At 34.9% G+C, this 72089-nt stretch overlaps 3 protein-coding genes across 3 annotated transcripts; 2 read left to right on the top strand and 1 right to left on the bottom strand.

Annotated features, from left to right (window-relative positions):
* The first annotated feature begins 20911 nt into the window (after positions 1-20911).
* Positions 20912-33279, top strand: LOC149534054 (citrate-binding protein-like). Its single transcript, XM_089805962.1, has 3 exons — positions 20912-21083; positions 32604-32806; positions 32899-33279. Exons 1-3 carry the CDS (start codon positions 20912-20914, stop codon positions 33277-33279), a joined length of 756 nt encoding a protein of 251 aa, XP_089662088.1.
* A 6852-nt stretch (positions 33280-40131) lies between these two features.
* On the top strand, positions 40132-46179 carry LOC149534053 (citrate-binding protein-like). Its single transcript, XM_089805961.1, has 3 exons — positions 40132-40215; positions 40405-40638; positions 45820-46179. Exons 1-3 carry the CDS (start codon positions 40132-40134, stop codon positions 46177-46179), a joined length of 678 nt encoding a protein of 225 aa, XP_089662087.1.
* An 8175-nt stretch (positions 46180-54354) lies between these two features.
* On the bottom strand, positions 54355-55040 carry LOC149534052 (uncharacterized). The gene is made up of 2 exons (XM_089805960.1): positions 54537-55040; positions 54355-54450 (listed from the first exon to the last, which is right to left on the bottom strand). The coding sequence occupies exons 1-2, from the start codon at positions 55038-55040 to the stop codon at positions 54355-54357; spliced, it is 600 nt and encodes a 199-aa protein (XP_089662086.1).
* Positions 55041-72089: the final 17049 nt, after the last annotated feature.

The raw sequence follows: 72089 nt of genomic DNA, 5'->3' as shown, positions 1-72089 counted from the left end.
GAAAAAGTTGATGGAGACCCTAGTGAAATTCTAGGAAAAGCCCTCTGCTTCAAATAAGGTATTTCTCATGAAGTGTTTGTTTAATATGAAAATGGCAGAAGCTAGATCTGTTGTAGATCATTTAAAGGAGCTTATTAATATTACTATTCAATTATCTTCTCTAGAACTATTAATTTTGATGAATAAATTAGGGCTCTCTTTTATTTTGTGTTCTTTTCTTAAAATCTAGAATGGCTTGGTAATGGCTGTGAATAATTCTTTTTCTAGATCTAATACCCTAAAATATATTGATGTGATCAGTGTTATTTTGAGTGAGGAAACTTGTAGGAAAACCTGAGGTGGATCTACATCAGGGAGTGCTTTGAACACACAAAGTAGAGGTAAAATGACTAAGGGAAAAAATAATTTTGAAAATCATGGAAAATCAAGAGAAAAGTCAAAGGGGAAGAGGTCTCAATTTAGAGGACTAAGACATTGCTAGTATTGTAGGAAACCAAGGCTTAAAAAGAAATTTTTTTGAGTCAAAAGAACAATGAAGGAGATAAAACAGAAGGGAACAAGGAGGAAAATATGATAAGTAACAAATCTGAAGACAAGTTTTTTCTTCTTTCTTTAGAAAGTATTGATGATTCATGAGTTTAGATTCTTGTGTTTCATTTCATGGTACACCTCATAGAGGTTATTTCATTGATTATGTCAAAGAGGATTTTGGGCTTGTTTATTTGGGGGATAATGAACCCTACAAGATTGTTGGAAAGAGAAAATTTAAGATTAAGTTGTAGAATGAGAATCTTTGGCTACTACATGAGGTAAGGCATGTTCCAAGGTTGAGTAGGAATTTAATTTAAGTAGGACAACTCATTGATGAGGGTTGTGTAGTTACTTTTAATGATAAAAATTGGAAGGTTTCAAAAGGTTCCCTTGTAGTAGAAAAAGATGTGAAAGTAGGCAGCTTTTATCTTTGTATAGGTCCTATTGTTCCTTCTACTCTGATTGTTTCAGAATAAAATGAATGTTCAAGAATAGTTATTGCAATTGAGCAGGGATAACAAATAGTTGTTGTAGTTTCCGATAGAACATTGTGGCACAACAGACTTGGGCACATGAGTGAGAAAGGTATGGAAGTATTTTATTCAAAGCAAGTTTTACCAAGTATGAAATGTGTTAATATGGATTTCTATGAAAGTTGTGTGTATGGAAAACAAAAGAGAGTGAGTTTTGTGAAAACTGGGAAGGAAAAAAAAAGTGAGAGATTAGAGCTTGTGCATACATATGTATGGGGACTAACTCAGGTATCTTCCCTTAGTGTCTCATTATTATTTTACATTTAGTGATGATGCATCTAGAAAATTATATGTTTATTTCCTTAGACAAAAATCTAATGTATTTCAAACTTTTAAGAAATAGAAATGCTTGGTTGAAAATGAGACTCATAAGAAACTAAAATGTCTTAGATCCAATAATGGTGGTGAGTATTGTAGTCATAAATTTGAATATTATTGCTTTGCTATTGGTATTCATAGACAGAAAACTGTTCCAAGGACTCCATAAGAAAATGGAGTGGCTAAATGCATGAACAAGACTATAATGGATTGTGGAAGAAGCATGAAGTTCCATGCAAGTTTTCCATTAAACATGTGGGAGGAGGCTATTAATACTATTGTATACTTGATTAATAGAGGTCCCTCTACTCCTTTGGGTTGTGGTATTCCAAAGGAAGCATGGGTTGGTAAGAAGGTGAATTATTCTTTTCTTAAAACATTTAGCTATGAAGCATTTTCTCATATAGATTCTGAAAATAGAACCAAGCTAGAAGATAAGTGAAAGAAATGTGTATTTTTTTGGATATGGCATTAACAAATTTGGTTATAAGCTTTGGGATTTTGAAAATCGTAAAATTGTGCGAAGCAAAGATGGCATATTCAATGTGAAAGTGTTGTATAAAGATCTGTTGCAGCAACATGAGAAGAAAGAAAATGATTATGTAGTGTTGGATGATACTCCAAAAGATAATTTTCTAGTAGTTCCTCATGATGTGCAACAACCACAACAACAAATACCACACACCCCAATGAATGCTACATAGTCAACAAGGCTAAATAGACCTCTAGAAATATTTTCTCCTTCTTTGTATTCTATTTTACTTACTAATGCTGGTGAACTTTAATTTATGATGAAGCTAGGTAGGTGGATACTAAGATTTAGTGGTATTCTACAATGAAAGAAGAAATGGACTCTTTGCTAAAAAATAAGACATGGGATTGATGCAAGTTACCTACATGTAAAATGGATTTATAGAATAAATGAGTTTATAGGTTGAAATAAGAGGATGGAGGTAAGAAATTTTTTAAGCTAGGTTAGTTGTAAAAGGATTTGCACAAAAAAAAGGCATTGAATTTGATGAGATGTTTTCTCTTGTTCTTAAAATGACTTCTATTCCGACTGTTTTAAGTATTGTGTCTATTGAAGATTTCTATTTGGAGCAGCTTGATGTTAAGACAACTTATCTTCACGGTGATTTGGATGAAGAGATTTATACAGCATAGTCATAGGAATTTGAGTTCAAAGGTAAGGAGAACTTAGTGTGCAGATTGAAGAAAAGCTTATATGGCTTAAGGCGAGCACTTTAGAAATGGTATTTAAAATTTGACAATTTTATGCATGAGCATGGATATAGTAGGTGTCATTCAAATCATTGTGTTTATTTTAAGAGGTTGGATGATTACAACTACATTATTTTATGTTTATATATTGATGATATGCTTGTAGCTGGGTCTAACATGGATCACATTAAGGGGCTAAAACACCAGTTAGCACATGCATTTGCTATGAAGGATTTGATGGCAAAAAAATAAATCCTTGGTATGAAGATTTGCAAAGATAGAAAGAACAAAAAATTGAAATTGTCTCATGCTAATTATATTGTGAAGATGTTGCAATGTTTCTCTATGGAGAATGTTAAAGTTGTTAGTACAGCTTTACCTCATCATTTGAAGTTGACTAAGGAGATATGTCCCAAGACACAAGAAGAGGAGGATAAGAAGTCTAAGGTACATTATGCTTTAGCTATAGGAAGATTGATGTATGCTATGGTATGTACAAGGCTAGAGATTGAACATGTAGTTTGAGTCATTAGCAAGCATATGAGTCATCCATGAATTGAGTATTGGAATGTAGTAAAATGGATTATTAGATATTTGAGAGGTACAACCAATAAGTGTTTACACTTTGGAGGCTCTACTACTAATTTATAAGGATATGATGACTTAGATTTGGTAGGGAATATTAATAATAGGTGGATTACTATAAGTTATTTATTTATTGTTGGTGGGGCAGCAATGAGATAGGTTTCTAGGTTACACAACATGAATGCTTTATCCACTATATAGGTAGCCAAGGATATGATATGGCTTCAATTCTTTTGGAAGAATTGGGACACCCACAGAGAGATAATTATTTGTTTATAGATAGCTAGAGTGTCATTCATCTTGTAAAGAATTTAGCATTATAGAAAAAATAAAACACATTCAGTTGTGGTACCATTTCATTCAGTCAATTTCAAATGATGGACAAGATAGATATCGATGATAATCCAGCTAATATGCTTACAAAGGTAGTGATAAGGGAGAATCTAAACTCCTCTTCAGCTTTGGATGGTCTTCTAGACCAGACAAAATAAAAGAGTAGAAGGGTCTAGGGTGGTTTGATCCAGTGGGAGCCTCATGGAGTAGTGGTATAGTCATAGGATCAGTTTGCAAGTGGGAGATTATTGTCTAGTGTGGAGCTTGATTAGTTTGGAAGTGGGAGATTGTTAGTTTGTGCTGATTGATCAAGGAAGTACTATACATACTTCATACTATTTTATCAAGATTTAGGGCTGACATGTAATTATTAATTATAACCCTAAAGCGGTAAAAATAATTCAATAAAAGATCTTAGGGTTAGGAATTTTTATAGTGTGAGTGATGCAAAAATTACTTCTTGTAGTGGTATTGAGTTGTAAGGGATTACAAATTGTAATCTGGTTGTAATCACTGGATCGTAATAATATTGGACTTGTTGTTTGGTGGACGTAGCCCAAGGATTGGGTGAACCATGTAAAATATTGGTGTGTTATGTTCTCTTCTCTGAGATTTAGTAGTTTTTGTTATTGTTTATAGTTTTAGGTAATTGTTATTTTTGTTAGTGGTTTTATCCTAACAGATCAACAGCTTCAAAGTTATGTAGTGATGCACCTTTGAACTAAGGTGCACTACAAGTTTTGGCATCGAGTGAGATCACTACGCCAAATCTAAATATAATGTGATCTCTCAAAAATAAGATAGGTTATTGTAGGCATTAGCATGACCATCCTCTAGAATTCAACATTTCCTAGATAACTCCCATGAGCTCTAAGTCATGACCCTTGGAAGATTAACCTCAAAATGCACCTAGAGCACCTTAGAGACTCTTTGTGGCTAGAAAAAAGGTGTCATTAAGGTTTACTCGACCATCTAGAGCTAATGACATTGATAATTTGATTCCAAGATCAGTGGTTTCAAAGTTACATAGTGATGCACCTGTGTATTGAGCTACACTACATTTTTTGGCGTTAAGCAAGATCACTATGCCTAATACAAATAGAATGTGATCTTTCAAAATGAGATAGGCTATTTTATGCCTTAACATGATTTTCCTATGGCATTCAAATTTTCATTGATAGCCTCCATGAGCTTCAAGTTGTGACCCTCAGAAGATAGACCTAGAAATGCACTTAGAGCACCTTGAAGACTCTTCAGTATGGGGTGAACATGGATGATGGAGGTTGTCCACAACCTAGAAAAGGGTGTCAATAGGGTTCACCTACCCATCCAAAGATAATGAAACTAATGATTTGATGCCAAAATCAGTAGTTTCAAAGTTAAGTAGTGATGCACCTATGAATTGAGGTACACTGCAAGTTTTGGCATCGAGCGAGATCATTGTATCGAATTCAAAAAAAATGTGATCTCTTAAAAATGAGATAGGTTATTGTAGGTCCTAGCATGAACATCCTATAGAATTCAATTTTTCATTGATGCCCCCTACAAGCTCCAATTTATGACCCTCATAAGATCAACCTCAAAATGCACTTAGAGCACATTGGAGATTCTTTAGTATGGGGTGGCTGCAAACAATGGAGGCTCTCCACAGCTAGAACAAGGGTATCACTAGGGTTTACCCACCCATTTAGAGCTAATGAAATTGATAATTTCATGCCAAGTTTAGTCATTTCAAAGTTATGCAGTGATGCACCTATGAACTGAGGCACACTGCAAGTTTTGGCATTGAGCGAGATTGTTGTACTAAATCCAAATGGAGTGTGATCTCTCAAAAATGAGATAGGTTATTATAGGCTTCAACATGACTTTCATATAGAATTTGACATTTCATCAATATCCCCCATGAGATCCAAGTTATGACCCTCATAATATTGACCTCGAAATGCACTTAGAGCACCTTGGATACTCTTCGATACAAGGTGGTTGCGAATGATGGAGGCTCTCTACAATTGGAAAAAGGGTGTCACTAGGGTTCACCCACCCATCTAGAGCTAATGATGTTGATGATCCAATTCCAAGATTAGTGGTTTTAAAGTTACACAGTGATGCACCTACAAACTGAGGCACACTACAAGTTTTGGCATTAAGCGAGATCGCTATGCCGAATCCAAATGAAATGTGTTCTCTAGAAAATGAGATAGGTTATTGTATGCCTTGGAATGAAGATGGAGGCTCTCTATGGCTAGAAGAAGAGTGTCAATAGGGTTAGTATTAAGTAAAAACATTATTTTTGACCTCTCAAGTTTTTGGCATTGAGCACAGTGCAAATTTGGTGTTAGTATGTATTAAAATCATCATTTGTTAGGTCCCTCCACATAAATTACATTAAGTAAAAACATCTTTGTTCCTTACATTAAATAAACAAGTTTACATTTTCAATATCTCAAGTGTTTCATTATTATTACATCAATAAACAACTATAAAAAATCATAGTGTCATAAATAGTAGTGTAAAAAATCACAATGCTAAAAATACTAGTGTCAAAAATAGAATAGATTTTTCTTCATTCTGCTCCTTATTTAGTTTTTAATCTTCATCCATGGCTACTCTTAATGATTTTAAAAAATTCTAATATCATAAAAAATATTAGTAACTTATTGTATTCAATAAGATAATCATCAGTTTACTTAATCATTATGAATAAAAAAACATAAGAATTAAATATACCTAGTCAAGTGTTCCTATAGGGTCCTCTCTCTATTTTAGGATCTCCAATAGGGCTTCATGATCAGAATTAGTAATAGTAAAAAGTTCTTTTACGTTTGGTCTTCCTTGATGCTTCAAAAACATTACATTTGTTTCTATAATAATATGTGAATATATGAGAATTGTTTTGTGCTTTTGATAACATTTGAATGCAGGAATTCTATTCCTTATAGGCATGTATGTCCACAACCATGTTCTAGCAACAACAACTAAACTAGTAGGATATGTGAATCCATCATCATATGTGAGTGGTTGTGCAAGCTTTTGTTTACTTCTTACATAATTTCCTACCCAATAATTTGATTTCTCATCAATCCTCTATGGTACAACCAATGTGAAGATATGTCCTAGCTAAAGAAGATCTGATAGATGGTTATTCTCAAGTGAAATTTTCATGTAATCATTTTTGATAGAGGGTATGATAGAAAGTGTAGTAAGCTAATATGGAGCCCATATGTACACCGACTCACTCTACTCACAATTATTCCAATCACATTGAAAACAATTAGGACAAAATCAAGCTAGTTGTCATGTCCAAATGGTCCATATACTAGAATTAGAGCTCCAGAATGAATGAATTTTTGGTGAGTCTCTAACTATAGCAAAATATAATCTATCACTTATGGACCCATCATCAACCAACCAAAAGAACTTGTATACTACTAAATCAAGAGTCCCCCCCTATGATAATGTTGAACTACACCAATCAACAATGCCATGAGCATCAAGAAGATCTACTCCTAAAATCTTCAATTGCTTCTTAACTGGAGCTCTCTTCACACATGCCCCTACTCCATCATGCTCCCCTTTGCTATGGCTGGACTCAAAACAAATCCAAATATGATGCACCCCCTCTCTATATACATCCTACCCTACTAATAAAACATGCAAGCATTCTTCAATTGACCTATGCAATTATATGACCAAATGATATGTCTATCCATAGCAATGGCATGCTCCTATAAGAAATCAAAAAAATTCTTGAAACTATATTGCATAGACTTGTGAGAGTGAGATCTATCATCACTCATGTAAAAATGGTACTCTCTAATAATCTTCTAATTATCTTCCACACTATTAGGGGCACGTATTTATGTTATTTGGACAAAAATAGCAATATAAATGTAGTTGTAATATTGAGATTGTGTCTCATTTTGAGGCTACAATGTGTAGTTCTCTCCAAAGTCAACAAATGATATAATAGTCCTAATTAAATGTATAAATGATAATATCATTTCAATTGCATGGGATGATGGAGGAAAATAAAAAGGGGAAGGTGGATAAGGACAAAGAGGAAACTAGGGCAATTGATGAGGATACATCCTTGTAGGGGGATAGCTCAAGTAAAAAAAGGAGAGTGGAAAAGAGGAAGAGGGAAGAGAAATCTTCTTAGGATGATTTTCAATCAAAGACTGATGAGGTTGAGGCCAAGGAAGAGATGGAGTTAAAGAAATTGGAGCTAGCTAAAGAACTTGTACCCTAATCATTTCTCCTAGTTTATGCTTGTTCCTTGGCATTTGGCCTTTTGGTTTTCCTTTTGTCTATTGGTCGAGTTAGGCATGTTGACTGGTTGCTAGTCTTGAACTTTTAGTCTTTTTATGTTGATTAGTGGTGGGTTTTAGGAACCTTTATAAAAATCCTATTTCACCTAATAATAAGAACTGAGATAATAGTGTCAATGGAAAAAGTCTCCTTACACATTCTAAATTGTTGATCCAACCATTGAAACTTGTGACTATGCCTTGCATACTTGTAGAAAATATTTGTCTTGAAATCTAAAATAAAACTAGCCACACTAATTTCTTTTGAAACCAATTCACATCTAGGGCCCTCACCCCCACTCTTCAATGTGTATTTCACCATTTCATATACCATTTTTTTTACTATTGTGCTCCTAATATCTTGTTTGCACCATTTCATATACCATTTTTTTTTTCATGGAAAAATGTATCAAACTTGGATAGGCCACCACATTCTTAAAACTTCTCATTTAAGCAAGAATTTCTATAAAAGAAACAACCATCAACTCTACGATATAAAAAGTGATCTAGCAAGTCTCTTGATGATTTTGGAAGCCCACTAGCACCACAATTCTCCAACATTTCTTTACTATGCAAAGAAGAATGGATGGAGCATAATAGTTCATGGTGCATAGAAAACTTGACATGATATTTGCAACATGTATTTCAAATTTTGTGTGGCACACAATAAAATGGCTTCAAAAATTCAAAAGCCCTTTGTGATATATGCAATCTTGGATGACTCTCTCTATTTTTTTTGAAAAACATAGTTTGACTTACCTCCAAATAATGTTTAGGATGTGGCATGTGGTCTTTGATTGCAATTCTCAACTTTAATACATCTTTAGCATTGGGTGATACTCTTGAGCTAGAGTGCCAAAATTGTGTAATTTCTTCCTTCACATCATTTGATAGCTTCTTATCAAAATGTGGAAGTCTCCCACCAAAAGCCAATTTTTCATTTTGAAGAGGATCATCAATTCTCTCTCATCTACTAAGTTCTCTTCTCAAATTAGTATGATTTAGGTTCAATTCAATACAAGTCTGTCTCATATATATACCCTTTGTCAAATGATGACTTACCAAAGAGGTTGTAATAACCCTTTCAGTAGCTCTCTTATCCTTCTCCCTGCTATTTTTCCCAATGCTATTGAGAGCACTAAAAAGATTCTTCACACTAATGGCATTTCTTTCCAATTTTTTACTGACATAAATTTTCAATTAAGAAAGCATAGGTCTCATCTTTTTCATCTTTAATAAGTGCATAAAAATTTGACATTGCTCCACTATTGTCTTGTTATCGAAAAACATCTTATGTAGTCTTGAAGCCCATAACATAATGGTTCTTTGTGATTTTTCCCTTCCAAATTGGTAATAATTGTTTCATCAATTTCAATTATCCATTTTGGTGTTATATAACCTTCACATGGATTATAATTAGGAGATATGTAATGTTCCTATGCATTTTCATTTTCAACATGGTCAATCATGCAATTTACATTATGAACTGGTAAATTTCCATCCTCCAAATTTTCATTCACTAAATTTTCAATCCTCACATTATCATTATCAATTGATACATTTTCATTCCCCAACTATGCATATTCATTATCTGACTCTATGATTTCACCTTTGATCAATACATCATCAACTTGATTCACATTTAACATACCTTATTTCTTCCTCTAGTGATTTACCTTGTCCCTGTATGCTGCAATGTCTTCATTCGATACCTTCTTTTTGCATTTATCCTTTCGATGACTACTACTCCCCATTCAGACAACAATATCAGACACCTAAGCATATATTATAGCAATATTTTCAATTGTATGGGCCCCAAGAAATCATATTTCTTTAAACCTCTAAAAATGGACCCTAAAAAACAACATTGTTGGGTCTGCAATGAGAGAATATTTTGGAAAAATGATGCCAATATTTCAAGTGACTGATCCCATATCTTGTATCTGATCCAAGATCAGATACCCAATACGATATCAGGTACCTGTTACCTCTGATTTTAATGCCAAGGATTTAAATTTGAAAGTGTGGCTCGTGCAACAGTTAGTCTCGAATTAGTATTTTAATGTTACGACCTGCAAGTTTCTGGCCGTCAGATCTAAGCGGTACCGACGGTTGGCGCCATCGCGCTATAAAGGAAATGCACGATATTTATTATAGCGTGATGATGCCCTGATGACACATTGCAGGGCTGGGTCCGGTGTTCTGCGGGTCAAAAAGGGTTCTTCGACGCCCTTGGCGCTATGTCGCTATTGCATATCGGCCGAAAAATCTCCCTAAAGACATAGCGCCCGGCGGAAATATTCACAGTGGAAAGTTTCAATGACCGGCAGAATTAGGTGTTGTGGCGACAAATCAGAAGGAACCACGTGTGCCAGGTCAGAGTTTCTATTGGCACGGCTAACACAGTCGAGGCTTACAATCACCACCGTCGGATCAGCTCGGATCAACAGTAAGCGCCATCGCGCTATGGAGGAGTTGCGCGAGGGTTATGATAGCAACATCACGCCTTGGTGACACGTGTCAGGTGGGGCCGTGTCTCAAGGTGATGCCAGGTGTATCGACATGGAGGGCGAAAGCACAAGGTACGATGAGTCCTCACGATCGTCGGATTGGATCGCATCAACGGATGGCACCATCTCGCTATGGCGGAGATGCACGGATTTTAGCATGGCGACATAGCGACCATCCACCATGTGGATCGACAGGACCAAGTCTCACCAAGGATTGCCAGGTGTCATCCAGAGTGCAATGCAGTTGCAGACATGGCGCCGAGTGGGATGGGTCCGATCGTAGATCGCAGAGTACGGCAGGTCAAAAGTTTCATGGCAGCGGGCAAACAAGTTTCACGGCCTGGAGGTTTCAAAAAATGGCGAGGCACCATGGCGCCAACGGAAAACCCATGCGTTTTCCAATGGCGACATAGCGCCCAAATAGAAAGTTCACCGTGGCAAGGAATGATCAGACGGATAGGTCCCAGCGGGTACCGTACAAGCGCAGTCAACGTGAGGAATCGAATGGGGACACATGTAAATCTCAAAGCATGCTATCAGTGGGCACTATGGCACTATGGGAATTTGGTCTTGATTTTCGCATAACAACATGGCACCTAGCTGACACGTGGTCGCTCTACGGATCAGGTCTTGGGTTGCCAGCTAGTATTTCGTCAAACTAATAGGGAAGTGCCATGTGTATGAGTCAGTACATAGCGTACAACGGGCCCAGTAGTCTCAGCACAAATGGTGAGTCTTCACGATCCTCAGATCCGCAGGGATCTACGATTGGCATTGTCTCGCTATTGAGAACTGCCTGGGAGTTAACGTCGGTGACATAGCGCCCGTGCGCCATGTGTCCTGGAGGGGCCACATTTCATGCCGCCGGTGCAGTCAGATTTAAGTAACCAATAGACCAACAAGGAAATGCCATGTATCAGTGAGCTCGGTGAATCAATAGAGAAGGAGGGTCGCGAGAGGTCAGGTTTTGTGACCGTCAGATCTACGGAGATCAGCGGCGGGCGCTAACTCGCCATGGAGAAGTCGCGCAAGTTTTATGATAGTGAGTTAGCGCCTGTGTGCCGCATGTCCTCGTGGGCTCGAATTTGGAAGCGCAGTAAGTAAGACAGTCGGTGGTTGGCAATCATTGCAATCGTCACAGTCGACATGGCAGTTAACGTAAGGTTACGACAAGATGATGAAAGGTGGCGCAGTCAGGTTGAAACCCTTAGGCGCTATGGCGCTATCGAGATCTTCAAAGACTTTTTCGATAGTGACATAGTGCCTAGTCACACGGAAAGGGTGGTAAGTGCCCAGTCAAATGTAAGAGACTGCCAGGGTGGCGAGATCAAAGGTGTGATTGGCCTGCATGGCCCAGTTGGCTCGTCGAGCTTGTTTGACTGATCGATTCTAATGGGTGCACAAATCATGAATGATGAGAAATCTGGGTTTTGCCACAATCTAATAGTGGGACTAATTGCTACCAACTCGGAATGAATGCCAAGCATAGGAAGACATCCCATCCATCCGGTCGATCCATCTACCATGTCAAGGAATGTTGTGGCGTCGTTCCTGTCTTCTCCAGGCTCTTTCTCAGAGGGATATCAGATTTCTTGGTATGCAGGCCATGTTCAATCAGATCTTTGATTGGATTCTCAGGATGGAAATTTAATGCCAGTAGATGAGAACTAAATGTAATGCAGAAACCTTCAGTTATGCCTAATCTATAAAGGCAATTTGGTGATCTGTTCTTAGGGTCGACTCTTCCTAATTTTCTCTGTTGTTGCTTGTAGACTTGTGGTGTAAAAATCCCTTTGTCTCTGAGCTAGATAGACATCCTGTATCATCTCTTTCAGCCATCAACATGTATGTGTATCATTTTTCCTCTCATTGATGTATTGTTGAGATCAGTGGTCTACATACTGTATCTATCTTTGGCCTATTGAATAATATACAAGTGAAATATTCTATTCCTGGTGTTATTCAGTTGGTCTCCTGATCTGTATGTGGCTATTGGTTGATATAAGTCTGAATGAATGTATGACCTTGAATGTTACCCTAGTTTCATAGTGCATAATGGGCAAAAATGAGTCTGAACACTCTGTTTTGGTGCATCACCGCCTTAGATTAGACTAGGTAGATTTTCTTTAATGCTCTCTTTCTCCCTTTCCCTTCTGAGAATAGATAGGTGCACCCTGACAGTAAGAGGAAGCCAGCCTTCTCCGGAGACTCAACCTCGTAGTTCAAGTCCCAAAGCTTGGAGGTTGTTTCCATGTTTCACTAGGTTGTCCTCGCGCATAGGCCTTGGACAAGGGTGCAAACCTAAGTGACAACAATTTTTGGCACACCCGGTGGGGCTCATATCAGAAGATTTTAGGTCTACTGGTGTCAAGAAGAAAGAATTCTAGAGTTAAATGCTGAAGAAGTAGTGCTGGCTTCAATTTTTAAGCCTTCAAGAGGCTGATTCTTCAAGTACTTGGTGACTCTGAACATCAAAAAAAGTCTGGTTCTAGACCAAGTTTGTAGTGATTCATGCCCAAGACTGAAACAAGGGCGTCTTCTAGAGGTAAATTTCAATATCAAGAGCTTTCTCTTTCAAATCCTAGGAGAAGAAGGACTAGAACTTCATTATCACCAGTTAGGGGTAGAATAACAGTTGATATACCTGTAAGATCTGTCTCTACTCCCCCTACTGTTCGAACTCAGCCTAGATTACCATCAACACTCATCAATAGAACACTTGTTTATATGGCACAACCAAGAGTTCATGCTTTTGCCACCTTTAATGGTAGAAGTCCTCTATTGTTAGCCCAAAGACACGATATACCAGTATCTGCACTAAAAAGTATACCTGATTTTACTGGTGAAACTTCTATTTCCCCTTTAGAGCATATCCAAGAGGTAGCAAATGTCTACAATATTCATGGTATTATAGAAGATGATGTTGCCGTCAGAATTCTAGCCTCATCTTTAAAAGGAAAAGCATTACAGTGGTATAGAGGCTTAGCTCATGGTTCCATAATTGATTGGGATGGACTAGGAGCAGGATTATGCAAACATTTTGAGGATAAGAGTGACCATTTGTCACTACTAGAGCAGCTAACTACAATAAAAAGAGCCCCCCATCAATGTATGACTGATTTTAATTACAGATTCCAAAAGACATGGGATAGAATACCTACTATAGTGAAACCTACCCCTGGTAATGCCTTCTTGCATTACCTTAGAGCTTTCAACAGTGACATTTCCACTACAATCCAAACTATGGGAGGAGATACATTATCGAATGCTTATGAGACAGCTATAAAAGCTGAGAACATCCTAATACAAGGAGGAAAGTTGGCTCCAAGGCCTCCTATGCCTTTCTTTCTTGATGTTCCCAACCACCAACCAGTGATAGCCCCCCTTCCAACAATTTCTACATCACAAGCCCTTACTCTAGTTCCCCAAGCTTCCACATCCTCAAATGGAATAGATGAACTCAAGGAAATGCTCCAAGGTCTAGTGCTGAATATAGATAAAAGAGAGAGGACTCTGGATAAAAAATTGCAAGAGTAGGGGAAGGAGTTGAAGGACCAAGGGAAGAGATTAGAGGATAGTTTTTCTCTGATACAAAAGATGAGTAACAAGGTGGTGGCCTTAGAAAGGTAGCAAGCACAAAGTGGCAAGCCCCCCCAATTACAACATCAGGCTCCAAGTGGTGGTAGGCCTCCTAATCATTGGAATAGCTCTTTTGATCAGAATAGGCAAAATAGTCATGCTGCTGCTTCAAGCTCAAATCAGAATAGAGCTTTAGTTCCTCAAAATAACTTAGCCCAAGATCAAGACTTCTGTCCTTCATGTAACTATTCTTATGCCTACTGCCTATGTCAGAAGGCAGAATCTTATTTGGCCCTAACTGTCCAGGAGTCCACAGTAAAGCAATCATACAAGGAAGATCATCCCAAGGAGGCCTCATATATTCAGAGGCAGGGTGATTGCTCTTTTATGAATCACCAGATGGAGGAGCATTGTAATGTAAACCAGGATTCCGTTGCTCATAACACAAGAAACAAGAAGAGAGCTATGGAACATACTGCCCCCCTTTCTCCTAAGAAGGCCTCAACTTCGAGTGTTATACCTCATACACAAAAAGCAAATGAGCAGACAAACACTTCACAACAACAAAGGCAAGGTCCAAGAAAGGAGGATGCAAGTGATCCCTATGTTGCTCCATCTCAGCCTCTCATGGGTACAGCTCCCAAAGTTTCCACCAAAATTCCTAATGCACCCTTGAGTGTGGTAGAGCAAATGAAGAAAAACAATGTAAGCATTTCCATGTGGGATGCTATTGCCACCATACCAATGCAGAAAAGGATGCTGCAGCAAGAATTGGAAAAGATTGAACCCAAAGATCAGTCATCTACCATGGAGAGTGACACTAGTTTAGTACAACCAGCAGGTGATGTGGAGACAAATAAAAAGGTTAGACCTCCTCCATTCTATGTTTCTCTGATTATAGGGGGCAAGTTAGTCCATAATTGCATGATAGACTCGGGGGCTAGTAGCTCAATAATGCCTAAGTGTGTTGCTGATGCTTTAGGAATGAAATATGAGCCCATTATTAGGGATATGTTACAACTAGATGGGAGTACTGTCAAAACTGTAGGCATCCTTAGGAATGTGGAAATGGCCCTACATGCATGCCCTGGTTGTACTATGATTCAAGACATATCTGTTGCTGAAGTCAAGCCCTATTTTGCCATCTGTCTTTCAAGAGACTTCACTGCCCAAATAGGTGGATTCATATCTGCTGATTGGTCTTATATGTCATTTAAGACCAGATATGGGGCCAATGCTTCAATTAGAGCAGAACCTCAAGCCCTTCATCACACTGAACCCTACACCCCCAACTTCATTAATATGAATTGCCCTATTCTAGAGATGGATGAAAATGACATAGTAAATGAGCCTGTCACCTCCATAACAGAGATTCCTGATTTCTTCTTAGATGAGTGGGAAAATACATGTCAGTTTGAGCCTATGTCGAAAACTCTTGAGACAGGCCTTAGTACATATTGCATAATAGAGAAGGAGGCTCAAGTTCCTAAGCTTGTTGGAGCTAATGATGACATAAGTGGAATATGGAGTATGTACTTTGATGGCTCAAGGAATAGAAATGGATCAAGGGCTGGTGTTATGTTGATCTCTCCTGCACAAATAAGATACTACTTCTCTTTTAGGCTCCAATTTAGTTGTACCAATAATGTGGCCGAGTATGAATCTTTGATCCAAGGTCTCCTACTTGCCCAAAAGAGGGGAATTCAAGCCTTGAAAGTATATGGAGACAGTGAGCTGGTAGTGAACCAAGTGAGAAATCAGAATATCACCAAAAATGGCTTGCTTAAGTCCTAAAAACACAGAGTCTGGGATTTACTTGAGGGTTTCCAAGCATTTAATATCCAGAGCATTCCTAGGAAAGAAAACAAATATGCTGATAGACTTGCAGCAGTGGGTGCATCTTATGATGTGCCAGGGAATCTTGAGGAAGAGAAGTAACAAATAAGGGTGGTAGTAAGGCCCGTTGTTCCTGATAATAATACTCATTGGCAAGTGTTTGAGTCTGATGAGCAGATTGTGAGTTTCTTGCAGAATGAAGTAGAATTTTCAGAAAGAAATCAGTCAAGACTACAAGATTAGTATGGTGACCAAATCATTCACCTCAGTTCCAACAAGTTGCCCAAGGATCTCATTACCTTGGAAAGTGTCTTTAATCCTGATGATCAGACAAGAGGCAAAGGAATAAATCTAGCTACAGAAAAGGATGATCATGCCCCAGTTACTATTGCGGATGGAAAATCTCTTAACATGGGGAAGGTATGTTCTAAAGTGGAGCAAGAAAATTTCATTCATCTATGTCAAGAATTTAATGATGTGTTTGCTTGGACATATGATGACTTAAGGGGGTTTGACCCTAGTTTGTTTCAGCATACCATAGATTTAGTTGATAGGGTCAAACTAGTAAGGCAAAAATAGAGGCCAGTGAATCCGAAGATTGAACCCTTAATGAGGAAGGAACTATCCAAGTTGATTGAAGCTAACATAATTTTTCCTATCAAACACTCATCATGGGTGGCTAACCTTGTCCCTATAAGGAAGAAGAATGGAGAAATCAGATTGTGTGCGGACTTTAGGGATCTTAATCAGGCTTCCCTTAAGGATCACCATCCTCTCCCTTCTATGGAGCAAATTCTGTCCAAGGTCAGTGGGTCAAGGAGGTTCTCTTTTCTTGATGGATTTTCTGGTTATAACCAAGTGTTGGTTAAAGAATCTGACAGATATAAGATAACATTTACTACTAAATGGGGCACCTATGCTTATTGCAAGATTCCATTTGGACTAACAAATGCAGGTGCCACATTCCAAAAGGCAATGGAGGTGGCTTTCAAAAGATTAATCACCAGGTTTGTCTTAGTATACCTTGATGATATAACTGTATATTCCAAGAACGTAGAAGATCATCTTGATCATTTGAGACAGGTATTTATAAGATGTAGAGAGTTTGGGGTTTCCCTCAACCCAGCCAAGTGTGTCTTTGCTACAAGCCAAGGAAAATTACTGGGACACATTGTATCTAAGGATGCGTTGACCATTGATCCAGAAAGAACAAAAGTAATACTTGCCCTTCCTCTCCCTAAACACAAGAAGGGGCTACAAAGTATCCTTGGTAGGATAAATTTTGTAAGAAGGTTTATACCTAATCTTGCCATCATGGTGAAACCCCTCACAACCATGCTTAAGAAAGATATGGTCTTCTCATAGACCAAGGAGGGGAAGGAGAGTTTTGAAGAAATCAAGGTAGCCATAGCCTCGGGCCCCACTCTCATGAACCCAAATTTTGAGAAAGATTTCATCCTCTACACTTTAGGTGGTGAGTCAAGTGTTTCTGCTGTCTTGACTCAGACAAATGATAAGAATGAGGAGCAGCCCAAAGCCTTCTTTAGTGAAGGACTCAAGGAATATGAAGATAAGTATAGCTTTGTTGAGAAGAAAGCCCTTGCAGTCATTAGAGCCTTGAAGAAATTTAGACACCTCTTATCCCACAATAGGATCCATTTGTTGGTGCCCCATGCGAGTGTAAAAGACTTCCTGTTAAGCAAGGACATCAGTGAAAAGAGAGCTGGATGGATCACTAGGGTAATGGAATATGATGTTGATATTCAGATTACCAAATTGGTAAGAGGGAGAGGATTATGCAAAGAAATGTTATCAGGTCAGGATTCAAATGAAGGGACTGCTATGGTAATTGCAGAGCAGCAGGAGGAGAGAAATGTTAATGCCCCAAGGAGCTGGATGGATGACATGAGGAACTTTTTATCAAGGAATGGATACCCTCAGGGATTGGATAGAGCTAAAAGAAGACAATATAGACTGTAGTCCATTCCCTATGTTGTGATTGATGATATCCTATTCAGGAGGGATTTTAATGGGACCCTGTCGAGATGTATTGAAGAGGATCAGGTTGAGAGGATGATTAAAGAACTTCATGATGGCCCTGATGGTGGCCACTTCTCTGCAACAACAACCGCCATGAAGATCATGAGGGTTGGATATTATTGGCCATCTCTGTTCCATGATTGTTATAGGTATGTGAGAAAATGTGAGAAATGTGCTTTTTTATCAAGCAAACAGAGACTTGCAGCTCTTCCTCTTCATCCTATTCAGGTGGATCAGCCCTTCACCCAGTGGGGGTTGGATTTTATAGGCCCCATTAATCCTCCATCTAGTGTAGGTCATAAATGGATCTTGGCTGCTACCAATTATTTCACTAGGTGGACAGAGGCAGTTGCCTTGAAGGATGCTACAGAGCCATCAGTTGTTGAATTCCTTGATGGAATTGTATCTAGGTTTGGTGCTCCTTCTACTATCATCTCAGATAATGCCAAATCTTTTGTTGGAACCCAGATTTGTGCATGGGGAATGAGTCACAATATCTATCTGAGCACATCATCAAATTACTACCCCCAAGGTAACGGTTTAGCTGAATCTTCCAACAAAAATCTGATCAGAATCATAAGGAGAATGATAGAAGACAATCAGAGGGTCTGGCATAAAAAATTAAGGACTGCTCTATGGGCTGTTAGGATAACACCCAAGAGATCTATTGGGAATTCACCTTTTATGCTGGTATATGGTAGGGAGGCCAGAGTTCCAATCTCGTTGGAATTCCCATCCTTGGAGTTGGCTCATCAGCTGGAATTGGTTGAAAATAGTTCCATGTCAGTGAGAATGGCAGAATTGATTGAACTAGAAGAAAAGAAAAACAAAGCTATGCAAACCCTGGAGATACACCAACAGCAGATGAAGAAGAGTTTTGATAAGAAGGCAAGGGCCAGAATCTTCAGAGAGGGAGATTTAGTTCTCAAGTGGGACTCAGATAGAGAAAAACTAGGAAGGCACTCCAAATTTGATCCACTATGGAGTGGCCCTTATCTGATCTCCAGTTGCAAACAGGCCAATGCATTCCAGCTAAGCAGACCAAATGGTGAAATTCTGCCCATTCCAGTCAATGGGATCCATCTAAAGCCCTATTTCTGAAAAGGTTGTGAACCCATGTACATAGTTAGTTTAGTTGCTTCCTATTGTTCCTGTTTTACAATAAGTGCGCGTGCACATGGCTCACTTCTTGAGTCGCCAGTTCTTGAAGTTTTGACAAGTCTTAGGTTGCTCAGGAGGTCCTGTTTTTGTTTCCAAGTCGCAGAGACAGAGCCATAGTTCAACGGTTTTTAATGTTTTGATTTCCTCATTAAGGGTTAGGGTTTCTTGTAGCTCTTGGTTCTGTACCTTCTAGGCCCTCTTTTCTGACTCCATGGCCCAATAGATCATTCTCAGGCACTGATCATGCATTGAGCAAGCTCATGCCCCCTGCGAGTCGCCAGAAGTGTTACTTCTGGTTTTACTGCCAAGAATTTAAATTTGAAAGTGTGGCTTGTGCAATGGTTAGTCTCGAATTAGTATTTTAATGTTATGACCTGCAAGTTTTTGGCCGTCAGATATAAGCGGTACCGATGGTTAGCGCCATCACGCTATAAAGGAAATGCACGATATTTATTATAGCGCGATGATGCCCTGACGACACGTTGCAGGGGTGGGTCTGGTGTTCCGCGGGTTAGAAAAGGTTCTTCGACGCCCTTGGCGCTATGTCGCTATCGCATATCGGTCAAAAAATCTCCCTAGCGACATAGCGCCCGGTCGAAATATTCATAGCGGAAAGTTTCAACAACAGGCAGAATCAAGTGTTGCGGCGACAAATCAGAAGGAACCACGTGTGCCAGGTCAAAGTTTTTGTTAGCACGGCTAACACAGTCGGGGCTTACGATCACCATCGTCAGATAAGCTTGGATCAATGGTAAGCGCCATCGCACTATGGAGGAGTTGCACGAGGGTTATGACAGTGACATCGCGCCCTAGTGACACGTGTCAGGTGGGGCCGTGTCTCAAGGCAATGCCAGGTGTATCGACACAGAGGGCGGAAGCACAAGGTATGACGAGTCCTCACGATCGTCGGATTGGGTCGCATCAACGGATGGTGCCATCTCACTATGGCGGAGATGCATGAATTTTATCATGGCAACATAGCGACCATCCGCCACGTGGATCGACAGGACCAAGTCTCACCAAGGATTGCCAAGTGTCATCCAGAGTGCGGTGCAGTTGCAAACATGGCGCCGAGTGGGATGGGTCCGGTCGCAGATCGCAGAGTACGGTAGTTAGAAGTTTCATGGCGGTGGGCAAACAAGTTTCACGGCCTGGAGGTTTCAAAAAATGGCAAGACGCCATGGCACCAACGAAAAACCCATGCGTTTTTCGATGGCGACATAGCGCCCAAATGGAAAGTTCATCGTGGCAAGGAATGATCAGATGGATAGGTCCCAGTGGGTACTGTGCAAGCGCAGTCGATGTGGAAAATTGGATGGGGACACATGTAAATCTCAGAGCATGCTGTCAGTGGGCACTATGGTGCTATGGGAATTTGGTCTCAATTTTTGCATAGCGACATGGCACCTAGCTGACACGTTGTCGCTCTACGGATCAGGTCTTGGGTTGCCAGCTAGTGTTTCATCAAACTAATAGGGAAGTGCCATGTGTATGAGTCAGTGCACAACGTATAGTGGGCCCAGTAGTCTCAGCACGAATGGCGAGTCTTCACGATTATCAGATTCACAGGGATCTACGACTAGTGCTGTCTCGCTATCGAGAACTGCCCGGGAGTTAACATCGGCGACATAGCGCCCGTGCGCCACGTGTCCTGGCAGGGCCACATTTCATGTCGTCGGTGCAATCAGATTTAAGTAACCAACAGACCAACAAGGAGACGCCACGTATCAGTAGGCTCAGCGAATCAATAGAGAAGGAGGGTCGCGGGAGGTCAGGTTTTGTGATCGTCAGATCTACGGAGATCAGCGACAGGCGCTATCTCGCCATGGAGAAGCCGTGCGAGTTTTATGATAGCGAGTTAGCACCCGTGCGCCGCGTGTCCTCGTGGGCCTGGATTTGGAAGCGCAGTAAGTAAGACGGTTAGCGGTTGGCAGTCATTGCAATTGTTGCAGTCGACATGGCGGTTAACATAAGGTTACGGCAAGATGATGAAATGTGGCGCAGTCAGGTTGAAACCCTTAGGCGCTATGGCGCTATCGAGATCTTCGAAGACTTTTTTGATAGCGACATAGTGCCCAGTTGCACGAAAAGGGTGGTAAGCGCCCAGTCAAATGTAAGAGACTGCCAGGGTGGCGAGATCGAAGGTGCGATTGGCCTGCATGGCCCAATTGGCTCGTCGAGCCTGTTTGACTGATCGATTCTGATGGGTGCACAAATCATGAATGATGAGAAATTTGGGTTTTGCCACAATCTGATAGTGGGATTAATTGCTACCAACTCAGAATGAATGCCAAGTGCAGGAAGACATCCCATCCATCCTGTCGATCCATCTACCATGTCAAGGAATGTTGTGGCACCATTCCTGTCTTCTCTAGGCTCTTTCTCAGAGGGATATCAGATTTCTTGGTATGCAGGCCATGTTCAATCAGATTTTTGATTGGATTCTTAGGATGGAAAGTTAATGCCAGTAGGTGAGAAGTGAATGTAATGCAGAAACCTTTAGTTATGCCTAATCTATAAAGGAAATTTGGTGATCTGTTCTTAGGGTAGACTCTTCCTGATTTTCTCTACTGCTACTTGCAGACTTGCGGTGTAAAAATCCCTTTGTCTCTGAGCTAGATAGACATCCTGTATCATCTCTTTCAGCCATCAACGTGTATGTGTATTGTTTTGCCTCTCATTGATGTATTTTTGAGATCAGTGGTCTGCATACTGTATCTATCTTTGGCATATTGAATAATATACAAGTGAAACCTTTTGTTCCTGGTGTTATTCAGTTGGTCTCCTGATCTGTATGTGGCTGTTGGTTGATATAAGTCTAAATGAATGTATGACCTTGAATGTTACCCTAGTTCCATAGTGCATATATGGGCAGAAATGAGTCTAAACACTCTGTTTTGGTGCATCACCGCCTTAGATTAGACTAGGTAGATTTTCTTTAATGCTCTCCTTTTCCCTTTTCCTTCTGAGAATAGATAGGTGCACCTTGACAGTAAGAGGAAGCCAGCCTTCTCTGGAGACTCAACCTCGCAGTTCAAGTCCCACAGCTTGGAGGTTTTTTCCATGTTTCACTAGGTTGTCCTCGCGCATAGGGCTTGGACAAGGGTGCAAACCTAAGTGACAACAGTACCCAATATGGACACCCAAAATTTGGAGGGAATTGAAAATTTGGCAAGTGTGGGCAATGTGAAGAAAATTGTGTATTATTATATATTAATATTTTATTAAATATAATTTATAGTAATATATATGTATATGTATATTATTATTATATTTAATTGTCATATGTTATGATTATTATTCTACTTCATATATAGTCATATATTATAATTATGTACCTAAGGGTCATATGGTCCTATTTGATTTGATCAAATAGGTCGAAAGGGGTCATAGGACTACATGTGAGCCCTTTCAACACATTTAATGACAACATATGTCCCTAGGAATCCTAGGACCCCTAGGAACCTATTTCATTTGATCGAATGGGTCCAAAGGAGTCATAGAACAACCTAAGACCCCTTTCAACGCATTTCATGACAATATATGTCTCTAGGGGTCTAACCACTCATAGGGACCTATTTTTCTTTTGATCAAATAGGTTGAATCAACACATTTCATGACAACATATATCCCTAGGGGTCCTAGGACTCCCAAGGACCTATTTTGTTTGATTGAATGGGTAGAAAGGGGTCATAGGACAACCTATAACCCCTTTCAATGCATTTCATGACAACATATGTCACTTGGGGTCCTAGGACCCTCAGCGACCTATTTTATTTGATTGAATGGGTCAAAACAGGTCATAGGACAACCTATGACCCCTTTTGATACATTTATCCTAAGAAGCCTAGGGACCCATTTTGTTTGATCAAATGGGTCAAAAGGGGTCATAGGACAACTTATGACCTCTTTCGATGCATTTCATGATAACATATGTCTGTAAGGGTCCTAAGACCCTGAGGGGCCTATTTTGTTTGATTGAATGGGTAAAAAGGGACCATAGGACACCCTATAACCTCTTTCAATGCATTTCATGGAAATATATGTCCCTAGGGGTCCTAGGACCCACATGGACCCATTTTGTTTGATAGAACGGGTCAAAAGGGGTTATAGGACAATCAATGACCCCTTTCAATGCATTTCATGACAACATATGTCCTTAGGGGTTTGAAAACTCCTAGTGAACAATTTCATTTGATCGAATGGGTTGAATCGACATATTTCATGACACATATATTCCTAGGGATCCTAGGACTCCTAGGGATCTATTTGATTTGATCAAATGAGTAGAAAGGGGTCATAGGACAACTTATGATCCCTTTCAATGCATTTCATGACAACATATGTCCCTTGGGGTCCTAGGACCCCTAATAACCTATTTTGTTTGATTGAATGGGTCCAAAGGGGTCATAGGACAACCTATGACCCCTTTTGATGCATTTGTCCTAAGAAGCCTAGGGACCCATTTCGTTTGATCGAATGAGTCAAAAGGGGTCATAGGACAACTTATGACCCCTTTCAATGCATTTCATGACAACATATGTCCCTAAGGGTCCTAGGACCCTAAAGGACCTATTTTTTTGTATTGAATGGGTTGAAAGGGGTTAGAGGACAACCTATGACCCCTTTCAATGCATTTCATGACAATATATGTCCCTAGGGGTCCTAGCACCCACAAGGACCTATTACATTTGATAGAATGGGTCAAAAGGGATTATAGGACAACCTATGACCCCTTTTGACACATTGTATGACAACATATGTCCCTAGGGATCCTAGGAGCCCGAGTTACCTTTTTTTTTTTTATTGAATGGGTTGAAAGGGATCATTAGACAACCTATGACCCCTTTCAATGAATTTCATGGCAACATATGTACCTAGGGATAGGATCCTTAGGGAGCTATTTTGTTTAATCAAATGGGTCGAAAGGGGTAATAAGACAACCTATGACCCCTTTCAACACATTTCATGACAACATATATCCCTAGGGGTCCTAGGAGCCCTAGAGACCTATTTCATTTGATTGAATGGGTTGAAAGGGGTCATATGACTACCTATGACCCCTTTCAATGTATTTCTTAACAACATACATCCCTAGTGGTCCCAAAACCTCCAAAGACCTATTTGATTTGATTGAATGGGTTAAAATGGGTCATAAGATAACCTATGACCCCTTTTGACCCATTTCATGACAACATATGTCCAGAGGGATTGCAGGACCCCTAGGGACCTATTTCCTTTGATTGAATGGGTCAAAAGGGGTCATAGGACAACCTATGACCCCTTTCAACACATTTCATGACAACATATGTCCCTAGGGGTCCTAGAACCCCTAGGGATATATTTCATTTGATCGAATGGGTCAAAAGGGGTCATAAGACAACTTATGACCCATTTTCATGTATTTCATGACAACATATGTTCGTAAGGGTCTTAGGATCCATACAGACCTATTTTGTTTGATCGAATCTATTGAAAGGGGTCATAAGACTACCTATGACCCCTTTCAACACATTTCATGATAACATATGTCCCTACGGGTTGTAGGGTTTAATCGAATGGGTCAAAAGGGGTCATAGGCTACCTATGATCCCTTTCAATGAATTTTATGACAACATATGTCCCTAGTAGGGACCTATTTCATTTCATTGAATGGATTGAAATGGATCATAAGACAACCTATGACCCCTTTTGACGCATTTCATGACAATATATGTCCCCAGGAGTCCTAGGACCCCTAGGGACCTATTTTGTTTGATCGTATGGGTCAAAAGGGGTCATAGAACTACTTATGACCCCTTTCAACACATTTCATGATAATATTATATTTACCAATAATAATATAATACTATATATTTTAATATAGTAATAATATATTACTAGACTATATAATAGTAATAATCATATATATTAGTATAGGATATTTAATATTAATAATAATCACATATATTACTATATTATATTTAATAATTATAATTATATATGTCACTATATTATATTTAATCATAATAATGATATATATTACTATATATAATAATAATAATAATATAATACTACTATATATGATAATAATAATGATCTCCACACTTCCCAAATTGTAGTTTCCCTCCAAAATCTAGGCTATGAATCTTTGGGAAAAATTTTGGTTGCCACTTTTCGAGTACCCAATTTCACATCAGGTACCTGATCTAGTATCGAGTACATGATTAGGCTTGGTATTCACAAAACCTATTTGGTCAACTCAAAGAATGTGTTTGAGATAGGTTTCAATGACATTTAGACTTTGAGTAGCCATTTGACAATATTTTTTTTGTCAAAATTCAATGAAATGAAAAGGGTTTTTTATAACACTCTCAAGATTCCATTGACATAATTGTTGTCAAATTCCAAGTTCAATAAGTATTTGTTAGTTAATTTTTAATGAAGATGTTTGTAAACTATTAATTGACATATTGATTGAAAAATAGCTATAACTTTCAAATGGTATAACATTTTTGAAATCCAAAAGTTGCATCATGTTCTATGATTTTCCTAATATAAGTAAAAAAAAATTAATTAGTTATGTAAAGTTTTCAATTAGTTAAGGTGGGCAGGCACAAAAGTTTTTTTATTCTAGAAAAGTTAGAGTAGAAAATTCATATTTAATTATTTATTTGGAATAAAAATACCCATAAATATGCATCACATCTAGGAATGAATCTTATTTTTTTATCTATAATTATATTAAAAAATATTATCATTTGATTTTGATTAAGCTAGTTAGACATACACTTACTTTTTATTTTTGCCTTGAATTTTTTGTAGTACTACACTAAAATCCAAAATTTTGATAAATCAAATAATTTTTTCTCTAGATAAGGCCTAGTAATTTAGATATAAATCCCATAAATACTTTAAAATTATGTGTTAGGTTAACATAACCCTAATTTATTGGTTTTTCATTGCCACTTAAGGCCATAGTTTGGTTGACCATGATCCTACACATACCCTCATATTCGGAGTCAATATGATTATGTTGGGTAAGGGTAAACTTCCCCTCATCAGGACCAAATTCCTCTAATTTAGGGTTGACATCCCCTAATTAGGTCCAACAACCCTTGATTCAAGGTTAATCTCCCTTAGATCAAGGCCAATCTTCCTCATCATTGTCAACCTGGTTAGTTAGCATCAACCTCCTACCCAAAATTTACATCAAATTCATTTGAAAACTCAAATAAATCCATAAAAATACTCAAATTAAATTACTCAAACACTTAGTTTAGGAAGCAAGTCTCTAACTATGACAAACTCTCAAAACCTCCATCCTTGTGGGTTCAACCTCCTTCTTCATTTTGAGTACTCTTTCACTTCTTCAAACTATGAATGTAACAAATTAATGGTAATAACCCTATTGATAATGATTTTTCTACCTCCAAAAGAGTTGAATATCATGATTAAATTATCTTTCTTTTAAATCTAGAAAAGAGATTTTTTGGTGACTTCTTCACTAATTTTGAATGTCTTTTTACTTAAATTATCATTACTTGTTCTTAGGGTTAGCTCTATCATCATTTTTTACCTTTCTAAAAAGAGGAAGTTGAAATAGGAGTGGGGGCATATGGGCACCTATGAACCTCCTAGAATCATCCTTAGTAAGATCTAGGTAATTTTGGCATTCCACTAGAATACATATTCTACATGTTGTGGATACTAAACTTCTTGTAGGATCGTGTGGCACTTTGGCATTGCTATATCATTTTTTCTTTAAAAAGTTTTGTTTACATTAGCTTACATATTCATGTAGGTGTCATATCTATAGCTAAACTAGGGGCTAAATGAACCATCCTAAATTTTAATCACTTCAAGTTATGACCATTTATAACCAAATCAAAATAAGGGAATGTATAAAATTATAGTTAAATCTCTCACCTATCCTCCTCTTAAATGGATCTAGGTAGGAACTAATAAGTCCTACTCAACATTCGCTCTCTATAATGACAAACTTGAGGTAGGATCTATTCATCTAGGTCCTCCCCTTTCATTTCTCTTTAAATTTAACATAAAGCCTTTACACATCAAAATGGTATAATTTCCTTGGAATCTAGACTTGATCTATGGATTCTAGGACTTATTTTTGAGTCTTGAGAAAATCCTAGGGAATGTTGAACCTAATTATTATGGGTGTAGTGCACCACTAGTCAATTAGGAAAATATTGCACCCATGATGGGCCAATCAGGGGTACATTTCACCCGTAATTTAGTCCCATATTGAATCCTAATAATTAAAAATATAATTGGGGGTTGATACAGAATTAGGTCTTTGATCCCAGTCAGCCTATGGAAGGAAATAAATTTGGATCCTATTAAAAAAACCCTCAATTTATTTATTTCATAGAATACAAGGTTACATAATATGCATGTAGACTATCAAGCAAGAAAGCATACTTACAATCAAGAAAGCATTCTCATGTGGACAACCTATTGCTAACATCCCAATTTTTCTTATCACATTTATAAAATGGAAGCAAGGGGACTTAGAAAACATCCTTTGAAGAAAGAGAGTTATATATCTTCCTTCTCACATTCAATTCAAGAATTCATGATTCCACCATGGATTAGTGAACACATATCATGAGTATCACCTCAAGTACTTTAGCCTTGAAGGCTTGGTCTATTTTCTATGTTATCCTCAGATATATGCATTACTATATCATCCGCATTCAAGTACAGTACTTCTTACTAGGTTTTGGATCTAAGAATTTGGATCCTTGAATTTGCATATTCCAAGCTTATACACAAGCATCACGTGTACATTACACAAATCAGCTCTCCATCAAGGTGGAAACTACCAAAATGGGGGGTTGAGAAAGACAAACCACTATATAGCCACCCAACTCCATAATTTAGATATCAGAAGATATCCCAAAAGAAAAGAAATTATAGATTGGAGCACCCTTTTTGTCATTTAGTAGAACAAAAAAAACAAAATCAATGCCAAACACCTTTCCTTGATACACTAGTTGTCCCATGATGCACCACTTCATCCTTGGAAGGTCATCAAAAGATTTTTGGGTTTCATTCGTCTCTCAATTTCAAGTCTAGTTTTGATTTCACTCCCTCCTAAAAGAAAGATAATACTAAGATATTAAGGCTCAAAATCTCAAAGATAAGTTCCTTTCTAACCTCTGTCAATTTAGCACTTTCATTTAAAGTACTTGTCTACTTTACTTTTTGTATCTTTCTTGGATTTAGAAGTAACTAGTTAAAATCTCAAGGACAAGTGTCACTATTTGTCTTCCTCCATAATAATTAGATCTTAGCTTGAGTTGGTGATCCTTTGTCCATTGGATTGAGTTAACTTTCTAACTCTTACCACCTATGAGGGTTGACTCAAAACAATCTATTTCCTTAGGCTCCATCCTTTTGAGGTGTGCTTGGTTTTGTGATGAACTTACAATTACTTTCTTGATTCATATTTCCCTTGACACACTTATCAACAAGAAAACTAGAGGTCAAAATTGTAGGATTTAATGTGTTTTAGTCATTTTGGAATATTTTGGATAAATTTAGATACCTTATCATAGATAAGATTACATTTGACAATAATAAGAGGACCTATGGTGATAGATCTATTCTGTGAACTCTCTACTATGGAGAAAAGCCAATAGCTTTTATTCAGGATACCTTAAAAAGAAACTGACTTAAAAGAATTTTGAAGTCTTTGTTTATAACATAAAAAATGGATAACTTTTTAGTTGGAAATAATTACAAATCATTTTTAATATTCCTCCATCTCAATTGAAAACTTCTACTAAGCTAAGGGATTTTTACAATATTAAAAACTTGCTAAAGTTGTGTGAGCATAATATCATTAGGATTAATTGGTATTAATGACCAAATTTTACATTAATTTCCCTTACCAAGACCAAGTATATCTATAGGACTGTCGCTGACTCAAGTGAAATGCTAAACTACTTTAACTCTACTTGAAACATTGATCTAGTCCCTCCTTCTTGGACTAAACTACATTCAAATCTCTCACCTAAATATGTTACCTTTAAGGAAGCTAAATGGGAAACCAATCATTTGAACCTATTATAAATATTAAAAATTCTTGATGTGTATCTTTTAATAACAACTTTTCTTCTAAAATGTGGGGATTCTTTGGTATGCATATTAATATAAACTTTAGAATTCATCATTCAATTTATGGAAATATATTTTTCCTTAATAAATCTTGTAAATTATTTTAGTCTAATCTTATAGTTAATTTTCTATGACACATTAGTAAGTTAAGGAAAAATTATATTTTTAGTAAATTTTATCACTTTGGTGAGTCTCTATAGGGACTCATATATCATTGCATTTCTATTAAGCTCTCATTGTTAAACAAAATGAAATAATTATGATATTCTTATCAGGATCTAACTATGTAGTTTTTGAGTCAGACTCTTTCGCCCATGTATCATGGGTAGTGTTCCACTCATTGGAATACTTAGCACTCATTGGATCTAGGTGACACTCACAAAGGTGAAGCACTGGGACTTCTAGGGAAGTCATCCATCCAAGTACTACTCAAGCTCAAGCACACTTATTATCTATGAAGTTTCCTCCATGGTTAAACTAACTCTTCTTGTAACCCCATTTAAAAAACCTTCACCAAGTTTTTTTCCTCATGAACCATTTATTATAAAGCTACTTAAGCCCATCAATTGATAAGTAGGAGTTATTTTCCACATTAAGTCAAATTATGATATTACTATCAAGATTTAACTATCTAGTTTTTGAGTCAAACACATTGACCCATGTATCATGAGTAGTGACTTATACATGAATCCATATCTCATGAGAATAAATGGAATAATTAGTACTCATTAGATCTAGGTGATGCTCACAAAATTGAAGCACTGGGACTTCCCAAGAGGCCACCCATCGTAGTACTACTCCAGCTTGAGTGCATTCAACTATGAATTTTCCTCAATGGTTAAACCCACTCTTCTTACTACCAAATTCACAAGACCTTCACTAAGTTTTGTGTCTCATGAACCATTGATTAGAAATCCCCTTAAGCTCATCAATTGATAAGTAGGAGGTATTTTTTCTAGATTAGATCAAATTACGATATTTCAATTAGGATTTAACTATGTAGTTTTTGAGTCAAACTCATTGACCCATTTATCATGTGTATTGATTCACACATGAATCCATCTCTCATGAGAACAAATAGAACACTTAGCACTCACTAGATATAGGTGATATTCATAGAGGTGAAGCACCAAGACTTCCCAGGAGGTCACCCATCCTAATCCTACTCCATCTCAAGTGCACTTAACTACAAAGTTTCTTCCATGGTTAAACCCACTCAGCTTGCATCCCCATTTGAAAAAACTTCACCAAGTGTTCTACCTCATGAACCATTCATTTAAGATCACCTAAAGCTCATTAATTGATAAGTAGGAGGTATTTTCAAGAGCAGGTCAAATTATGATATTGCTATCAAGATTTAATTGTGTAGTTTTTCATTCAAACTCATTGACCAATGTATCATGAGTATTGATTCACACATGAATCCAACTCTCATGAGAATATATAGAACACTTAGGTCTCATTAGATCTAGGTGATCCTCATAGAGGTGAAGCACCAAGACTTCCTTGGAGGTCACCCATCCCATTACTACTCCATCTCGAGAGTGCTTAACTATGAAGTTTCTTCCATGGTTAAAACCACTCTTCTCACAAACCCATTTGAGAAACCTTCACCAAGTGTTGTGCCTCATGAACCATTCATTAGAAAGCCCCTTAACCTCATCAGAGAAGATAAATTTTTGAAGTTGTTCAATGAAGGAGCAATTAAGATACAAAAGAAAGAGGTTTCCTTTGAATACACTACCACTAAAATAGTAATGGATGATTTTGACATGACCATGAGATAGTTTGTAGAGGAGTTAAAAGAGAAAAGAAATAGAGAAAGGTAGAATAACATTAATCCTCACTAGAAAGTGTAAATTGCACCAGTTGCTACATTGAACCACCAGGAGGTAGTTTACTTCCTAGAGTAGTAGAGATGGAAAGTATCAAAGTGGTCAGATGATCTTGGGAGGTGTACTTGGTTGTGATTAGAATGTGATGTTATATAAATTTATCTTTCCTTATTCACGATCCAGTGATAGATTTATTTATGTATATGTAATTCATAGTATCTAGCTTCTATAGGAAACAATAATCGTATTACAAACTCCTATAGTTTTTTTTTTTCAACGTATACTAAATAGAAAAATAAAGGCTTGACAAAATAAAAACAAATTTTACATACTTTACATTGAAATACCTTCATTATTGTTACAGACTTGTGAATTCAATTTATATTTCCTAATAATGTAATAGTTTTCATTAAAAAAATAATTCAATACTATGATTTAAGGATTTAAAAATAGAACTTAATATTAATAATTTTATTTTTAATATAGAAATTTAATATTAAATGTCTTTATTATTTTTATTATCAATAATTAATTTTACTTATTATTTTAAAATTGTGATAAAAACAATGTTGATAGATCTAATAATTAGAACAGGACCAAAAGAGAATAGCTACATTTTGTTTAATATATTATATTTACTTATTGTGCATGAAATTTAATTATTAGAACTCCTTCATTTTAGATATTATTGTAAAATTATGATAAAATATAATGTACAAGAAAATTTGATTATAAAATCGTTACCATTTTTAAGTTTAGTTATTGTACTAAGAATATTAATTTATTTGAATTTGTAGATGACTATGACCTTATTTTAATTACTTAAGATAAGATGAGAAAAATAATTTAAAGTTAGTTAATTATTAGTACTTGTCGTAGACTAAGTACTCTTGTGATACATTTTGCATTTCATGTGTTAACTCGTGATTAAAAGTTTTCCTTTATAATAGTTTAAACTTGTCATTTTTAAATTTAATTATAAAATCAATACATTGTTTATAGTTCGATGTAAGCTTTTTAACTTAATAATTTGTATAAAATGTTTTTCTATAACTTAATTGGAGGAATCATTTTAACTCTTATATGGATAGAATTTCATGGATTGTAAAACGTGATAGTTTTTTAGAGTTATATTTTTAATAATGGCATTTATACCATTTTAACTCGGATTGCAATACATGATAATTTGATACTTTATAAAAAAATTAATATTATAGTTTACAATTTTATTTTATTTAATTAAAAATATTATATATACTTATATTATACAATCTTTTAAGAAATACTATTATATATATTATTATTATAAAAAATACTATATAATATTTTTTCAATTTAAATATTCTAATAAAAATTAAATTCCCAATCACTATGAGCTCATTCTTGTTTGGCAGATTTTCTCCCTAAATTGTTTTAGAGTGTCGATAATACCTTGGTAAAATACACGGATCAAGACAGGAAAATCAATATTACCTAGGTTAACGATTTCATAGCGACGGATATCTCAATTTAACTTTCAAGGGTCTGCAGAACCAATAAGGCAGATGATTGGATGTAGTACAACTTAATGTCTGCCCTCTATAATAAGCAGAGGATTGGATATGTTAGACGCACTTTTTGCCTGCAATTCTTCAAATTTCTCAATGGCCACGATGTTTCCTCTCTTATGTGGGTTTCTGGTTTTGATAGGAAGTGCGACTGGGTCACCAACTGATGGTTTCACTCAGCAGACATTAACTGACGCAAACATTGAGCTACAAAAACCATATGATAAAAACCTCTCCGAGCGTTACAGTTTCACCGATGGCGTCCATGACATGTGGGTTTACAGCTCTGACAAACCTCATAATCCCAACAGCACCACCAGGCCCAGGACAGAAATTCGCATAGTCGTTAGTCATTTATTTTCTATTCCTACAATTTACATAATATGCCCCAATATTCAATTGTGTTTGTTTAATTTATATTAGGTGGTGTATTGCAGGGAAAGGACTATAAAAGTGGGATATGGCAATTCGAGGGCGAAGGGTATGTTCCGAGAGGGACGGATGGAGTTTGTGTGATGCAGATTCATGGCTACGTTGTACACGCCACTGTCATAATGTTGGATGCTGTGGCTGGAGATCTCAAGCGATACCATGCCGAAGTTGTGTCACCAGATATTTATGACCGTTGGTTTCATCTGAATATGATTCATGATACAGATCTGAGAATCGTGACTGTGTTTGTGGATGGAGAGGAGAGGATAACTGTTAATGTGACAGGGGGTGATAGTTATTATTTCAAGTGTGGAGTGTATGCTCAGAAGGACATGTCATCTTGCATGGAATCTCGCTGGAAAAATATCAAACTCTGGAGCAAATAAATTATGGCCGTGAGTATCGTCCATTGTTGGTAGTGGCTTTTTATTTAGGATCGTATTTGTGTTGTGTAGTAAAATATTCACCATTACTCTCAGGAATTTCAACTTACACGAAAATGACTTTTTGAACCAGTATATGGTATGCTGCAATAGTTTTACAATTTATTTTGTTTATCGAAACATATCTGAAGATGATAAACTACTAGTTTATTTATAGAGACAAAAAGACAATGAACTTTTATCTCATTATTATTACCAATTCTAGTAGCAATAGAGATGCCAATTAGGGTGGAGTCAATGCTATCACATTCATGGTGATCGATCCTATGAACAGTTAGATTATTCCTAGAGACACCACCATTGTTTATTAGGTATTTTAATTATAATAGATGATTTATTTGAACGTAAAAATTGAATTATCTACTTATAATCATTTTCAATTAAGTTTGATCTAGATTTCTACGATGACCGTCTACTTTGATCATCTTTATTTAATTCACAATTGTATCATTAATAGTTATATATGAGATAAACAAATATTTTTAAAATATTTCTATTTGGAAAAATGAGATTGTCGTTCTAAGAAAGGATATGGTCTACTTAACAAAAGCTCTTGGTTAGATAGTTAAAAAATAACCTCACTTAATAATTTCTAGATAATTTTAAAGATAATTTTAAAAACTCATCTTAAAATAAAGAAAAACTATTATTACAATTTTTTTTATATAATTATATTTAAAATAATTCATAATTAATTTTTAAATATTTTAACTAAAAGATTGATTTCCAAGAATCTAATTTTCAAAGAAAAACATAAACAAGGCATTTACTCAATAAATTTTAGACTTTGAATTTTGATTCATTAAAAATACTTCAAATCAGGTTTTGCCCTAAGGCTAAACTTTACAATTTTAAGTTTCTCGTAAATACTCTAGGATTAGTCTTCTATGAATAAAGAAGATGTAAGATTATAAGATGGAACTATTGTCCCTCTATGTCATTGAGATCAATTGTATCCATACTATTTAATGATAAATTATAATATATTTGGGTGTAGGTGAAAAAGAAGCAAACCTATTCAAAGTATACGTCTTTAAAAAAGTGACACCCATATTATCTTTAATTATAAATAAAATGTATATTATGTAAATTTAGAGTTATTTAACAATTTAGGCTTTTAAGATCTAAATCATACTAGAGATTAGCAATATTTCCTAAAAAGAGTGTTAATTTTAAATATTAAAAAAAATGCATTTTCCCTTTCACAACATAAATTTGTAGTGTATAAATGTAACTTTATGCTTGTCTATATTGATTGATTGATTGTACCCTTTAAAAGAAAACTCAAGAGCATCTTTAATATCCCCTCTTTAAAATAAAAATTTTTATCAAGAAGGATGCTTCTTGGAGGTGTAAGCTTTAATTGTGGGATTGTATTCATGAAATCTAGATATCATAGAATTATATTCCATTTTTAAAACCTAAACATAATGTTGCAACTATAAGCTAAATGTTTAACCTTAGTTATTATTTGACACTACATAGCTACAACATAATTGAAGATCAATCTTTAATATATCATATATGAATCTAGAAGAAAGAAGGAGGAGGAGCAAATAGAAGATGCTTTGGTTGAAAATATGGCTAAATGGAAATATGATCCAAATGTGCTAAAGAGACAAGCTCTAGATGTCCCACTTAAGGAAGTGACACCAAGATGGACCAATGTTGTGAAAATAGAGAGGGACGTCAGAGAGAAAACACTAAAGAATGTCATGCCAAATTTCACAAAAGAAGAAATCAAGGAGGCCATGACAAAGAATGAAAACATGCATACTCCTAGATTCAAAATTATGTCCAATAACATAGAAGAGGTTGTTTAGTACACAAAAAACTTGTGGGAAACCATTTTTCAAGAAGAGTAAGATAGAAAAATATGTAGAGCCAGATGTATAGACTATAGAAGAGTCAGATACACAAATAATGGCAACTACAGTGATTTCCTCTCTACCCACTACTCCAAGTCAAACCATTTCTTCATCTAATACATAGAAGACAAACAAGGAGAAAGAAAGTTTTTCATCCACCCAAGTAGAAACTAAGTAGTAGACTCTAGCTACCACTAGGAAAGACTTAATTAACTAAGCAAAAATTAGAAAAGGAGGAATCAATTGACAAAGAAAGTAAGGAAGAAACTAGGAATCAACTGAGTGGAGAAGAGAAGAAGGATGAATATAAATTCAAAGAAGTCATAATTTCACCAAGTGTCAAAGGAAAAGAGAAGGAAAAGATTCCTAAAGATAGAGATTGTGATTCCCAATTGGGATCAATCCAATCTCTTTGTTAAATAGATGAAGACTTTGAGTGAAATATGGAGGAAGAGAGCACATTAGAAGAAATGTTCTTCAAAATATCAAGAACATATTTTTGGATGTAATGAAAGTTAAAATAAACAATGAAGAGCCTATCATTGAACAATTGATTGACATTCTACATAAATTCAATGAGCATATAGATGGTCAAGATAAACTTTTGTAAAGGATAGAAAGAAAATTTGAAAATAAAGTTTTGGATAATGTAGCAAAGAAGATTGTCATTGATCAAGTAGTGTTGTCTACTATCATTGGTATATTAGAGGGAGATGTAAATAATGTTGTCACTTTATTTACAAAATTACATAATACTTCACTTATGTTTTTGATAGATTTATAGGAAAAATTATTGAGGGAGGAAGCCATAATTATGGAAATAGTGTCAGATATTCAAAGTATGATACTTGTTCACATGGATGTGATGAAGAAACATCTTACACATGCAAAGAAACTAGTTCATGACAAAAACCTTTTAGTTGTAGATGTCACAATGTGATGGAGTTATCATCTAAACATCAGATTGAACTATAGATTTTGAAGGTATTGAAAGAAAATTGGAATAAAACTATGTATTTGATTTTGAAAGTGCATAATGAATTTGTCACTAATTTTGACATAACTTTCTAATTATATGTTTATGGCATTTTTAATAAAAACAAGGGGGGGAAATATAGTAGATAATATATAAGAGGGAAAATATAAACAGGAATTTGTACAAGGGAAATGTGTGTGTGTGTGTGTGTGTGTGTGTGTGTGTGTGTGTGTGTGTGTGTGTGTGTGTGTGTGTGTGTGTGTGTGTGCGTGCGCGCGCGCCTAAAGCAGATGGGAAGATGTGAAGAATAAAAAAATAATAATGAAAAACCCTAAATTCAATTCAATTGTGACTGAGCCATGGTTTTCAATTCAAACCATGTTCTTTTTTATGAAGAGATTTTGGATTGTTGATAGAACTACCAAGATAAATTCTTTTTTCACTAATGCCAAAGGGGGATATTGTTGAACCTATGGAAAGAATTATTGTCAATTACTGACCAAACACTTAAGTCATCTAGGAAGGTCCATTAATACAAAGACCAAACTTTCCATAACACAACATGTTTTAGTGTAGCCTAGGTAGATCGAGGATATCTAGTGTAAACCAAGCTCAGAGTATAAACCACCAAATTTTTAGTGTTAATCAAGTTCATAGTTTTAGCTGAATTCTTAGTCTGAACCAAGAAACCAAAACTAATTATTATCACCCGAGTGCCAGATTGTTAACCAAGCATTAGAAAAGTGCACAATATCGACTGAGCAGCAACATATGGATGACTTGAAGGTATAATTTAAGTATTGTAAAAACATATAATGTTTGAGTCAACTTGGAATGAAGATATTATTTGATGGATATATAAGCAAGGAAAATTATTTGTCTAAAGATGTAAGAAGTGAATATGGAATACAAAAGGAAAATAGAGAAGATTGAAGAAGGAGGCTACAAAGTAGTATAAAGGGTAGAACTAAGACTTATCTATCATAGCCAGGTGATTATATTATTCAAAGGATCTAAATAGAGTTGCAAAGATAAGATCAACCTACTTATCCATCCTAATAGGTGCATTAGGAAATTCCTATAACTCGGTGGACCTAATAGTCCTTCCTACTCCTAAAAGAGTAGATTGCCAGAAGTGATCAATTGTAAGCCCTAATAGGCCAACTTTATGAATGTAGTAGTGAAACATTGTGGTTGTCATCCCCACCATAGTTTTACCTTCTCCTTGGAGGGTATTTAGGTTAACAAATATTATGTCAAATTGTTAATGGTGCTGATTTCTTTTTTTATACTCATGCATGACACTAGATTAGATAATCTAATGAAGTAAAGCAAAAACATTGTAAGTAAAAGGTTTAAGTGGTTCTTGATTCATCCTCCCCCTCTTAGTAACCTATTTGTCATTACATTTCCAATAGTAGATACAGTCACATTGAATCCAATTACATGAGATTAAACTTCATAGGAAGACCTAGAGATTGGAGAAGTAAAAGAATGACATGCTATCAATCTCACATTTATCAATCTCACATGGCTGGTCAATTAAGAACAAATTGTAGGTGTTGAGAATCAACACCCAAGGAGGAAGACATAAAAGGAAAATGAAAAGTCAATGTTGATAACATTAATGATCAAATGGGTAAGACATGGAGAATGAAGCTAGAAGAGAGTGGATCATCAAACTCTATAGTCGATGGCACCATATCAAATAGATTAGGTGAAATATCTATGTCAAATGAAAAATTGTCAAGAATTATGTGAAATACAGTAGAAATCTTATATCTCATTTTGGTTCCTAGTAAATAGTTGTACAAAGTCCATATATGCATAATGTATGATGCATAAGAAAAACCCATGAAGTTTTGGATGTTTTTTATTAAGAAGGAAGGGATTCCCAGCCCCTTGAAACATGATACAATAGAAAATCCTCACAAAAGATCAACAAACAAAAGCTTAGCTAAGGTAATAAGCTCCTAAAGTTGAGCCCTAGGCCTTTGAAAGTAACACAAATCCTTGCAGGGTTTTTAGAAGGATGCCCAACCATAAAGGATTTTCCTAAGGATTCCAAAATTGTGAAGCTTGCAAAAACCACTATAAATTCTCAACCAAAAATAACTACTAACTAGAAAGTTCCCTTTAAAATTGATAACATGCCTCACCACCACAACAAAGAAACTAGAAATAAAAATACCCATAAATATAAAAAAGATGTCATTTAATAACAGTCCAAAAAGAGACCAAACCAAAAGGGAGAAAAAACTCAAAATGGAACAACATATAGAGACAAACCAAAATAGCTATATCACCTCAAAATAGACAAGATGTTCTCTACCTCTATTAGATCTCCTTCCCAAACATTCATCCAACAACCAAATTGCTAAATGTCGTTAACCAACACACCTCTAGAGAATCAACAACCAAGAAGTAGTCATAAAAATAAAATGCCTCGCAACTGTGAGAGTATAGAGCTCCACCACAAAAAGAAAGTAGCCAATAATGATAAAAGAGAATCCAATAAATGTCTTTAGGGCACAACTGGATTATTCTCCAAGATGGATAAAGCATCTGCAAGAGCAAGTAGAAAACTCCAAAGGCCAAAGCCCCAAAATTTTAAAAAGAATCATGAGAGAAAGACAAAGAACCCCCCAAAACATCCAATGCCAGATGAAAATAAACATACCAAAAGACACAACCAACATCACTAATAGAATGGAAGAAAGAGCAATGGGGGACCTAGCTAGACAAAAAAGTAGTAAGATCCTAAACATTCCTCCAAGACAACATGGAAATAATAGCCAATAGTGAAGGGAATGAAAGGATCCTTCTAGAGATGGCCTAGAACCAATAATAGAGGGATCAAAAATAGCATAAATGTCACCAAAAGGTAGGTATGGGCAAGATCACGGTGTGCCAAAATGTGAAAATGTGAAAAAAGTGGACTTTGCAAATGTCTAAAAGTGTTCCAAAATTTGCTCTACCTTTTCTCCACCCATTTTGATACTAAGGCTAAAAGGTTTGGGCCAAGTATTTTTAGGTATCGAATCTGTCAAGTCTTCTTGGACCAATATATGAAAAATATTACAATCTATTTTATATACGCTATTATATTTCCATAATCCATATCATTGATGTTTAGTTTTCTGGATCTAATTGTGTTCAACTTTCTACCATGAATATTTGAGATCACATTCCTTTATTCATATGTCAATTTTTTCTAATCCTTATTCTGTATTTAATCTTGAGGATGGATCCTAGACTATGACATATAAAGTTTATGGTATTGATGTGAACACAATTTTTAGGTCTTTTATATGAGTTAAATTGATAAATTAATAAATTAATAAGACATAAAATCACAATCAGAAGCTTTTCCTAAAGAAAAAACGATTTGAGTTTATTGAAAATTAGGGTTTTTACACAAACTAATTTATCAATTCCACTCCAAGTTTGAAAAAAAAAGAAAGAAAAATTATCTTGTCCTTCAATTTTAAATTTTTTAAAAGTAATTACAACTTATCTCTTTCTCTAAAATCTTATTACATCATCAAGTAAATATTTATTCTTATGAAAATGAAAACAAGTTACCTTTCATAATCTCATGTCATTATTTGATTTTAGAATATGAGTCTTTCAATTAAAACTTTTTAAACTAAGACTCAAGATCTAGAAGATGTCTACTCCACCAAATTTACTTAAGATATAATTTTAATTTATTTCCTTACAATGTTAGATACTTGCATTGAATAAAACTTAATTCTTAATAAACTTATTATAAACTACGCATCAAATTCACTCACCAACCAAAGATACATTAACATTTGAAACGTATTTTAAATATTTGAAATATAAACTTAACTACACTATTAACACAGTTATTGAAACAAACTACTTTTCAAGCATTTTACAATTAATTTAATATAAAAACGTCCAGCACGTCGATATAAAAATAAAATGTCGATTCGTAGACTTAGAATGTTCACATTGTCTGTTTCCCGTTACCTCTGTAAAAGACACACAAATGACGGGGGCTACGCTGTATTTTATAGCTGCTTAGTTTATAATCGTAATTTACAAAGGAAACGATACATTGTAGTATCCAATTGATTGTTGTATCTATTCATAAGATCTATTTTGGCCTTCAAATATCCTACAGTCACGTGCATCTCATATGATACATATGTACATTCTTAATCTTAGATTGGAGTAATGATGATTTTGCCATAGATTTTGTGTGGGCTTTTGATATTTTGGGTTGCGCATGGATCAGCAGACCCAACTGAAGGATTTACTCCAATGAACTTGACTGCTAAAAATTTAGTGATACAAAAGCCATATGATAAGGAGCTTTATGAGCGCTACAATGTCACAGATGGCGTCCATGACATGTGTGGTTATAACGATGATAAAACACATGATCCCAACAGCAACACCAAGTTGAGGATGGAAGTCCGCATCAAGGTTCTGTTAGAAATAGTCAAAAGACCATGTGAATAAAGTCCACCTCATAATCTGTTATAACTACATTCCATTGCATTGCACAGCTGTTGCATATATTGCTAACAGATATGGATGCTGTCCTCCAGAATAGGTCATACAGCTTTATCTCCTTATCTTCTAGAAAGATCTTTTATTAATGCCCTCATATCATAAGGCTCTCTATAAATAGAAGCCATTGCATACATTTGTAACAATCAGTTTTATGAATAAAATATGTTTTTAGTTCAGTGTTTATTTCTGATTTTCATTGCCTAGTATATTAGATCTCTTATTTTTATCATGGTATCAGACCAAGGTTTAGCCAAGTTCAACTGGAGATTTATTTAGAAATTCAGCTAGAAATATTGCTAGAGAGTTTTGCTGCAGGCAAATAGTTTGCTGAAAATGGTTTGTTTGCAGGGCTGAATTTTTTTTTTGGAGTGATATTTGGTTGCAGGGTTGTTATGCTGCTGGAGTATTGCTAGATTGGTTTGAACTTGATCTTTTTGCTAACATGAGTTCTTCAAATGAAGTTTTGCCTATCTTTGATGGAAGTGGTTTTGCAGATTGGAAGATTGCAGTCAAGAATGCTCTAAGAGAGAAGGCTTTCTGGAGGATAGTAAATAAAGAAATTGGGGAACCTCAACAAACTGATAAAGAAAAGGAGTTCTGAAAATGTAAGTTGGAGCAAGCTAGAGGTATTATTGGTAAAGCTTTGAGCCCCAATCTAAATAGAAGATTTGTTGATATTGATAACCCAATAGAGCTGTGGGAGACTTTAGAAAAAGATTATAAAGATGCAGACATGGCTAGCACGTTTAGTATAGAAGAAAAATTGATGAATTTAGATCCATCTTATTTTGAAAAAATGTCTGATTACTTCAATGAAGTTACTTTTTTAAATACTCAACTAAAAAAAAAAGGTGCTGAATATGCAAAAAAGGATTTTTAGTTGATTGCAATGGATGAAAGTAAGCTTCCCCAGCCATATAAAGTTTTTAAGGAATCAAGGAAAAGGGTTCTTCAACTAAATCCCAATACCCCCCAGCAAACTTTTGATCAATTTTGCAAATCTGTTTTAGATGAAGAAGTTCAGCTTATTAAAGAAGGGCATATTAAGAAGAATCATGCATATACAGCCAAAAGTAAATTCTTTAGAAATAATGGAAAAAAAATTGGAAAGGAAATAATAAATTTCAAAATCATGAAGGTTCTAATCATTTTTTTAGAAATGATGGTGCAGAAAAGCAAGCTGGAAGAAAGCCTTTTATTTGCAGGTATTGTGGAGGTGAGAATCACATGGAGAAGTTTTGTTTGAAAAAGAGGGACAATGATAGGTAGCAATATAATCCCAAGCAAAAAAGGTTTAAGGATGGAAAGAAGGATAATCATAGTTTCGTTGCTATCTCTTTAAAAAGGCAAGAGAAATCAAATGAGGAGGTAATTGCTACACCAAAAAGTAAATCTAGTGTTAAAGGGGGATACTTTGCTTTAGATTCTAATAAAGAATGGATTTTAGATTCGGGGGCATCATCTCACATGACTGGGGATAGATCTTTGTTTATTGATTTTTATGAAGGGAAGAATTCAGATGAAGAAATTTCTATTGGTAATAAAATGAAACTTCCAGTTTTAGGAATAGGAACTGTTAATGTAACACATGGGTCTTTGAAAAATGTTTTATTGGTTAAAGGATTGGGGGTGAATCTTATTTCAGTATACAAAATAGTTCAAGCTGGATATGAGTTTGTTGTCAATGTTGATCAAGTTATTGTTAGAGATAGAAAAGACCCAAGCAATATAATTACTATTGGTAGAGTTGATCATGAAGAGAGTTTATTTAAATTTGTGGGGTTTCTTGATGATAAATATACACTCTCTCATTCTTTTATTGCTCAGACTGATTATATGTCACAACTTTGGCATGCTAGACTTGGACATTTAAATTATAGAAAATTACAAGATATGGTTAGAATTGATATGGTTAGAGGATTAACAAAAATTTCAGCTTCTGAAGGTGTGTGTGAAGGTTGTGTGTTAGGGAAACATCATCGAGATCTTTTTGATTCAGGTAAAGCATGGAGAGCTAATCATCCATTGTAACTTATTCATAGTGATTTATGTGAACCAGGATATCCTTCACTTTCAGGTGCTAGGTACCTTCTCACTTTTATTGATGATTATAGCAAGAGAGTATGGGTTTATTTTCTTGAAAGGAAAAAAGAAGTGTTTGAAGTATTTCAAAAGTTTAAGGCATTAGTTGAAAATCAAAGTGAAAAAATAATTAAATGTTTAAGAATAGATAATGGGGGTGAATATTGCAATTATGCTTTTGAGTCATTTTGTGAAAATTATGGTATTAAGGTGCAAAGAAAAGTTCTTTATACTCCTCAACAAAATGGGGTGGCTGAACAAATGAATAGAACTCTTTTAGAACTGGCTCATTGTTTGTTGTATTTTAAAAGTTTGCATAATAAATTTTGGGGTTTGGCTATTTCTTGTGCTATACATATTATAAATAGAATCTCCACCAAAGCTCTTACAAATATCACCCCTGAAGAAGTATGGAGTGGTAAGAAACCTCACATTGGATATTTTAAAGTATTTGGGTGTATTGCTTGGGCACACATTTCTGATGCACAAAGGGAAAAGTTAGAACCAAAGAGTCACAAGTGTTTTTTTATGAGTTATAGTGAAGAATCAAAGGCTTATAGGTTATATGATTTGACAACAAACAAGGTCTTTGTTAGTAGAGATGTGAAGTTTGATGAGCATTCACAACTTACAGCCACTCCTTCTCACTCTACAACAACAAATGCTTCTCATTTTTCAGATATTTTAGGAGGAAATGGAGACTACATTGATGAGGATGAGTTGTGCACTTCTACAAATGATGAAAATACTAGTGAAAACAACACAACTAATAATTAGACATTTTCTGCAAGTAGTAATGATGAAGAAGATAACCTTTTAGCTGGACAAAAGACAAGGAGTGTTGAAGAAATATATAGGCAAGGATCAAAGATCCAAGGGAGGAATGGTAGTGCTCTCATGGCCAAAGTATTAAAAGCAAATGACCCAAGATCATATGAGGAAGCTAGAGGAAAGAAAGAATGGGAGCAAGCTATGGAAGAAGAATATGATGCTTTGGTAAAAAATAAAATTTGGGAACTTTCCAAAGGTAAGAATTTCATTGGTTGAAAATGGGTTTATAAAACAAAATTTAAATTAGATGGTGCTATAGAAAAATTTAAAGCTAGATTGGTTGCTAAGGGATTTAATCAAAAAGAGGGTGTTGATTATGAAGAAACTTTTGCTCCTGTCATTAAAATGAATATAGTTAGAATTATTCTTTCTTTGGCTACAAGTCTTGGGTGGCATATTCATCAAATGGATGTAAAAAATGCTTTCTTAAATGGAGATTTATATGAAGAAATATATATGGATCAGCCACCAGGTTTTGTAGATCAGCAATATCCTAATCTTGTTTGTAGATTAAAGAAGTCACTTTATGGGCTTAAACAAGCACCAAGAGCATGGAATGAGAAGATTGATAGGTATTTTCAGCTTCATGGGTTTCAAAAATGCAAATCAGATCCAAATGTTTATGTGAAGAGAGTGCAAAATGAAAGTATTCTTGTTGCAGTTTATGTGGATGATTTACTCATAGTTGGACCAAATATTGAGTTAATTAGTGATTTCAAATCAGATCTTAAAGGGGCATTTCATATGAGTGATTTGGGTGAACTGAATTATTTTCTTGGCTTGCAAATTGGTAGACTTCATGATGGGTTATTTATCTCTCAAGCAAAATATGCTTTGGATCTTTTAGATAAATTTAACATGCTTAAATGTAAGCCAGCCCCTACTCCTTTTCAATCTGGAATTAAGCTTACTAAAGAATGTATTTCCAAGAAGGTGGATGCTACTTTATATAGACAGCTTGTTGGTAGCTTGGTTTATCTAACACAGTCTAGATGAGACATTTGTTTTGAAGTCAATTTGGTATCTAGATTTATGTAGGAACCAAAAGAAACACATTGGTTGGCTGCCAAAAGAATTTTATGATACATTCATGGCACCTTTTACAATGGTATTCATTATAGTCACAAGTCTTCAATTTTTTTGACTGGCTTCACAGATTTAGACTGGGGAGGTGACATAGATGATAGGAAATCTATTGGTGGTTATATTTTTCAGCTTGGGTCAGGTCCAATTACATGGAGTAGCAAAAAACAAACTACTACATCATTGTCCTCATGTGAAGTAGAATATAGAGCAACAAAAGAAGCTGGAAAGGAAGTAGTTTGGATTCGCAACCTTTTATTTGAGCTTGGTTTTGCACAAAGTTCAGCTACTCCTTTGTATTGTGATAATCAAAGTGCTATCCAAGTTGCAAATAATCATATTTTTCATGCTAAAACAAAACACATTGAGATTGATGTTCACTATATTCGGGATCTTGTTCAAGCAAATTTTGTTAATCTTCTCTTTTGTCCAAGTGAAGACCAAGCAGCAGATATATTTACTAAGAGTATGCTTGAGGCCAAATTTCTGAAACTACGAGGCATGCTTGGCATGATTGAGGTGAACATTAAGGGGGGATAGTCATGTCATGTTACCCTCTCTTAATTTTTTTGTAAATAGGTACCTAACAAGGCTGAATGTCAGGACCTATCCTATCTATATTTTTTATTGTAATTTCTCCCACAGATTATCATTAGTGGTAGAAATTAAGGGAGGATGTTAGAAATAGTCAAAAGACCATGTGAATAAAATCCACCTCATAATCTATTATAACTGCATTCCATTGCATTGCACCGTTGTTGCATATATTGCTAACAGATATGGATGTTGTCCTCCAGAATAGGTCATACAACTTTATCTCCTTATCTTCTAGAAAGATCTTTTATTAATACCCTCATATCATAAGGCTCTCTATAAATAGAGGCCATTGCATACATTTTTAGCAATCAATTTTATGAATAAAATATGTTCTTAGTTCAGTGTTTATTTCTAATTTCCATTGCCTAGTATATTAGATCTCTTATTTTTATCAGGTTCGATTTCTGATCAAAGATTTCCCTATAATTGAATAGAAAGGGTATATATATATATATATATATATATATATGGTTTTATTAATTGTGTGTTGTTTTGTAGGGATACAGCTACACAGCAGGAGTGCAGCAATTCGAGGGGGATATTTATGTTCCATGTGGTACGTCGGGAACATGCATCATGCAAGTTTTTGGGGCATCCAAAATGGGACATGCAACAACTTTACAACATTACAATCATTCTGTTGTGGTTTCTGATGCGTATGATCAGTGGATTCATTTGAATGTTATTCATGATTCGGATGAACGAAAAGTTTATGTGTTTATTGACGGGCAGGAGAGGTTTTTTGTTGAGGATAGGAGACGTGTAGGCCATTATTTTAAATGTGGCATCCATACTCAGGATAATTCCACCCATTTCATGGAGTCTCACTGGAAAAATATTAAAATCTGGGCCAAATGATAATTACTTTCTGAAATTCTAAATGACGAGCCACTCTTAAACATCATATTAAACTTGGACTAAAAATTCTTAATTTAGAATCAAGTTTCGGTGTATGATGCATACTTAAGTGATTTAATAAAATGAAAGATCAAGGATTCTAGCATTAAAGATTCACAATTGACTTTTAAATGATGATTGTTTCTCAAATTGTTAAAAAATGGTGCTAAATAAATTTATAACAAAACCCAGTATAATGGGTTTTTTTGAATCAATGCTCAATGTTATTATCATATGTGAAGCTATTTGGATTGTCTAATTATAATTGCCCAACCATTTCTGTAAGAGTTGTTTTCGTTCTCTCTCGTTTGTCTCTACTAGTTACAATGCATTCATGTGATAGCTAAAAACATAAGACATCTAGTTTATAAATAAAGTAAAATAATTGTTTTCATAAATAAAGTAAAATAATTAAGATGAAAGATAATATATCAAATACAAAATTAAAAACTTTCTAGCTTTCAAAATTTGTCAATGGATTCGTAAGATACTTCACAATAAATTCTCACACCTTCTTAACCTTGACTTTTAGACAATTTAGTTGTTGTTCAACTAGAGTTGCATCCAAGCATGAGTAATAAAGAATAACAAATAATTGTTTGAGAGTTTGGAGTTTTTTTTATAAATGTTTGGTTTAAAATGGAAAAGATATAGCATGAGAACGTCATATAATGAAAAAAATAGGTTCATTTATATAAGAAATTTACTACTGCTGCTGCTATTGTTATTGTTGTTACTGTTGTTATTATGAGAAACATAATTATAAATTGGTACCATCATAAAATAATAGTTCATATTTCAACATAGTCAAACTAACCTTCAATACAATATCAACATGTTGTTCGGCCACTTGATAGAGAGTCAACATCAATAGTTGTAAAATCAAGTATCTTAAATGGAGACTAGGGAGTCTCCAAAAGATTTTGTCTCCTTTATTGTTCAATTGAATAAACAATAGAGAACAAAAATTACTAGTTTTTAATGAAATTATTGTATGTTTCAATTATTTATAGAAACATGATAGCATTAAAATAATTATGCATTTCAATTACTTATAGAAACATAATCACAATAAATACATTTACAATTGAGTTTCTTAACATTGGGAAAAACTAATTGGATTGATTGGTGGATGGTTATTAGATCATATTTACCATATTTTATGTCCATGTGTGGAAGGAAATTCATATTTGTTAGTGAACAAATTGTCTTCTAAAGAAATACATACAAATTTACCCTAAGACACACAAATAAGAAGACTCAATCATCACTAACAGTTGGGTCACTTTGCTATTGAAAAGCACAAGCTCCCTCTAAATCTATCTAGAAATAGCTTCCTATGTAGGATTTACAATGAATCAACTACACTATAAATAATAATGCTTTTAACCTAAACATAAGAAAGTTTTAGAAACATCTATTCATAAACATGACATAGAGGTAATTTATCCAATCATTACATTACAAAAATAATGCAGAGAGAAAGGTAGCTTGTTCTTTCCCAATACACGAAAAACTAGAGCACTCAGTCCAAAAGATGATCGTGATGACAATCAAATGTAATAGATACACATTCAGAGAAAATCAATCACTCAGAAAACAAGCATTTAAACTCAAAGTTTTAATATACTAATATTTACCCCTCTCTGAACACAACAAAATGACAAAAATTTTGTTGTTACTATATCTGAAAATAAATATCCCCTTTCCCTCCATTACAATCAGAATAAAAACAAAGCAGAAAACTGGAACCCTATGTTTGCCTTTCCATCTCTCATTTATCTTGTTACTTTTGGTAATAGTTGATCAGTTGTGACAACTGATTCTTACAAATGCCAACCCTTTACCTTTCGTTCCTCGACATATAGATAATATTTTGACTTTTAATAAGCCTCCAACCTTATATAATCAGGATGAGGACATTATAAAATGATCCACTTCCTCTTTTACAATTTTGGAAAATAATCTTTAAAGTGGAGAGTAATATAACTAAATGGGGACAGCTATCAATCAAAGTGATAACTCACATACTCAATGTCCCTTTTCGGTTTGGTCACTAGACTGTTTCAGAATTCGTGACCACCTGTCATTTCTTGACACATCAAAATATATTAAAAACTAATTGTCTTAGCAATACCACAGGCCCGATAAGCTGCATATGAGGAAAACAGACTCAAATGGTATACACATTATGATTGCACAAACTAAGGGCCCGTTTGGTTGCTGGAATATCATTTCAGAATTAGCATTCGAAATCCTTGATTTGGGATTCTGGAACTCCAAATCTAGATTATGGTTTTGAGAATTTGATTTGGGACTGTTTGGTTCACCAAGAATTCGTTATCAGAATACGCATTCCTCCGTTTGGTTGCACATTTTTGGATTTGGAATTGGAATACCAATGTGAAGAAGAATTTTTTTTTTCATAATTTTTTAAAGATGAATGAAACCTGTTTTTTTATACATCATTTTAGCATGATTTAAAATGTGATTAAAATTTACCTTACACATTATATGATTTTAAAGCCATTTAATTTATTGTCATTAATATTGTGGTAGACATGGAAAATATGCACTTCAAAAAAAGATAACTACATTAATATATAAATTGTCATGACATTACAAAATAAACATGCGAGGTTCATAGTTGCATAAGGTTCCAATAGACAAAGCCAAATAAGAGGCCAATAATTAAACATAATGACATTACAAAATAAACATGTTGAGGTAACTCATGTAGTAAGGTCATTGTCGCATAAGGTTCCAAAATACAAGGCCAAATAAGAGGCCAATAATTACGCATAGAAGGTAGCATAAAAATATTAATTCAACCTCCCGTGTCTCACACATTTTACACTTCTGTCCTTCAACGTACATTTCAAATTTGGTTGTTGAAGCAATGCCAGTTGTGGCCACCTCTCGCATCTTACACATTTTCCACTCATTTTCTTCATTATGTGTTGTTGTAGAGTAGACCTCATCAACCCACTTGAAGTATCTACAACCATCATTCCCCTAATACAAAATATAAATTAGTTCATAGAGATTTACATGTCATTAATTTGAAACATACAAAATATAACAAGTCATTAATAACATTTTTACTCTTGGAACAACTCCAAAACTGACGCCCAGGATTTTTCTTCGTGTGCGACACTTTTAATATGCACGGCCCAGCACCACATGGACAATCATGATTTGACATAACTCTCAAAGCCATGAATCCTGTAAAGAATGGATCTTGTATCAACAAAGAATAAATCTTGTATAATCTCAATTGATAGTGGATATATGAAAAAAAAAGCCTATTCATTTGTGATAATCAACTTTTAAATAAAACCAGTCAACAGCTTCAAGACATCATTGTCATGATTGCCCCCCATTGTAATTAGATCAATAAAGATAGCATAAATGTTCATGAATAACAATTTTAAACCTGTAGAATCAAAAATGAAATTTTAAATTCTGAATTTAAACTGATATTGTAAGTATGTGATTGGCTGCTATACTTACAAAAATACCATCAACTACATGTATACAGCCAACCATTTTCATGGATAAATTTATACAGCCAGTCATTTTCAGAATGCATTAATATTCACATAAAGTACATGGATTGAAAAGATTCCTATAGAAATTTATACAACTAGTCATTTTCATGGATAAATGTATACAACCATCCATTTTCAGAATGCATTAATAGTTGTAAAAATTGTGTTTTCAGCCTTCATCAAAGACATTTGATATAGAAAACGAGTAGCATCTAAATTTTAGACTAATATTAAAGTAATTGCATTCACATAAAGATAAGAGATAAAAAACAAGTAGCATATAACTTTCAGATTTATATTAATGGCTATACTTTACCAAAAAATACTACAACTTGATAAAAAAAAATTACTACAATTTAAGAGTAGACTAAGCATTGACTTATTGGCTCTAGCTAAATGAACTGAAACTATGTAACAAATAAAGTAGAGAGAGAACTAAAAATGACTTCTGTAACACTAATCTATAGCTAACAATCATTATCAGTCTATTAAATGATTTTCTGCTCACAATATGGAATCAAACTAATATATCTACAACCAAATCCATTTATAAACAAAGTATAAAATCTAATTATACTACATAATCTAATCCATCCATTCCAGTGAAGACTATTTGTTGTTTTTATTCCATTTACATCATCCATTTGCAGTCATGCATAAGTAGCCTTATAACCATTCTGAATAAGAAATCAAAAGGCAAACTCCAGAACACGTCAAATCCCTAAATAGATCTTGATTTTTGAAGGACTGCTCATAAATACACATATACAAAGTGATAGAAAGATACATTTATCCATTCCTAAAACTACAATACTAGTAAAACTGATACGAAGTAAGCATCTGTAGGAGTTGTTAGAAGAGCTAGAAGAGAAATTGAACTAAGTCAAAATAATATAATATGAAAAAGGATTTTCCCATTTAGCTGCCAACTGTAACTAAAAGTCAACTGTAAGTTAGTAAAAATAAGATGAAGGATATTTGAGAAGGTCATATGTCATTTCATAAATAGCACTGATAGCAATGTATGGAGTGTAGATACAAAATATGTATGCACAGATAGCATATGAATATATTCAAATAGTATGACTATTCAAATCATTAAATCTGAACAATGTTAATAGAAATATATGTTCTATATTTAGATCCAAAACTTCTGACAAATGATTGCCAAAAATCTGAAACCTTGCTCATATCCACCAAAATAAGCAACAATAAAAGTGAACTCAAAGTATGTGAACAAAAATAATTAAAGGAACTAAATCCCTAGAAACTTTATTCAAAAATATTCCGCTCTCTCCTCTTGGTTCATTATCAAGAACCCTTTGGCTTTATCGGGATCAGCTACAAAGGTGTCAAATGCTCTAATCAAAGTAGTAAGACCAAGTTCACCAGTCACTTTTAGTGCATCATAGACATCTTGTAAATCTTTTAGCTTATGTTCTTCACCCAATTCTATAACTTGAGGCTTAAGGAGGGTCTCATTTAGCTTATCAATTGACTAAGACATCCCATCCATAGAACTAGCCATACTTGCCTTCTTCCTCTTCGGCTTCCTTGATGAAGTTGCTGATCGGGTATGTTTTCCACTTGCCACACTACATTGATTTGACATAGGAATATCCATATCTTCATCATCCAAATCAACAGCAGCTCGAATAGGTGTATGCATATCTTCATAATCATCATCAAGATCCACAGTCTCATCCATAGTGTGCCCTTCTTTTGTTTCTTGTGTTGTTGCAGCAGTAGCACCCGCAGCCATGTCATTCCCCACAATTGAGGCTAAGTTGTTATAGTACTGAAATGATTACCTCTTAAATACTTTGGCATTTTAAAACTCTTTCCTTTGCATGTTGGCATAAAGACTGAATTACTTATTTGGCTATCACTGCTAATAACTTAAATAAGTACCAAAAAAATTGAACGTGCATGTTACCTTCAACAACTCTTCCCAAACACTATTATCGGCATCCATTGATTGTGTTGCCTCGTTCCAAGCAAACCCACTAGTATTTCTCAGCTCCTTCATTATTCTGTAGCCTTGCTTCCAAGTTTTCAACTTGTTCTTAAAATTGTCCTTAGACAAGTTCATGTTCAAATTTGCATTGAACTTTCGTTCAATGGTCGTCCACGCTTCTTTTTTAAATCCTCCTGAGAGTGACTTGTTCATGAAGCAAGTCTAAAAACTTACGCTCCATTAGTGGCTTCCAGAACACTTTCTTGCTAGAAGGTGTTTGAGCAACTTGATTCATAGAAGGTGTTTCAGCGACATGAACATTGTCATTGTCCATGCTCATCAACAATGTTGTATATGACATCAACAATACTAGAGAAAATGGAACAAAGACATGAAAATAGCATGAACTAAAACAATGGAACAAAGACATCAACAATGTTGAACCATGTTTAATCTATTCACAAACAATCGCAATGAAAATAGTATGAGCTGAAACAATGTTTTATTTGTTCAGATACAAAAGAAAGGCATAAAATGCTTGCTCATATGGAAATAATGCCCAAATCAATCCTCAACTAAGTAAAAACAAAACATACAAATCTTGCAGCCTACAGCCTCCTACATAAAAGTGAATGCCTCAAAATACAATGAAATAAGAAAAATAGTACTATGCAAGCAATTCAATAAATCATAAAGTATACTTGCCAAAATAATGGAAAGAAACAAACTATTCAAGTCTATGAATATGAAAAATGGCTATGATATAAAATGGATTGTGAACTTGCTGGTCCAGTTGACAAAAATAGTTAAAAACAAGATCAAAACTGGTGACTTGTCTTTCAGCATTCTATCTCCTCCTCTCAACTCAAAGGATTTATTTTTTATTTTGATGTCTTCAGCTGTACTTAGGAAAAAAATTTATCCAAATGGACAATAAGAATCATCTATTAACAACATGATTTGCAAGGCATTTCCTAAGTATCATTACAAAACTTGCTGTCATATTCAATGCAATGAAGGTCTACAGATGTTAAATACAAAAGCAACATACAAATAATGGTTACTAGAATTAAAAACAAAAATATTAATTATAAAATGATCCACAAGTGCACAGATTATGAAAATGGATGAAGGTGACAGTATCAAACAGTTTGATGGGAATACATTATGAAGTTAAATAACAGTGGCATACGAAGATCATACACAACAACATGAGCAGACAATAATTATAAGAAATCAACGATTTTACCTAGAAATAATGATATAATGCTCAAGGTCACTAGAGGTACTTGTTTAAAATGTCATAGATAGATATGGTTGTATGCTTCAAGCGGCATAGAATAAATAACAACACTTCAAGAATTATTTTTTTATACAAATAAAATGGTAAACCAGATTATCCATTATGGTTGTTCACTAACACACGCAAAGAAAACTGTCTAGGTTAAAGGATAGAAACAATTATAAAGTTGTTAAACCTTGGTCACGAATACAAAGCAATGATCAATGACATACACATCAGATTATATATGGAAGCCAATATCACAAATAGGGGGCATTTCAATGATTCACACATTATTGGCATTTAGATTCCTTTTCACAATTTCAAAGACAAGCTCATTCCATGTGTCAGCTAGAACAGGCATACACCAATGTAAGCAATCATGAGGTGGGGGCTGCCATTTGGACCTCGCTGAGTTATAATGACATTCAAAATTTAGAATTCATTTGTCCAAAAATTCAAATAAATTCATATGTCCAAAAAACTACTTTATGATTAAGTGAAGATAAATTCAGTCAAATACAATAGGGATTGATTCAGTCAAATACAATTGGAAACCCAAGGAATAATACAAAGAAAGATGTAATATCCCAACAAAGAGGAGGATAGCTGATTTTTTTAACAAGATGCACATAAAGAAAGTGGAGTTTACAGCTAATCATAAATAGTATGCCTTGACAACTAAGATCGAGATCTGTAATCATCCCACATCCTTTTTGCTATTCCATCCCTAAACTTCCTCCAATCCTCTCTATCATGCTAAGTCATCCCATATGTCTCAAGTATAGGTACATGTATCCCCTCACGATCATCTTCCTCATCAACCTCTACTTCGGAAGGAATGCCATCTTTAATGGTAATGAAGTTGTGCAATATGCAACACGCCAAAACTATCTTTGTTTGGGTCATGATTTGATATGAAGTCGCATGCCTCAAGATAGGAAAACGTTGCTTCAAAATGCCAAATGTGCATTCTATTACATTCCTAAGTGATGAGTGGCGGTGGTTAAACAACTCTTTAGGACTGTTTATGGGGTTTTCTCTTGAGAACTCTTTTAGGTGGTAACATGTGCATCGATAAGGCACAAGAAATCCAGGCACATTGGGATATCTAGCATCAACCAAATAATATTTACCTACATACAATAAAAGTATATTAAAATATAACTTTATAACAACTATAACATGCATCACTATATAAACATATTTGACATACCTGGGGGAACTACTAATGGATCAGCTCTTGACAAAGCTGATGCTAGAACATGACTATCTGCTGCTGATCCTTCCCATCCAGCAAGAATGTATTGAAACTTATAATCAAATGAAAAGACACCCATTACATTCTATGACAAGTTTCCCTTTCTATCACGATATGGAGCTTGAATGTCAACATCAACAGTGACTGGAATATGTGTTCCATCAATTACTCCCACACAATCCTACAGTATGCAAATTTATAATCAAACAAACATGCAATAATAGGATTTAGAGTCTAGAAATCAAATTGTACAAACATGATATCTACCTTGAAGTACAGATCAAAACGATCATTGCTACTAATTTCTAGAGGAGTGGTTGGATCAGGTGGCAAAGGATAATCACCATGGAGTGCCAAGATTGTCGTCAAAACCTTGTGGAAGTATCGACTGATTGTCTCTCCTAAGTGACCAAAGTTATGGGCAATCTTACGATTCCTCAAATTATGGCCAAGGGTGTGCAAGAACATCACTAGTTGTTCTTCCAATGTCAAATGCACCGTAGTTGTGATGCTACCTTTTTCCCTAAGAATAGTTGCTAGGTGAAAAAATGCTCCTCTACTCATTCGAATTTGATCATGACAATCAGTCTCATTTGAATAGACAATGCGTTTATAAAAGGGAATCTTGCCTCGTTTGCGCTTACATATTGATCTTCTACCTTCTTTCACAAACGCTGCTATAGATGTAGCAAAGGTAGCCAGAGCAACTACAAGAGCACAAATGACTCTTCTCTTCCTAGCAATGTGACCTAGAATGTTTTTGTCTTTCATTAAATCTATCATCAACTTAAAATCATTGTAGAGACGGATTTTATTAGATCAATGAAATTAGTAAAATACAAATAATCCTATGATGAAATTTTTTTGAGAGTTAAAATACTTTACACATATTTTAACATATTTTAGACATGTTTTAGTTGAATGTTTGATTGAAAAATATGCTTCAATAGATGTGCAACCATATACATTGACTAAAGAAGTATTACATTCATACATATGCTAAAAATATCTATAGGCAACCGCAATCATATAAGATTATATTATCTTGAAATGAATTCAGTAGAATGCTGGCCAATAGACAAAATAAAGAATTTTGAATTTTTGAATTTCTCTCACATCTGTTTCAAAACTTTGCACATTGTTACAAGATGTAATACCTTCAAAGAAATACCGTAGAGTCCGGGAATAGACAAAAGTCAAGATTATGGCTTTTTGCCTATATGAAAAGCATTTGAAATTTAGAGTCAATCAAGCTTCATATTTATCTGTTATGATTTTAGATGTGATCTGATTGGCAGGAGGGTTGATGAAATCATGATAGCAGAGCTTTTAAAAAATTGGTAATTGATCACAAGTTATTGCTTTGTCACATTTGCTATTTCGTATTCCATAGTTTCTCAAAAATGATTTTGGATATTTCAGCATTCTTCACACTATAAGCCTAGAGGAGCAGAAAAATATAGAGCAGAAGCAGACTGAAAACTTACTTCCAAGGTCAAAGTTTTAATTTTAAACTCCTAAAGGTGAATTCAAAATTTATAATCTAATAGGTTTTACATAGTAAATCTAGAAAACATGGGGCTAGCCCTGAAATATTATATTGTGATTGAGGTTCTAAAATAATTAGCAGGTGCAATTTTTTGTGATGTTAAGATATGCTATATTATTAAATTCATTAGCAGGAGGGTTGTTGAAAATTCAAGTCATAGTAGTTCACATCAAAAATCTTAAAATCGATATCAAGTACTTGCTGTGTTGTTTCCCAAGTCTCTCAAAAAAAAAATTTGAATTAGTTTACTGAAAACTTGAAGATCCAGAAAAATATAGAGCACAAGAAAATCGAAAAATTACTCTCGAAGTCAAATTTTACACCTGACGAGGGGGTTTTAAGGGGTTTCTGAAATTTAGACTCTAGTAAGGCTTTAAGGAAGAAAATCAAAGGGCCACCTCTAATATATTTGCGATTAATAACACAGCTTGCCATTTTAGACCAGCGTAACATTTTTTTAACATAAAGCCCAATTGTCTTTTTATATTAGACTTATATATATAATATGTTCATATTACTCTGGGTGTGCTCTAATTGGCACGAAATATCATTTAGTTTTAATTCCTATATTCTTACAAATATTTTTTTAGTTTTTGTTTTCTTTAGTTTCTTGAGGGGTTTTCTCATTTCAAACTTCAAACTGAATTCTATTCACATTTTGGACACTCCATGTTGTGTAAGTGAAATGCTACCATGGTTGAGATCACTTGTTCAAGCACTAATATAAAGACATTTTATTTAACCTTTCACATTATTTTAAACAGATCCCTCTATCAGAGCCTCTTTTTCTTTATTATTTTTGTCTTGAATATGTTCCAGAGCAATTCAAAACAAAAGAAATATGTAAGAAGAGATTTTCAGCCAGCATGATTCAGAGGAATAAAATTGAGACTATTTGCCATTGCAATGGCAATATTATATAAAATATTTTGCGTTGGTCACTCTCAGCTGGGACCTAAGCATGGGAACAACTATTTTACTTGGATATTTATTTCATTTAAGTCTATAGGGTGTAAGCTTTAAATCATTGGACTAAGCAACTGCGTATGATCAGATTGGAGCATTTAAAGGGGGTTGAACCACTTGAAAGTGATCGCACAAGCTAGACATGAACATTTATAAGAATGGTGATCACTTCAATCTTGGTTGAGCATGGTCATATTTCTAGGGAGCCTTTTGAAGTTACAAACCAGAATAATCAAATTTACAAGGTCACTTAACTTCAACTTGGAGGTGGGAGCTGCCTAGGCATAAAGATTGATAAATATTCATGGCAAACTGAATTCTTGTGAAGAAACAAGGCATGGAGGATAAATTCCTGTGAGAGATGCTTACATCCACCAACCAAGCACAATCCAGGGCACTAAACAAGGCAATCTACAAAGCAGTCATAAGCATTTTTCTTGTTCTCAAAAAACATTTAACCCAAATATTACTGCATAGTAGAATTGGACTTGAAGTCTACAACCACCATGAACATCAACAGATCCAAGCAAAGATTCCCATAAATTGAAAGCAACACAAGTACAAGACACTAACAAGTAACAACTATTACAGATTGATAGCAGAACCTGGACATCAAAAGCACAATTCAGGGGTTAGGTCCATGACAATTTCAACTTTCTATCACTTTTTCTTCTCCTAACTCAAAGCACTTAGTTAAAGCTCATATATGTTATTCATATTGATAAATGCAATAAACTGTAATTAGTGCAGACACTTACACAATGACACTTTATAATTCAAAACACACTTAAGAGCCCTTGTCTCAACAATTTGATCTTTGCTACAAGTTAACAATGTTTTGGCAAGAGTGGAAGAAAATATAAGAAGCATAATAGAGTTGACAGAGAACGCAAATGATATTGCTACTATGAATAGAGTTCTGATAGTAAAAGCATATCTTGTCACTGTTTTCAAATCAGAGGAGCATAAAACAATTAGACTCAATAAAGTACACAATGACATTAATTGCATAAATTTACTCCTATTGAGACTTTTCTTGGCACCTTTGTCCCATCTTAGTGGGTTGCATATATTCTTGTTTAGGTAAATAAAATATAATACGTGGCTACAGTAACCATAATAAAGTTACTATCTATCAGGTCTGAAGCTTTAAAATTCTCAATAAAATATAATAAGTATGATTTTACTAAACAAGTATGCATTCATTTAGCCCAATAGATTACTTGTCAAGTGCATTTAGCTATAGCAATAGAAGTGATGGTATTACATTTCAAAAGTTCAAACCTGTATATGAATATGAACATGGACTTGCTACTACTCTCAGGAATATTCTATGATGTGTGGAATGTCATGGTCTAATTAAACTTAAACGTGGGAGGCCCTAGAAGATGTCGCTACTACCACTAAGATGAGAACATATGAATTTGTGTATAAGAAGCAGGCTAAACAGATGAACTGGGTAATGAGTTATTTGAGCTATATCAATCAATTGCATTTGTGGTTAAATGTACCTCTTACTCAGAGATACTGAATGAATTTAAGAGGGAAGGTGTCAAAGTGTTTGACATAATGCTGATGAAGTCTTGATAGCTAGCTGTTTCACTAATCAGGAGCAAATTGGTTACATAATTTAGATATGCAGGCAGTCATCAAATCGTGTGGACATAACTGAGATAGGTATATACATGAGCAACATTAATATTTGGGAGCAAGATACATATGATGGACAGGCTTCTCATTTAAAATTGAATCTCGGCTAAGGGTCCATTTAATACCAAAAGTAAGCACATAACAAAGAAAGGGCCCAGTCATAGGTGGGTAGTATTGATCATGCACCAATCTATTTTAACACCGAAATTATTGGGAGCATAGATAGAAGGTGTTTGCATCTCTTTTGGGGTAGGAAGCTATTAAAGCTGAGCATGGGACGAAGTTGATAGTCAATTATTTAAAGCTGCAAAACTAAATACTTGGCTCACTGAGTGACTGGTTTGGCAGGTGTCTCTAGGCCCCACAATAAACAACAATCACAGGCCGAACAAGTGCCAAATATAGATGTTAGCTATGCCTATTCTATCAACCATCAGTACGTTAGCCTTTCAAGCATCAGATAATAGAAAAAACAAAAAAAGAGACAGATACCATCATCCCCAAATGCTGCCAAGATCATATGTTTGCAGTAACAATCATGAAAAGATTGCATAAGCCATTACTGTATCTTCTTCCTTTACAAGTGTAATGAAGCAATCAAAACTAATGAAATTTTCAATAACAAAAGGCCGGTCATATATTAAATACACGGATTTAGTTTGGGGATTTTACCAAATGGAGATGTATCGGCAGCGAAGCTATAATGAAGCATATAAACATCATCAAAATGAATTGTACTGTTTACCATAAATAAAAATATGCACATACAAGCAATCTATGCAGGGAAACAAAGAGGGTTTCTCAAAATACCTGTGTATGGAAATAAGTGTGCAATGCTATGTTCAGAACTTTTATGGACGACTCTTAAAATATCTGCAAATACCCAGAATTCGTTAGCCAGGCAGAGAGGAAAGAAACTTCTACATCTTGCACAGAGGAAATCAGAACATATAATACTGTGTAACACAGAATAACTGAACCACCACCAAAAATTACTAAAGAATGTTACATTTACAGTAAGCTTGAAATAGGCTAGCTAACACATGACTATCTTTCCCCAAAACGTGAGAACAAAATGAATATTAAATCAAACACACATTTTATGGACGACCCCATCAAAGTAAAATTGTACACTGATACTCATTATCACAATAAAATCCAGAGAATAAATGGAGAAATATATGTCACTGTGTTGGGCTCGTGGTATTTGAAAAACACCATAACCCATTATCAATGACAAATGATTTCATTCGGCTGCTTGGCAAACTTAGAACAATAGCATGCGAGAAAGTCGAGTTGGGGTTTGGATGACATTGTTAGCAGAGGGCCACAAATGAAAGTTCAAAGACGGCTACACCCTAAACAAGACATCGAAAAACCCTCAAATGCATACTTGTATACAGAAACTCCAGACACGACAAAGATTTATGAGCAGAGAAATGTCTGATAACAACTAAAATAGGGTTGAGCCAAAGAGCGAGAAATCAAATAGGTCAGGCGGACCTCAAAAAAAACTCAATTTTCATAAATTTGTAATTCACGCTTTCGCCAAATTGGAATTAAAATCAGAATTAAACTAATTCCACCTATTTTGGTGGAATACGAAATCCAGGGTTTGGGGGTTAAATGGGCACACGAAATTCCATTTTTTTGCAATTCCCATTCCGATTTGACGGACCCAAACAACGGATATATATTTTTTTGGAATTCCAAATACCAATTCCATCCTAATTCCGGCAACCAAACGGGCCCTAAGAGTTTTTCTTTGGACTTCAAAATTCGAGGATTCGTTGATACTGCATTTGGCTCTGTGATCAAAGGCCACCGTGAGAGCTTTATGCCCCTTATCAAGCTCGGGCATACTGTCCAATACTTCACATACAACACCGATATTCCCATATATGAGGCTCGATAAAAATTGACCAATTTGGTCACAGTGGGCCCCTGTTCCTTCGGCCCTTGCTGTTGATCGCGAGCCTTCAAATTTCCTTAACAAAACAGGGTAATTGCGGATGTGTCGGGTCTATTAGGCTGGTGCCATTTGTTATGTTATAGACATCAGCTAAAAGTTGGACATATCTCATTCTTTTGATATGTGTGGTAGTGATAATGCCCATGCTGCATGGTTGAGTAATAGCCAACCTTGTGAGGCTGTTATCTCAGTCCCGCAAGTATCATCCCTACTCCACGGTCTTGGCATCCCGTCAATCGGTGCCACCTGTCATGATGGGTGTTTCACGGAGCGATCCCTCTTGTCGTGTTCCAATGACTTTGCATGTTCAAGTGCCTCAACTCGGGTATATGTGCTCAGGTTGTGTTCTTTACATCTGGGCATGAATGGCTTTTGAAATCTTCAAATCTTCCACCGTGGTCTCAATGTCTTGGGTCCAATCCACATTGATCGCTGAGTGTCCCTTCATGAACCCAGTTGGTCACTTTACATGATGACATCGGGTTTGACTAAAAATTTGGAAGAAGACATTATTGTTTGCGGTCTCCAGAGTTATGAAGTTGTTGGAGAACACATGACTCAACCAAACGCCACGGGTTACATGGTTCCTGTGCATGGCTCCTCTTCTACAATGCTTGAGGCTCGGTTTTGAACCATGGTCACCATGATTAGCCCCCAGTTCTGACTTTCACTTACGTTTTCACCATAACCGGTTAACTATCATGAGAAACCATTTGCATTTGTTTAGTTTGACAAGCCAAACAACATTCCTACCTCATCCACGGTGCTCAAATTGGTTACTGCTATTTCATCAAAATATGGGACATATGATTTTAACATATGTTGTTCCCATCATCGAGTTTCGTTCCATAATCTGTCTGAATGAATTATAGTTCGAGTCTAGTTTTCTCCGAGTATGCACAAGATCCTTTGAATCTTTTACACATACAAATTCCTGCATGGTTCGATCAAGATTTGGGAACACATGGGCTTTCATTATGTTGCGGGGAAACATGTGACCTCTCTTAGCTTCTGAGTATTAGCGTTAATACCGAACTGGATTAGATCCTTGTTAATGTAGTCTAAAATTTTATATGCCTTCGAGCTGAAATAAATGAACCACCACGAGCCCATTGGAAACACTTCGAATATACTGACTAGTTATTATGACCCCAATGAATCCTTATTAACCATTTCTTGAGTGATAAACGATGTTGTACCCTTTTGAGCTGCTACCGGTGGATTGAACATCTGAACCTGGATCTGGAACTCAGGAGCACCTGAAAGCATCTGCGTAAATTAATGGAGAGAATCTGGACAAAGAATCGGCAATTGAGTTCAACCTTGAATTGGAGCACTTGATTCGAACTAGATTGAACTTCAAGATGACTTAGCATAAATCATTTAAACCTGCTTCAACAAATAGAACCACTTTGAACTTAGTTCAAAGAGATTCAAGATCCTACATCGAAAGTTTCATTGCTAGATTTTATACGGTTATCAACAATATTTTTGTTCAAGAACTGATAATCAAGATAGAACTAAATTATTTTCCTATAATTCTCAAGATCTTAAGGGACATTGACTTGATGAATCATTTTGAGGTTGGGGCAGAAGAGTAAGCTTTCCCAAGTTGGTTTACAGACTCCATGAGATAGAATATAATGACTATGAGGTTGTTTGTGAGGAGTTTCATTACAAATATGAGTACTCATATGTAATCATATGCAACCATGATGATTTTCTTTTTTATGCATGAGTATTCATTTAGATTTATGATTAGTTTCATTTCAAGTTATAGGTACCCATACAAATTAATTTTGGATGGTTAAACTCATGTACATAGAAGAATGGTGTTGCGTGTAACTTATGTATATGAAGGAATGAGGTTTTAATTGTCATTTTACAAAAAAATTAAGGAGGGGATAATGGAGCTAGGATAAGGGGATGTGGAGGAGATTAATTAAATTTATTTATGGTAGATTTGGTACATGTTTTTCTTACTTCTACTCCCATAAGGGTATGTTATTTTATCCTAATATGTTCATTCATAATAGGACCTTTTTATAGTAGGATTTATTAGGGGTTTGGAATGAGTTAAGTTATACAATGTTCCAAGTAATTGTATAAATTTATGTGTAATTTAGTTGGAGATGTGTTTTTTATGTAACCTAGTATTATAATACCCCAACGATCTAGGACAAGAATACTTGCAAAAGTAATTTTAGAATTTATAAAATAAGAATTATGTTTTACTATTAATACCCTCTATGTGAACCCTAACCTTAAAGACATCTTCATCTCAAGATCGATAGCCCTCTTGACAATCCTTAGCTACCCAGTTACTTCTCCATCTTTTATGATGTGCCCCCTTTAAGATCCTTCCTAGAAGAGACATTATCTATCTAGGCCTTTATTACATATGCATATGTTAACATCTACAAAATATTCTAGCCTTATACCATATTAAGATCACTCTTTTCCCAAAGGGACTCACTTGAGCCTAAGCTATCAAGATCACTCTCTTCCCAAAAGGAACCTCTTGATCTTAAGAATTAACCATATTATATAATATACATATCATTCTCTTAGTACTCCATATCTACATATCCATATATACATACATACATACATATATATGGGTTTATAGGTATACATGTTATGTATTATGTAATGGTTTTAAAAAAAAGTCTTCTTAATTAAATTAATTATATTAAACTATTCCTTCTCCATTCTTTTCCTTTCATGATTAGGCCTTCCTTATACCTTATATTAAAATATAGTTAAAAATTTATATGTTTTTACTGTATTACTTATTTATTGATGTTTTGATATCATTTTGTAGTTATAATTATTTCATTATTATGTACTTATTTATTAGATCTTTGTTTGCAAAGGGGTCATGACAAGTACCTTGGTGATTCTCCAAGATTAATAGAGTTCTATTGTTTGGAGGTTGACTTTCATTGTCTCGGGAAGAATATTTTGTTATCTTTTATAGTACAGATTGTGGTCATCGAAGTATGACATGAATTATACATTCTTATTCATTATGAAGTGTATTATGTTTTAGGGTTTTTCCCCTTGATTGAGAATTTGTGTAGCAATGATATTGGCTAAAGGGCTACAAACCTCATTTTACAAATCTAGATAAAATACACACACACACACACACAACGCATAGTTATTCATTATAATCTAAATAAATATGTGATAATTTACTCTAAAAGTATACTTTGTTCATGAATAGTATTGAATGATATCCTTGAGTGAGGGTGTATGAAAGATATAAATTCAATAACAAAATATATTGATTACATGGAGGAATGATTGTATGTATAATCATCATATGTAGGAACTCATATTGCACTAATATACCTCATTTAAATTATTTGGTAGACATAAATAAATGGTAAATGACTCATTAATTATAATTGGATGTGAATAGTTAATATTTTTTTCCCAAATATGACACGATGATGATATTATATTGAAAGATAAAAACTAGATAGTAGTAAACAAATTAGGTGTATGAAATTTATAGTAACATGGTTTATGCATAATGTTATTCTTGGTTGTATTAATAAATGGATGTATTATTATCTTCATATTAAATGGTCAACCAAATTATTTTTTACCTTTCTAGGGTATTCATACTTTTCTATAATTAAAAGTTCCTTAAATAATTAAATATTCTGACTAGATTTTAGGTTGACTAAAGAAAGAAAATAAGGAAAAGGTTCACATAATATATAAAGATAAGAAAATAATAGAGATTGATTTTATATTTAATAATTTTATAAATAAATTTAGGTCCCTATAGAAACCTTACTTCACCCATGAAATAGACCCAAATAAGTAGTAAAATTCCTCCCAATCTTTGTGCTTTCTCACAACCCTGCCTTAGTATAGAGTACTTGTAAAAAATTAAAGAGACATAGATTAAAAATATTTAAAAACATAGTAACCTAAGGGAAAACAAAAAATCATGAAAATAGAACATACAACCCTACAACCAAGTTAAGCATGAACCATTCCAACTAGTATTGATACATAGAAAGACCATATAATAGGTATTGGAGTTTTACATTAATTTAGGTTATTCTTCAGATTAATAAATCATAATTATTTTATAGTTGTGTATACGGGAAAATGATAATTAATGGTAGATCACCACTCTTAGATTCTTCACTTAAAAACAAGGACACGAATATCCCAAAATGTAGACTCCTTTTAGATAAAAACTAGATTATCGCTACCCAAATAGATGTAGGGGTGATAAAAAAGATTCACATCTAAGAATTTTTATTTTCTATTTAATGTAAGGAAATTTTATATGTATGTAAAGAAAGAAGAGAAAATACTTGCATAATGTTAAATGTCATGCCTGAACACTACTACTGTTTTTCCGCTTAATAGGATTTAGTGGTTAAAAGTTTATTTCTGTTGTTATGTTCGTATTATCTGTACAACATGGTTTTATATTCTCCTTGGAACATGTGTTTTATATCAGAATATATAGTAGTCTCTAGATTATCAAGTTTGATATCTCTGATGTTACGTTATTGTTGTGAATGCACAATATTTTATTGGTTTGATATTAGAAATATTGTATTTCAATTCAATTTGAATTTACAGCTAAAAGACATTTATATTTAATTGCGATGTTATGCTTCAGTTTGTGTTTTACTGATGCATAAATGATAAATGATTTCTTTGCTTCAAATACATATGTTTTTTTACAAACTTACATAGTTTTCATTTCAGAGCATTTAGTCATTTGTAGAGAATATGGAGAATATAACCCTAATTTAATTCACTTGTGATTTGTGATATTAGTAAGGTTATTTATTTTATTTTATTTAATATGTTATGTAATTCCAATTTGATTGATTATCCTAACTTAATATCTTTGTGTTTATAAGGACTAGAATATCCTTATGGTTCTAAGGTATATAAATATAATACCTATAGTATATGATTATCTATTTGTTGTGGTTTCAGAATGAGGGATTTTAGTGGTAAAAACCCTTATGAGTTTCGAATGCATTTTTAAAGGAGTTAATGTTTTGTTCCTGCCAAATACATGGTGTTGGAATAGGGTTGCCATATCCATGGTTCTCTATAGAAGGTTACGTTCATTGAATGCATTTCATAGTGGGGTTTTCAATGGCATTGAAGGTTTCATCGCCATACTTTTTCAAGCTTGGATCTATGGTAACGATGCTGCTAATTTGGCATTTTTGTTCTGAGAATGTATACCACTTGTTTTTGAATGTTGTAAAGTTGACAAAATGTAGGGGGTGTAATTGGAAAGAGATTCTTTCATATGGGGATTGAGCAAGGTTTTATTGCGTACAATATGAATTATTATTGCCTTTTCTGCCATCATTTCTTACCTCTATTATGAGCTTGTTGGTTGGTGTTGATTTTGGGAGTGTGGTTTGGAGTTGTGTATTTGACGTTTCAACACCGAGCTGTAAAGCAGAGCTGGTGTGAGCATTCTTCATTTTGTGAATTCCAAGTAGGAGAAATCTATTACCTTCTCACTCTCTCTTTATAATTACATTTCATCTTGTTTGTAAATGCATGGTTCTCAGTTTAGATGTAGAAGAATCTGTCATTCTAGCGTGGGTATAGACATTGTTGAAGCTCTATGTTATTGTACAGCTCTATGTGTACCCATACTTAAATGGGAGGCTTGGTGATATGTTTTGGATATGCTGATAGATTATATGGAGTTACTGTATTTATAAATTTTTTTTGTTTATCACTATCTTGACCGAGGGTTAAGTTTTAATTCTAAAGGGATGTCTATGAAATTCGAGGCATAGTCATTTTGTCAAACAGTTTGCGTAAAGTATAAGACACGACATAGAGATGTTAGATTTGGCAAATTCAGAATATCTTAGCTTTCAAACATTTTATTGTCATAGTTCATACTTCTGATGGTTAATAGTATAGTATCAATTTTGGTTGCATTAACTAATAGATTGTTGACAGTCGGTAGTGAGGATTTGTCGTTGTCATTTTGTTAAACAGTTTGTATATACTACGAGTTCTTGGGTTTTTTATAAATAGTCCAATCTCACTCGATATGTGATGTTTTAAATATAGATTTATAGTTTATCATTGGAATAGGGAAACTTGTGATAGTTTGCAAAGAACTATCGATTTAAAAAAAGTTTGAACTTGCTGTCAAAATAGCATATGTTCAATGTTTCTCTGTTCTTGAATCTTGAGCTGCCAGCCGAACATTATCTATATCAAATAAGATATAAAATGGTTTATGATCATATATGACTGTCGTATGAAAATGGGAAAACCTTAAGTTGATTGTGATTATTCGAGAACAAATGATAATATGTTGATAATCGATTTACTTTGATATAATAGTAGATTTTGTTTAATTGAATACTAACAATTCTTTGGTTACTTTTATTTTATTCTTTTATACACAGTAGATTGGATAGTATTGTAAAAAAACAAAAAAAACAATAAATAAATTAGTTATTAAGAAAACAGCAGGTATTGTTGAATAATGGAGTTGTAACTATAAAAAAAAGAACATCCTTACATTTGGAAAATATGGTCTTAGTTGACAGTTATATAGAACACTATAGTAAAAGTTTTTATAAACTTAGAAATTTAATTATGATTAGAAAAAGAAGTCATATTGATTTGAATGTATAGCCAAAAACGTATGACAACATTGTTATTGGTCAATTGTTCAAACAATGATGGGATTTGAATTTGTAAGAAAAATGTCAATGGTGTTAGAATGTTGTATTACAATTCAGTCATAATGTTGAAACAAAAAGGAATTTATTTATATTAAATGTTGTACTATGTTTTATTAAGAATCAGAGTTGTTTTCCGGATTTTATTGAAATGGAAAGTTGATTTCATTTTAAGTTTCCATTATGAAATATGTTGATGAAATTCATTTTCAAAACAAAGGTATCTTCTGTACTTCATCTTACTATTTAGCTATTTCAAAGGATAAGTAAAGATTGTCATGACAGTAGGGATAAGTAGTATAGTACTAAGATCAGTAAATATCATTAAGTTAAGATGTCAGTTTAATTGTATTTACAGGTTCTATTATTATAATATTTATTTCTATTGTTGTAGTAGTCTAAATTTACCTTGGAAATAGGAAATGTTAAGATATGCTCAAATAGATTAAAGGATGTAGTATCATGTTGAAAACTGAATTATATCTGTAGCATGAACATTCTTAGAAAATCTGTTTGATGTGTGTTTTAAGATTAGTTGTGATGAACGTATATCGGGGTGGCTGAATTTGGTTTATCCTATTTAGTTAATTAATTCAGTGATAATTATAAAATGAATTGGGTGGGTTAATTACATATGAAAGATAAGTTGACCTTACCTATGACTTAAACCTATATGGTTAAGTACGGAGAACAAGGCATATCTCTATTATGTCGATGACAAGTATAGTAGAGAAACCTGTTATATGTTGACTATGAGCATACCATACATGGATGCAGTATCTTAGTGCCATAACGATGACAACTCAGTATATATATGTTTCATTTACATGTTATTCTTAGTGCGAGTTTAATTTTGCAATAACGAGTAAAGGTTTACTTCTTGCATATTAATTTTGGAACTGCACTATGTAAAAGTGAATTAGATATCTGGATTATGGTTTTGTATATGATTGGTCTAACATGCATGTAGGTGGATTACGCTTTTCAACTCAGTGTGTACTAAGCCCTCTTTTGTTTTTTGTTGCATTTTGTGTGATTCCAGGTGCTTCGAGATTACAAGTAGCTAAAGATGTTTATTGAATTTCTTCTTGAATCATTATTTATTTGCTTGTAGGGTCCATATTTTGGACATAAGCATTTAAGGATGAGATTGTACTTCATTATTTTTCTGAACACAATGTGTATTAGAATCTTTATGGAATCATATTTGGATGATAATTACTTGTATTTTGAGGTTTTTAGATTGAGAGTGATTCAATCTGTGTTATTGTACTTATATTAAGTGGAAATAAAAAAATTGCATTCTTTGTTCTTGTTATTGGATTCAAATTTTGGTTCTATTAGTGGAAGTGCTACATTTTGGTATCAGAGCAGGGTTAGTATAACCAGGACTCTTGGGTTATAGGGTTTAACCCATCATCGATGCATATTTATAGTTTATTGTTTGTAGGTTGCTATCATGCCTCCCATCACTAAAGGAACTCGAGGACATGGTATTTCGAAGGATAACCTTGCTAGTAGATGCCGAGGCAGGGGCAGGGGCCATGGTAGAGGTCCTAAGCACCAGAATTTTGCTGGGAATGATCAGTTTGATCAAAATTCTAGGGTTGGAAACAACCAAAATTATCAGGTAGATCAAGCTGTGGTACTTCAGAGGATACTGGAACATCTCGATAATATTGAGGCTAATAACTAGATTCTTGGTGGGGGAGTGAATGATAGAAGACCTCTTGTGCAAGGTATTAACCTTCTTGTCGAGGAAGATCCAGTGGCAAGAGCTCAACTCAAGGATCTTTCCAAGATGAAAGGACCGTTATTCTATAGTACAGAATAGGGTACAGTGGCAGAAGCTTGGTTGCTGAACATTGAGCGATGCTTTTTCTTACACCGTTACATGAGTAACGTAAAGGTAAGATGGACAGTTATGCATTTGAGAGGATTTGGTTCCTTGTGGTGGGAGTAGGAGTTGGAGAAGCTGGGCATTGATATCTCTCTAGTTACTTGGGAGCTCTTTGTACAATGATTCAAGGAGAGGTTTATGTCTGAATATTGGCGTCAGGCCCGTGCAGAGGAGTTCTTTTAGATTGTGTAGTCTGGCTCTATAGTGGAAGCTTATGAATGTAGGTTCTACGAGCTTAAGAAGTTTTCTGGTGGGCTGAAAATGATAAGGCCATGATACAACACTTCATCAGAGGACTTTTTCCCAAGATTTGGGAGGAAGTGAGAACTTTTCGACCTATGACTATGTAGAAAGCTTTGGAGCGAGCAAAGCTGATTGAGATGAAGTCTAGATATCATGGGGCTTCATACAAAACCAGCATGAATCCACCTACTCCGGATGTCAATAGGAATCAAAAGCCTCCACAAGGCTATTCGAAATCAGGATTTTCAGGTGGGAAATTCGAGAAGAGAAAGTTCAGTAAGAACTCCAAGGGTTCAGAATAGCCTAAATCATCTCAACCACCTCAGAGTGTATAGAGTAATAAGCCATTTCCTAATCCTTCTAGTCAAAAAATGGGATTTAGGAAATCTATTGAGTGTTTTCATTGTGGACAGTTGGGTCATTACCATTCTCAGTGCCCTAACTGGAACAAGCTGAAGGTTGGACCTAAGCCAGCTAGGTCTGAAGTGACAATTGGTGATTCTACCAGGAACCACCGTATCTTTGCAACCCTAGATCAGAAGCAAGCCGAACACCAGAATACGGTTATTGAAGCTCAGGGTAATAGTCTAGGTATGAAAGTATCTATTTTATTTGACTCTAGAGCTACAGACTCATTTATTTCTTCTGCTTTAGTTTCAAATAGTGGAATTCATGTGGTTAGGGCAAGGGACAGATGGTAGGTGGAGTTAGCATCAAGATCCAAGGTGAATGTTGATATTGTTGCTCCTAACTGTAAAATTCATATGAAAACTTTCACTACTTCAGCGAACCTTAGGGTTATACCTTTAGGATCGTATGACATAGTTTTGGGTATGGATTGGTTAGAACAGCATCTAGCCATTTTGGATTGCAAGGATAAGTCAATCAGTTGTGTAGATGATCTTGGATTAGCTAGAGTTATTCTGGGAATCAAGAGACCCATCTCTTTGCGGACAATTTCTGCCAAGCAATTGGCAAGGTGTGCTCGAAAGGGTTGTAGTTTGTTTGCCATATCGATAGACGACTTAAATGATTCCATGGATAAAGTTTCTTCTCACGATCATCCAGTCTTGTAGAATTTTTCGGATGTATTTGTTGAAGAGATTTCAAGAATACCTCTGGGAAGAGAAATTGATTTTTGGATCGATTTAGTGCCAGGAACAGAACCAATTTCCAAGACTCCTTACAGAATGACAGCTCAAGAGCTGGTTGAACTTAAATTTTAGTTGGAGGAGCTTTTGGAGAAAGGTTTGATTCGTCCTAGTGTATCACCTTGGGGTGCTCCGATAATCTTTGTCAAGAAGAAAGATGGTTCTTTAAGACTTTGCATAGACTATAGACAGTTGAACAAGGTCACTGTTAAGAACAGGTATCCTTTGCCTAGAATTGATGACTTGTTTGACCAGGTCAAGGGTGCCTAAGTTTTTTCAAAGATTGATCTAAAATCTAGGTATCATCAACTTAGAATCCAAGAAGTTGACATTCATAAGACAACTTTTCGCACCAAGTATGGACACTACAAATTCATAGTAGTACCTTTTGGGTTGACAAATGCACCTTCTATCTTCATGAGCCTAATGAATAGTGTGTTTAGAACTTACCTTGATAAGTTCGTAGTGGTATTTCTAGATGACATTTTAGTGTATTCTAACTCTGTTGAGGAGCACGAGCAGCATTTAGGGCAAGTTTTGGAATGCCTTCGTAGGAACAGACTGTATGCCAATCCTGAGAAGTGTGAATTCTTCAGATCGAAGATTTTCTACTTAGGACATATCATTTCAGGTGATGGAATTTTTGTAGATTCATCCAAGATTCAGGCTATTGTTGATTGGCCAGCACCTACAAATGTGTCTGAGGTTCGAAGTTTCATGGGTTTAGCAAGCTATTACCGTAGATTTGTATCAAAATTATCCAAAATAGCGCATCCTATCACATCCCTTCAGAGAAAATTTGAGAAATTTGTGTGGATAGAGGAGTGCAAGGTAGCATTTCAAAAACTTAAGGAATGTTTGACCAGTGCACCAGTCCTGGCAGTTCCAGATTCTACTAAGGAGTTCGTGGTTTGCACTGATGCATCTTTGGATTGCATAGGATCAGTGTTGTTGCAAGATGGATGTGTTATTGCTTATGAATATAGAAAGCTAAAGAGTCATGAGGTGAATTACCCTACTCATGATCTTGAACTTGCTGCAATTATGCATAATTTGACTAAGTGGCAGCATTTCCTTCTGGGTCAACGTTTTGAGTGACATTCTGACCATCGAAGCCTTTAGTATCTTTTCACACAACTAGACCTCAACGCTAGGCAGGGAAGATGGATGGAGTTCCTATGTGGATACAACTTTGAGATTAAGTATGTGCAAGGGAAGTAGAACATGGTTGCTGATGCACTTAGCAGAAGGCGACATGAATTACCTTCTTTGATCTTAACAATGGATCTTAGGGATAAGATTCTTTAGAATTTTTTCACAAATCATTGGTTTCAGGATGTTATGGCTGTTATTGACAGAGGTAGCATCTTAGAAGGGCATTTTGAGGGGTATTCAGGGAATTTTGAAGGTTTTCTGCTATATAGAGGGAGTGTGTACGTTCCTGAGTTGGGTGATTTGAGAAATCTAGTTATGTTGGAGGCTCACAAAGCACCATATTCAGCTCATCCGGGTGTCAAGAAAATTCTTACTGACCTTAAGCAACATTATTATTGGCCTGGAATGAAGAGAGACATAGCAGATTTTGTGGCTCGATCTTTGGAGTGTCAACGAGTTAAAGCTGAACATCAACACCCTGCGAAACTATTGCAGCCACATAGTATTCCAGAATG

This window comes from Cupressus sempervirens, chromosome 10, assembly GCF_028749045.1.
Source record: "Cupressus sempervirens isolate cs-2001-9-10 chromosome 10, ASM2874904v1, whole genome shotgun sequence".
In the NCBI taxonomy this organism is placed as follows: Eukaryota; Viridiplantae; Streptophyta; class Pinopsida; order Cupressales; family Cupressaceae; genus Cupressus; species Cupressus sempervirens.
This window is presented reverse-complemented; position numbering and strand designations above follow the sequence as displayed.

Excerpts from the sequence above, each read along its gene's own strand:
- LOC149534054 (XM_089805962.1), top strand. The coding sequence starts at position 20,912 with ATGGCGGTTAACATAAGGTTACGGCAAGATGATGAAATGTGGCGCAGT. Across the intron at positions 21,084-32,603 it reads AAATGTAAGAGACTGCCAGG|GAAGTGCGACTGGGTCACCA; the intron begins GTGGCGAGATCG and ends TGGTTTTGATAG. Across the intron at positions 32,807-32,898 it reads GGACAGAAATTCGCATAGTC|GGAAAGGACTATAAAAGTGG; the intron begins GTTAGTCATTTA and ends GGTGTATTGCAG.
- LOC149534053 (XM_089805961.1), top strand. The coding sequence starts at position 40,132 with ATGTCGATTCGTAGACTTAGAATGTTCACATTGTCTGTTTCCCGTTAC. Across the intron at positions 40,216-40,404 it reads CAAATGACGGGGGCTACGCT|ATTTTGTGTGGGCTTTTGAT; the intron begins GTATTTTATAGC and ends ATTTTGCCATAG. Across the intron at positions 40,639-45,819 it reads GGATGGAAGTCCGCATCAAG|GGATACAGCTACACAGCAGG; the intron begins GTTCTGTTAGAA and ends GTTGTTTTGTAG.
- LOC149534052 (XM_089805960.1), bottom strand. The coding sequence starts at position 55,040 with ATGAAAGACAAAAACATTCTAGGTCACATTGCTAGGAAGAGAAGAGTC. Across the intron at positions 54,451-54,536 it reads GTTTTGATCTGTACTTCAAG|GATTGTGTGGGAGTAATTGA; the intron begins GTAGATATCATG and ends TGCATACTGTAG.